Here is a 70,308-nt window from a genome sequence, read left to right as displayed (position 1 = left end):
ACGCTGCCTTCCTCGCGGAATCCGGAGAGAGTGCTGCCGGAGCGGTAGGTAGAGATCACCGAGGCCGCGTCCTCGTATCTATCTGCAGCAAGTTGCCGCGATGTCAGAGTGCGGAAGAGGCCGAAGCCCGTGCGGCCCTCGTGGGATTGCAAGCGATGTCTGAACATTTCAATGGTCAGATTATATTGGAGATGGACAGCCAAATGGTTGTAAACGAGCTAAAGGCACAAACCCTGTCACGCTCCCCCTATATGGCCTGATCATGGATATCAAGCAGGCCATGACAAATTTTGTTGCGTGCGAAGTTCAGTACGTAAGGCAGGGAGGCAATGCTTTGGCTCACGGGCTGGCTGCCTTCTGTAGGATTGCCGGTGAGCAGATACTGGTAGCAAATGTTCCAAGTAGCCTTCACTCCTTGATGATATCTGAATGTACCGACCCATCTGAGTAGAGACTCTACTTTCAGATCTCAAAAAAAAACTGTAGTACAAAGTTGAGACACTTATTTTGGGACGGAGGGGTACATGATAGCGAAAGTTATACACTCTCGTGCACAAGCATGCACATATGATACATACATATAGCCATTGGTGTTTCCCCGTAACATTGCACAGTAAGGAAAGTATACATATAAAAGAATAATTCGGCATGAGGGTGGTAAATTAATGACGTCAATCGTGTGCAACTACATCTAGATATTTTTCTTTTTTTATAAACGGTACTATATCCAGATCTTGATACATTGTGAACTGAAAAGATAATTCATTGAAAATATTTCCTTATTACCATAACAAAGTTGGTAAATTTTGCTATAGGTGGAATATTCAAAGGGTCGATTTTACCCTTTATCAATGGATGGACGGTCAAGTTGAAAATATCTCCTTACCTATATACCATAACAAAAGCCGGTAAAATTTGCTAGTCGGAACGTGGGTTTGCTGCGGAATCCCCGCTACAACTAACCCCCGGCAAGGAGGGCTCATGCCAAGCCACTCTGCCCCCTCTCCCTGAGCACGTCATTGTGATCAGCCCTGACTCCGGCGTGAGCGCGAGGCAGCTGTCCTAGGGCAGCGTCAGTTCCGTCCCAAGTACTCGAGGAAGAAGGTGATCAACACCCTCACTCACCCCTCATACCTCTTGGCCTGCGATGCTTTGGTGTTAGCATGCCTCATACTACCTCTTTGTGAACTGTTGCCCCCTTCGTTTCTCATAATTCTGTCTCTCTCTCTTTCTGTGTTTGTTGAGGCACCCTGGGTGCTTATGACCTAAATTACACCGGGGAGAGTCCTTTTACTAGTCTTTATTACTTTTATGTAAGCTCTGTTAAACAAGACATCGGTTTATACTATCAACAAAATAAGATAGTACTCCCTCTGTTCCTTAATATAAGTCTTTCTAGAGATTTCACTATGGACTACATACGGATGTATATAGACGTAGTTTAGAGTGTAGATTCACTCATTTTGCTCCGTATGTAGTCCATATTGAAATCTTTAGAAAGACTTATATTTAGAAACGGAGGGAGTATCATTTACAGTACCTGTGCAATGAGCCTGATCCACCATTATATTGAGTGATTCAAGACATCGATAAGGTTGACGGCGACAATCAGCTAGCCTTCATGGATTACGTTAATGATCTGTACAAGTTCTATAAAGTTGCTGAGGTAACTGCAGAGGGAGTACTTCTTAGGTGGTGTGCGCAAAAACCTTGTGATCTGTTGCTTGTCTCTGAAGGTGATCTTTCCTATCCCGTCACAGAATGAGCGTCGCCCCCGCTACTACATTCACTCCCAGGTGCATCTCAGCTCCAAGATGCGGGCCATCCTCGTCGACTGGATAATAGAAGTGCATGACATGTTTGATCTGATGCCAGAGACCATCTACCTTACGGTGTACATCATCGACCGGTATCTCACGAAGTAGCTCGTGCCTCGGAGGGAGCTGCAGCTGGTAGGCGTCTCAGCCCTGCTGATTGCTTGCAAGTATGAGGAGATGATGTTTCCACAGGTACACTGGAAGTTTCTCCCACCCCCTTTGCTTTTCCACTTTGCAGTATATCCAGTCCATGTTCTGATTGGTTGTACACCTGCAGGTGAGGGATTTGGTCTCGATAACAGACAATGCCTACTCCAGGAAGCAGATACTGAGGATGGAGAAAGCCATTCTCAATCGGCTTGGATGGAACCTGACAGTTCCTACACCTTATGTGTTCCTTGCGCGCTTTGCCATGGCTGCGTCTTACTTCAATTTGAAGAACTATGGGGAGGTAAAGAATACAATGTACCATATGTAAATTCAGATGTATTTGCACTGTAAAGGAAAGAGTTTGCGTACCGAAGTTTCTCTCTCTCTCTCGATGGATGCAGATGATGAACATGGTGTCCTTTTTTGCTGAACTGGCACTGATGCAATATGCGCTGGTGCCGTCCAAGCCCTCCATGGTTGCTGTTGCTGCTGTCTATGCAGCCAGACTCACACTCAAGAAGACCGATTCATGGACTCGCACTCTCAAACACTATACTGGCTTTACTGAATCACAGCTAATGTAAGAAGGCACAACAATGACTTTACACACTCTTGTAGCTTGAATAACTCTCTGTGTTTCTGTGATGATTTCAGATATAGTGCAAAGATCCTGGTCACCGCACACTCGACTGCCCCTCAGAGCAAGTTGCAGGTGGTGTATAAGAAGTATTCTAGCAAGAAGTTGGGAAGAGTGGCCCTGCGCCCACCCGCAATCGACTTCTTCAAATAAATGAGATTTGTAGGATTTTTTTTCTTCAAAAAAATGGAAGGTGTGTCTGACATTCATTCGCTGGTTATTTCCTGCATTTAGACCAAGAAGGGTTTGAAAACTTGAGGGAGTATTACGCTGTTTGGCCACAAGTCAGGGATATTATCTTTGAACTAAAACCATGTCACTTATTTATGAATGGAGGGAGTATTTGTGAACAATGGGAGTAGTTGTCAAAGCTTACCGTCCTGAGTAACTATGTTTGAAGGTTGTAACTAAGGGCATGTACAGTGGTTGATAAGATAATCTTATCTTAAGTCTTGCATGTGATTTAGAGGTGACAAAAAAATTGTCTACAATGGGTCATCTCTTAGCCTTATCTTCAATAACTAGCAACTCCTAAAAATATGGTGAGACATATTGTGCTAAGAGATCGCCTCTTGTCTTCTCTTAAATAAGATAAGACAAGCCTTTTCTTATAAGTTCTCTCTCTTCCACCTCATCATCTATCCTACAGGAAACTCCTAAGATAGCACCATTGTACATGCCCTAAGCTTTGGGATACACATGCATGGACATGCCACTTCAGCTTACCCCTAATATATCTCATGTCGGAAGTGTGCATATTTCTTTTGGGGAAGTGTTTTGTTTCATTTTCTGCTGCAACTCTTCATATCATCTCAGAAATATTTTGGTCATGGATGGTTAGCTCATCGGTCCCTGAGGAACTCCTTGTTACATGAGTTCATCGGTTGCCTCCTCACTCCTCTGTGTCAGCGAATTTTGAAAACTTAAAGACATATGTAAACATGATGTAGCCTTCCAAACATTGTCATGATCATCCATAAGTGTATTGCTCAAGAAAACAAGAAACGTAGTACAAGAAAGGAACACCATAGACATACGTCCAAAACAAGATATATAAAACGGAACAGAGCAAGGCTAGAATTTAAACAGACAGGCAGCAACCATAATTATAAGAAAAATGAGTGTCTGAGCAGTACTTATGACTCACAAGCCAAGTTTTATAATTATTTAACAGCCACAGCTGAAATAGGCTCACAACAAGCACACACACGCGTGAAATAACATTACACAGTTTAAACAAGTTAAGCGAAAACTAGTTTGGATACGAAAACACAACTCGCTTGCAGTCTTATAATAAGCCATAGCCGGAATCAGTCAGTAGGAAATACCATCACATTTCACAAGCAAAAGCACATGATGATTAGAACAGTAGTAGCAGTAGCAAACACAGGCGGTAACTGCACCTTAGCAGAGGTGGAACAAGCAGCAAATGATGTGTAGTATGTGAAAAAGTAGAGAAACCCGGACATTATACCTCCGGGTGCATTACACATTTCCCAACCAGCGTGGCAGGTCAATCTCGGAGAGTATACCGCCACTATGTCCCTAGAATTGCAGAACATTGATCCAGCAACCAAAAGAAATCACTAGTGATTTCAAAGAAGCCTAGAGACTGGAGGGGCATGAGGAACTCAATGCCAGCTGGGACCACCATCATGCTGCTGAGGTTGACAAAGTATAATCTTTCCAGGCTCGCCATGGCACCTTGCTGTATCTCTAGCCGATTCAGATTAGGCAGGTCTATCAGATAGAGAATCTTTAGCTTGGGAAACCATCCCGTGAGAAATGATAGCTGCTCTCTGTTGTATGCTCTGGTGAATTCCAGATGCGTCAAATTCGACAGCCGTGAAAGGGATGGCAGGGGGTCTTCTCTCAGTTGTGACCAATATAGATTCAAAACATGCAAGTTCTGCCCCCCAGCAGCTTGGAAGAGAGGAGACGCGTCCAACGCCCCTTCCGCCAGTCGTCCACCCAAACGTAGCCTTTGCAGGTTTGGCAGGGGGGCATTCAACGAGAGAACCTCATTCTCATCGCTTGCATTCACATCAAGATGGGACAAACACTGCATCTGAACAAGAGACTCGCTGATCGGTCCAGAATAGCTTTCCTTCACATCCAATAACCTCAAGCTTCTCAGTTGCCTCAGCTGCCGTAAATGTCTAATAGACTCATCATGTGCTACCAATGCTTGTAACGTTTGCAGGTTTGTTAGATTTCCAAGACCATTGGGGACATGCACACCACTGAAACATTTAAGCCCTCTCAAATTTGTATTAATTCTTTTCTCAACAAATAAGTGCCTAAGCTTCTTCAGTTTCACAATCCCACTAGGCAGCTCATGTACATCAGATCTAAGAAGGTCCAGTGTCAACAAATTTGAAAGCTTCTCAACATAACTCGGGAGCATCTTCACTTTTGAATCACGCAAACCCAAATGGCGGAGATTAAAAAGCTCTCCAATAGCATCTGGAATATTCTCAATGGGTAGACCACTTAATTCTAGCACTGTCATATATCTTGACTCCTTACATAGCATAGGTAGTAGAGTAAATGTTACCATACTATCGTCCAGCATAACGAATGTTCGAAGTCGGCGTACGCTAGAAAATGACTGCTGAATATCCTTCTTCTGTTTGTGCTCTTTGACATGTCGTTCTTTCTCTTGTTGTTGGTCTCTCTCTCTCTCTCTCTCTCTCTCTCTCTGTGTGTGTGTGTGCGCGCGCGCGCTCCATGCCCCACCAATGTGTTTCATATCTTCGGCATGTGCATATCTTAATTTTGGTTTGGAAAGGACACCCTTGAATCTCTTTGCCAATAGAAAGTAAGTGCATTACTGCGGCGTAGCTACACACTGAAGCCTTTTCTACTGGAGGTTGGAGCTTGCAATGTATTTTGGTTCAACCTCTATTGCAACTCTCCATATTTTAGAACATATTTTTGACACACATGGTTACTTCAGCTCATTGAACCAGGAAAACTGCTCGTTACATGAGCACATCGATTGCCTCCTCCGCATTTGACAATTAAAAAAAACTAAGGACATTTGTAGACTTCTAAAACATTGTCATATCATCCAGAAGTATATATCATTATTGCATCAATGTATTGTGCAAGAAAACATTGAACATAATCCAAGAAAGAAAAACAACATTGACATATGCCAAAAATAAGAGATTTATGCAAGGCTAGCAATAAAACAGACATGCAACAACCATAGTGACAAAAAAATGAACATCTGAGTATTAATTACAAATATCAAACCCAGTCGTTTACACAGGTGAAATAGGTTCAAAACATGCGCGGGGGCGCGGGGGCGTGCGCGCACACACACACACACACCCACACCCACCTACCCACACACACACACATACAATAGCAATAGGCAGTTCAAAAAAGATTTGGAAAAAATTGTCTGAATACAAAGCGCAACTCTTTCACTCTTATAGTTAGACACACACCAAATAGCAGTACACAGTTTAAACACGGTTTGAGAAAAACTGATTGAATACGTAAGCGCAACTCTTTCAGTCTTACAGTTAGCCATAACCGGATCAATCGAGAGGACGTATTATCACACTTGACAAGAGAAAGCATATGGTGACACAGACAATTGTAGTTGTAGCAAACTTTCCGCGACGCAGCTCCAGGAGATAGCGCGTGGGATCGAGAACTCCAGCCACCGCTTCCTGTGGGTCGTGCGGAGCCCGCCTGAGAACATCTCCAACAGGCGCTCTAGATATGGTGCGCGCGGGAAAAATTGCGGTTTTTACGCGCGCGAGCCCAGTTCTGCGCTTCAGCCGGCGCGGGAAAGTTCGGCGCCCTAAAGAAAACTGTGTGCGTGAAAAAGCGGCAACGCGCGCGGCGTCCAGCGCACTCTATTTAACCCCCGCGCGGGCGCCCACCAACCATCGTCTCGCTCGCCTCTCTCTTCCTTCTTCCCCGCCTCCATCGGTGCCCTGCCGCTGCCACGCCCTTCTTCCCGCCCCCCCCCCCCCCCCCCCCCCCCCGCCGCTAGGCCGCCGCGCCCCCAGAGCAGCTCCGGCTACCGCGGCGTCCGCGCCCGCCCTTCCGGCGTGTATTACGCGAAGATCCGCTCCGGTGATACACGCCTCAGGTTCGGAACGTTCGGGACCACCCACAAGGCCGCCTGCGCGTACGACGCGGCGGCATGGCGCCTCGGGAGGCCACCGGCGCAGATGAGCTTCTCGGACGTGTGGACGCGCGATAAGGCGCAGGACCTCGCGCCTCCCCGCGGAGGACCACCGCATCCAGCGGAGGCAGGAGCGCCGCCTCTTCATTGTCGAGGCGGATGAGCACGCCATGGCGGTGTGGCATGAGCGCTTCCTAGAGTATGTCACCGCCGAGAACATGTTCTGGGCACAAAGGAGGGTGGAGCGAGCCGCGGATCGGGCGGACAGGCGTGAGCGGAAGGCACTGAGGGAAGCCCAGTGCGAACTTGGACCTATATCGGCCTAGGACGACAATGATCCTCAATAGGAGGACGCGTTTCTGTCATCGGACTACACCATCGAGGAGGACGACAACGAGGAGTAATTATCTAGTTTATCATCGACGCGCTTTATCTACTATATTTGCATCGTAGTATTGTTTTTATCTAGATTTATTTGTATCGTATGGACTAGCTTGTGGTGTCGGGCTCGAACTATGCTATGAATCTAAAAATCTATGTGTTGTTTCGTATTTTTCTTATGTGTTGTATCATAGTACGGGTTGCTCGCGCGCGCTGGATTTTGCAGCGCCTGCCAGAGCTATAGCGGCGCACCATATTTTGCAGTGTCGGTTGGAGCAAGCGCCCTTCTGAGTGCTAAAAACGCTATTTCAGCACCGAATAAATATTTAAGCGCGTCGTGCAACCGCGCTCCTGTTGGGGATGCTCTGAGGGCCCGGCCAAATTCTTCATGCGGCGTCCAGATCTGGACGTGCTCCTCCCCGAGGGGTTCCTGAAGAGGATGCTAATGAGGGGGGTGGTTGTGAAGATGTGGGCGCTGCAGGTGGAGGTGATGCGGGCCTGCTGCACACCGCGACCGGCGCGTTTGCGATGCACTGCAGGTGGAACGCGGTTCCGGAGGCGTCGTCAGCCGGGGTGCCGATGTTGGCATAATGCCGAGCAGAGGGCGAACAAGGTGTTCGTGGTGGACGAAATGAAGCTCGGGGTTGTGATGGAAGGGTATGACGAGGAGCTTGTCAAGGCCGAGGAGGTGGAGAAGAAGGTGAGGCGGGTGATGGAGTCGGACGAAGGGGAAATGCTGAGGGCAAGGCTGGCATTGGCGAAGGAGAAGGCGGCGGAGGCACTGCTGGACGGCGGGCCATCGCCGATGGCGTTCGCGGAGTTCTTGTAGGATCTGAAGCTCCAGAAGTGATCAAACAAAGATTGTAGCTAGAGTTCTTATTGGAAATTTGCAACTGGTGACTCTGAAGGTTTGCATCAGTAATTCCCTCTCGGAACTACCCCTTATTATGATGCTGCTATATGTTGTGCAAATTTTATTACTGCTTCAGCAATTATACTTCTTGAAATAATGTGCCATGGCTTAATTGTGCTCCCAAATTCCAAAATGAAGTTGCCAAAACTGCAAGCGTTCCTGGGCTATGATCTATCTACCACAAAAACAGAGGAATACAGTGCGTTGCCTTAATTCAGAGCTGACTGTCACTAAATTTTGTTGCTCACTGGCACAACATGCTCGACACGTATTGTGACCGAGACGTAGCAATAGGATAAATGTACAATTTATTTTACTTCTTATTTTTTTAATTTTGATTTTTTTTCTGCTTTTGTTTGTTGGCTGTAACAAGTCTTAACGTCATTTGGATGTTCTCTTCTACTCCCTCCGTTCCTAAATATAAGTCTCTTTAGAGATTCTAATACGGACTACATATGAAGCAAAATGAATTAATCTACTTTAAAACTATTATATATACATCTTACGTAGTTTGTACTGAAATCTCTAAAAAAGACTTATATTTAGGAAGAGAAGGAGTATAATGTAGAAAAGTGCACACCCGTGTGCGTATTCTGAGATTTTTTTATTAAACTTTCCGGAGTATAAATTCAGGATTCTTATAAAAAAATGGAAACATTTTTATTTGAAGGTTCAGTGTAACTGACTCTTAGTCCAAATGAAATATATAACTTGGTGAATAACACGATTTAGCAACTCAAAGAGGCGTATGTTTAACCTAGTGAATTGGTTTAAAGATATGATCATGTATCTCGCGTGTGTGTGAAGGGTTAGCCTACCAGATCAAGAAGGACAAGGTGAAAACATGGTGTCAACGTGCTTTTCTGTTTTTATTAAATCAACAAAATGTGAAACACAAGATGAAGAGTAGCTTAGGGTGCTGGGTATATTTATTTTTCGTTAGCTGAATATAAGAAATCACACAAGGCAATGCTTCGCACATCATTGAATCAAATCATATGGTGTGATCTTATGGAAGCCTACTAGATCAAGAAGGGCTACACCTGATTGCAAAAATATGGCAATACAATAGGTTGCAACTGATTCATGAACCACGGACTAAAAGAGGCGCTCTCGAACCCACGGCTAATAAGAATGGCACTACCTCTACTACTCCTACAAGAGGCCGAGCAGATTTTTTTTTATGGAATCACAACTCTTCTTCAGCCTCGAAGCTCGCGATCTGGTTATATGATCATCGCTGTGGGTTGTCTAGAAATTCCTGACACCTCCCATTCCTACGTGTAATTAGGCCCAAACATGTATGTGAGCATTGTCTTCAGGTGGGAAGGAGAGTCGCTTGACGATGGATCACTAGTAAATGGAAGAAGTAGGGTATATATGGGTGGCAATGTTACATCTTCCATCATAGGAGTACGATGCAAAGGTACGGGCATGCGGCTCACTAGCCGAAATATGGTAACCAAGCTATCCAATACGATTTTTTGGTACTGACAGAAAATTACACCCAGTCACGTAATTGTCTATCGGGGCCACAACCATACATCTAAGCATCGTACAAATCGCACAGAAAAGATCATATGTGAAGTAGTTTCGTTTACAATTTGATTTGACGCCTATACATGAAACAATTTCGTTTAGATTGTTATTTTTGCACACGATTGGCATACTAGTTGAGTCTAGTGTGTCCCTGAGAAATGTCATTTTTGTAGCCCATGTAACAATAATTAGTTTATTTGGGAAAGAATCTGGACAGATGATCATTTAACCTAAACAAAAAAATTAGTGCTCTAGACTAGAATTGATTTTTGGGGTAATGGATTTTTTTTCCAAGATGCAAAATTTTCAAGGTAAGTGTATAAGCGATACACATGTCTCGAACATTTGCACATTTGCTTCTTTTTAGTAGTAGGCCCAGTGTATAGTGTTTGCATCAATAATTCCCTCTCGGAACTACCCCTTATTATGATGTTACAGGCTCATTTGGAGCAGTGTTAGTGGTTATGCTATGCAGATTTTATTATTGCTTCAGCAATTATATACTCTTGAAATAATGTGGCATATGGCTTAGCTTTGCTTCCAAATTCCAAAATGAAGTTATCAAAACTGCAAGTGTTCCTCGGTTATGATCTACCACAGAGGAAATAGTCAAATAGTACGTTACTTCCATTTAGAACTAACACCCGCAAAAAAACACTCACTAATTTTGGTTGCTCACTGGCGCAACATGCTCGACACATATTGTAACCGAGTCGTAGCAATGTACAATTTGTGCAGTTCCCATCTTTCGTTTTTTTTTGGTATTCTATTCTGATTTTGTTTGTTGTGTCGTAACAAGTCTATCTTCATTTGGATGTTCTTGCAGAATGATGCACACCTGGGTGTGTATTCTGAGTTTTATTATATTATAACTTTCCAGAGTAGAAATTTAGGATTCTTATAAGAAATGGATACATTTATTTGAATACTCGGTGTAATGGACTCTTAGTCCAAATGAAATATATGGCTTGGGGAAAACATGATTTATCAACTCAAAGAGGCATATGTTTAACCTTGTGAATTAACTTAAAGATATGATCATGTATCTCACGTGTGTGTGTGTTAAGGGTTAGCCTACTAGATCAAGAAGGACAAGGTGAAAACAAGGTGTTGGTGTGCTTTTGTGTTTTAAATCAACAAAATATGTAAACAATGTCAAGAGTAGCTTAATATAAGGTGTGAATTATATTTTTTTCGTCAGTTATATATAATAAATTGCACAAGGCGATGTTTCGCGCATCATCGACTCAAATCATATAGTGTGGTCTTATGGAAACCTACTAGATCAAGAAGCACAACAGCTGAAGATAGAAACAATGTACAAGCAGTTGTTGCTACTGATTCATTAACCGCGGATAAAAGAGGCACTCTCTTACTCGCGGTTGATAATAATGGCTCTTGTGAAGATCCATCCGTCGAGCAAGAGGCCGAGCAAACATTTTTAATGAATTCAAACCTCTTCTTTAACCTGGAAGCTCACAATCTGGTTGTAAGATCATCGATATGCATTGTATAGAAAATCCTGACACCTTCCATTCCTACGTGTAATTAGAACCCAAACATGTGTGTGAGCATTGTATTCAAGGAGGAAGGAGAGTCCCTTGATGATGAATCACTGGTAGAAGGAAGAAGTATGGTATATATGGATGGAAATGTTATGTTGCGTCTTCCATTATAGGTGTATGTGAAGGTAGGTGAGCGGGAATGCTGCTCTCTAGTCGAAATAAAGTAACCAAGCTACCCAATATAATTTTTTGGTACAACACAAAATTATACCCATTCACACAGTCATATATCAGGGCACACAACCACATCTAAGCATCGTACAAAGACCGGACTGAAAAAATCGTGCGTGAAGTAGGTTCGTTTAGAAAGTTGCCGCCTAAAGTACATGAAACAATTTGAGCAGGAAAACTAGATGTTCGTTTAGACTATTATTTTTACACACGATTGGCCATACTAGTTGACTCTAGTGTGTTTATGAGAAATGGTCATTTTAGTAGCCCGTGTAAAACTTAATAAGTTTACTTGGGAAAGAATTTGGACAGATGATCGTTTAGCCTAAAGAAATAAGTTTAGTGCTCTATACTAGAATTTCATGTTGGGGTAATATATTTTCTTTCAAGATGGAAAATTTTCAAGGGAAGTGTATAAGAGGCACCCATCTCTCGAACACATTTTCTTCTTTTTAATAATATAATCATATTTTTTAGTATTTTTTATTTTGATTTCTTTGTGGGGGTCATCTTTTCTTAATTTATTGTCATCCTCAATTAAGAAAGGAAAAGACCACATGCATGCATAGTCTTTTCCTTTCTTAATTTATTGTCTATATTAAGTACTCGATTGAGCCAAAACAATATTATAATGATTTTTCACTTACGTATTGCCCCTGACTACAAGATTATCCAAATCAAAAGGACGGTCCCAATAGAGTAATCCAAATTTGCTTTCTTGTTTTTTTACATATGTATCCATCTTGTTGTTGGTATCCTCTCTCTCTCTCTCTCTCTCTCTCTCTCTCTCTCTCTCTCTCTCTCTCTCTCTCTCTCTCTCTCTCTCTCTCGTTTGCTCCATGCTCCACCAATGTCTTTCATATCTTCGCATGTGCAGACCTTAATTTTGGTTTGGAAAGGATACCCTTGAATCTCTTGGCCAACCCAAAGTAAGTGCATTATTGCGGCTCAACTGTTACACACCGAAGCATATTTCATTGGAGGTTTGAGCTTGCAATGTAGTTTGCTTCAGCTTCATATCATGTAGAACATTGTTTTTTCATTGCGACTCTTCATATCATGTAGAACTTTTTTTTTTCACAGATGGTTACTTGAGCTCATCGAACCTAGAAATATGCTTGTTACATGAGCACATCGGTTGCCTCCTACATGTGTTGAAATTTTTTGGAAAAAAATTAAGGACATTTGTCAACATGCTTTAGCATTCTAAAACATTGTCATGATCATCCATAAGTGTATACCATCATTGCATCAATGTATTGCTCAAGAAAATATGGAACGTAATCCAGGAAAGAAACAACATTCACATATGTCAAAAATAGGAGATTCAATAACATACCAAGGCTAGCAATAAAACATACATGCAACAATCATAGTGGAAAAAAAAAGAATACGTGAGCAATTATTATAAATAACAAACCCAGTCTTTTACACACACACACACACACACACACAGAGAGAGAGAGAGAGAGGGAGAGAGAGAGAGAGAGTATGTGGCATGGCTAGCTGTGCTTTCAAATTCGAAAGTGAACTTGTCAAAACTACAAGTGTCCTCGGCTATGTCAAAAACCTATGTAACAATACGTTGCCTTCATTCAGAATTGACACTCACTAAATTTGAATGTTCAGGCGCAAGGTGCTCAACATATGATGTAACCGAGTCATAGCAGTAGGATAGATGTACTATTTGTTTTACTTCTTTGTCTTTGTTTGGATGTTTTCTTATCATTGCAGTAGGATAAATGTACTATTATGAGAGCTTTTATTAAACTTTCCAGAGGAAAAATTTAGGATTCTTATTAAATAAATTAGAAAGATTTTTATTTCAATAGGTTGAGGGTAACGGTAGAGTTTGTGAACAACACGATTTATCAACTTAAAGAGGCATATGTTTAACCATGTGAGTTTATTTATTTTTGTGAATTGTTTAAACAATTAATTAAATGTTATGATCTTGCACCTCGATGTGTGAAGGGTTAGCCTACTAGATCGAGGACAAGGTGAAAACAAGGTGTTAGTATGCTTGTGTTTTTAAATCAACAAAATATGAAAAACAAGATGAAGGGTGCCTTAAATAGGGTATGCAGTATATATTTTTTTGTTGGTTGAATATAAATAATCACACAAGACCATGTTTCGCATATCACTGAATCGAATCTTATGGTGTGATCTTACGGATGCCTAATAGATTAAGGATAACAACAGTTGATTGTAAAGATGTGGCAATACAATAAGTTGCTATGGATTCATGAACTGCTGATAAAAGAGGCAATCTAGAACTCACGGCTGATAAGAATGGCACTTGTGAAGCTCACAAGAGGCCGACTAGACTTTTTTCTATGGGATCACAACACTTCTTCAACCTGGAAGCTCACAATCTGGTTGTATGATCATTGCTATGCGTTGTCTACAAAATCCTGATACCTTCCATTCCTACGTGTAATTAGAACCCAAACGAGTATGTGAGCACTGTGTTCAGGTGGGAAGTAGAGTCCCTTGATGTTGGATCACCAGTAGAAGGAAGAAGTAGGTATTTATAGGTGGCAATGTACTGTACATCTTTCAACATAGAAGTACGGTATATAGTGTGAAAAGGTAGGTGGGCAGGAATGCGGCTCTCTAGCCGAAATAAAGTAAACCAAGCTACCCAATACTATTTTTTGGTGCTACAGAGAATCATCACCCATTCACGTAAGGACAACGCTAGGCGCCGGCTCGCCTCTCTCTTCCTTCTTCCCCGCCTCCATCGGTGCCCTGCCGCTGCCACGCCCTTCTTCCCCCCCCCCCCCCCCCCCCCCCCGCCGCCAGGCCGCCGCGCCCCCAGAGCAGCTCCGGCTACCGCAGCGTCCGCGCCCGCCCTTCCGGCGTGTATTACGCGAAGATCCGCTCCGGTGATACACGCCTCAGGTTCGGAACGTTCGGAACCACCCACAAGGCCGCCTGCGCGTACGACGCGGCGGCATGGCGCCTGGGAGGCCACCGGCGCAGATGAGCTTCTCGGACGTGTGGACGCGCGAGAAGGCGCAGGACCTCGCGCCTCCCCGCCGAGGACTACCGCATCCAGCGGAGGCAGGAGCGCCGCCTCTTCATTGCCGAGGCGGATGAGCACGCCATGGCAGTGTGGCATGAGCGCTTCCTAGAGTATGTCACCGCCGAGAACATGTTCTGGGCACAAAGGAGGGTGGAGCAAGCCGCGGATCGGGCGGACATGCGTGAGCGGAAGGCACTGAGGGAAGCCCAGTGCGAACTTGGACCTATATCGGCCTAGGACGACAATGATCCTCAATAGGAGGACGTGTTTCTGTCATCGGACTACACCATCGAGGAGGACGACAACGAGGAGTAATTATCTAGTTTATCATCGACGCACTTTATCTACTATATTTGCATCGTAGTATTGTTTTTATCTAGATTTATTTGTATCGTATGGACTAGCTTGTGGTGTCGGGCTTGAACTATGCTATGAATCTAAAAATCTATGTGTTGTTTCATATTTTTCTTATGTGTTGTATCATAGTACGGGTTGCTCGCGCGCGCTTGATTTTGCAGCGCCTGCCAGAGCTATAGCGGCGCACCATATTTTGCAGTGTCGGTTGGAGCAAGCGCCCTCCAGAGTGCTAAAAACGCTATTTTAGCACCGAATAAATATTTAAGCGCGTCGCGCAACCGCGCTCCTGTTGGGGATGCTCTGAGGGCCCGGCCAAATTCTTCATGCGGCCTCCAGATCTGGACGTGCTCCTCCCCGAGGGGTTCCTGAAGAGGATGCTAATGAGGGGGGTGGTTGTGAAGATGTGGGCGCTGCAGGTGGAGGTGATGCGGGCCTGCTGCACACCGCGACCGGCGCGTTTGCGATGCACTGCAGGTGGAACGCGGTTCCGGAGGCGGCGTCAGCCGGGGTGCCAATGTTGGCATTATGCCGAGCAGAGGGCGAACAAGGTGTTCGTGGTGGACGAAATGAAGCTCGGGGTTGTGATGGAAGGGTATGACGAGGAGCTTGTCAAGGCCGAGGAGGTGGAGAAGAAGGTGAGGCGGGTGATGGAGTCGGACGAAGGGGAAATGCTGAGGGCAAGGCTGGCATTGGCGAAGGAGAAGGCGGCAGAGGCGCTGGTGGACGGCGGGCCATCGCCGATGGCGTTCGCGGAGTTCTTGTAGGATCTGAAGCTCCAGAAGTGATCAAACAAAGATTGTAGCTAGAGTTCTTATTGGAAATTTGCAACTGGTGACTCTGAAGGTTTGCATCAGTAATTCCCTCTCGGAACTACCCCTTATTATGATGCTGCTATATGTTGTGCAAATTTTATTACTGCTTCAGCAATTATACTTCTTGAAATAATGTGCCATGGCTTAATTGTGCTCCCAAATTCCAAAATGAAGTTGCCAAAACTGCAAGCGTTCCTGGGCTATGATCTATCTACCACAAAAACAGAGGAATACAGTGCGTTGCTTTCATTCAGAGCTGACTGTCACTAAATTTTGTTGCTCACTGGCGCAACATGCTCGACACGTATTGTGACCGAGACGTAGCAATAGGATAAATGTACAATTTATTTTACTTCTTATTTTTTTAATTTTGGTTTTTTTTTCTGCTTTTGTTTGTTGGCTGTAACAAGGCTTAACGTCATTTGGATGTTCTCTTCTACTCCCTCCGTTCCTAAATATAAGTCTCTTTAGAGATTCTAATACGGACTACATATGAAGCAAAATAAATTAATCTACTTTAAAACTATTATATATACATCTTACGTAGTTTGTACTGAAATCTCTAAAAAAGACTTATATTTAGGAAGAGAAGGAGTATAATGTAGAAAAGTGCACACCCGTGTGCGTATTCTGAGATTTTTTTATTAAACTTTCCGGAGTATAAATTCAGGATTCTTATAAAAAAAATGGAAACATTTTTATTTGAAGGTTCAGTGTAACTGACTCTTAGTCCAAATGAAATATATAACTTGGTGAATAACACGATTTAGCAACTCAAAGAGGCATATGTTTAATCTTGTGAATTGATTTAAAGATATGATCATGTATCTCGCGTGTGTGTGAAGGGTTAGCCTACCAGATCAAGAAGGACAAGGTGAAAACATGGTGTCAACGTGCTTTTCTGTTTTTATTAAATCAACAAAATGTGAAACACAAGATGAAGAGTAGCTTAGGGTGCTGGGTATATTTATTTTTCGTTAGCTGAATATAAGAAATCACACAAGGCAATGCTTCGCACATCATTGAATCAAATCATATGGTGTGATCTTATGGAAGCCTACTAGATCAAGAAGGGCTACACCTGATTGCAAAAATATGGCAATACAATAGGTTGCAACTGATTCATGAACCACGGACTAAAAGAGGCGCTCTCGAACCCACGGCTAATAAGAATGGCACTACCTCTACTACTCCTACAAGAGGCCGAGCAGATTTTTTTTTATGGAATCACAACTCTTCTTCAGCCTCGAAGCTCGCGATCTGGTTATATGATCATCGCTGTGGGTTGTCTAGAAATTCCTGACACCTCCCATTCCTACGTGTAATTAGGCCCAAACATGTATGTGAGCATTGTCTTCAGGTGGGAAGGAGAGTCGCTTGACGATGGATCACTAGTAAATGGAAGAAGTAGGGTATATATGGGTGGCAATGTTACATCTTCCATCATAGGAGTACGATGCAAAGGTACGGGCATGCGGCTCACTAGCCGAAATATGGTAACCAAGCTATCCAATACGATTTTTTGGTACTGACAGAAAATTACACCCAGTCACGTAATTGTCTATCGGGGCCACAACCATACATCTAAGCATCGTACAAATCGCACAGAAAAGATCATATGTGAAGTAGTTTCGTTTACAATTTGATTTGACGCCTATACATGAAACAATTTCGTTTAGATTGTTATTTTTGCACACGATTGGCATACTAGTTGAGTCTAGTGTGTCCCTGAGAAATGTCATTTTTGTAGCCCATGTAACAATAATTAGTTTATTTGGGAAAGAATCTGGACAGATGATCATTTAACCTAAACAAAAAAATTAGTGCTCTAGACTAGAATTGATTTTTGGGGTAATGGATTTTTTTTCCAAGATGCAAAATTTTCAAGGTAAGTGTATAAGCGATACACATGTCTCGAACATTTGCACATTTGCTTCTTTTTAGTAGTAGGCCCAGTGTATAGTGTTTGCATCAATAATTCCCTCTCGGAACTACCCCTTATTATGATGTTACAGGCTCATTTGGAGCAGTGTTAGTGGTTATGCTATGCAGATTTTATTATTGTTTCAGCAATTATATACTCTTGAAATAATGTGGCATATGGCTTAGCTTTGCTTCCAAATTCCAAAATGAAGTTATCAAAACTGCAAGTGTTCCTCGGTGATGATCTACCACAGAGGAAATAGTCAAATAGTACGTTACTTCCATTTAGAACTAACACCCGCAAAAAAACACTCACTAATTTTGGTTGCTCACTGGCGCAACATGCTCGACACATATTGTAACCGAGTCGTAGCAATGTACAATTTGTGCAGTTCCCATCTTTCGTTTTTTCTTTGGTATTCTATTCTGATTTTGTTTGTTGTGTCGTAACAAGTCTATCTTCATTTGGATGTTCTTGCAGAATGATGCACACCTGGGTGTGTATTCTGAGTTTTATTATATTATAACTTTCCAGAGTAGAAATTTAGGATTCTTATAAGAAATGGATACATTTATTTGAATACTCGGTGTAATGGACTCTTAGTCCAAATGAAATATATGGCTTGGGGAAAAACATGATTTATCAACTCAAAGAGGCATATGTTTAACCTTGTGAATTAACTTAAAGATATGATCATGTATCTCACGTGTGTGTGTGTTAAGGGTTAGCCTACTAGATCAAGAAGGACAAGGTGAAAACAAGGTGTTGGTGTGCTTTTGTGTTTTAAATCAACAAAATATGTAAACAATGTCAAGAGTAGCTTAATATAAGGTGTGAATTATATTTTTTTCGTCAGTTAAATATAATAAATTGCACAAGGCGATGTTTCGCGCATCATCGACTCAAATCATATAGTGTGGTCTTATGGAAACGTACTAGATCAAGAAGCACAACAGCTGAAGATAGAAACAATGTACAAGCAGTTGTTGCTACTGATTCATTAACCGCGGATAAAAGAGGCACTCTCTTACTCGCGGTTGATAATAATGGCACTTGTGAAGATCCATCCGTCGAGCAAGAGGCCGAGCAAACATTTTTAATGAATTCAAACCTCTTCTTTAACCTGGAAGCTCACAATCTGGTTGTAAGATCATCGATATGCATTGTATAGAAAATCCTGACACCTTCCATTCCTACGTGTAATTAGAACCCAAACATGTGTGTGAGCATTGTATTCAAGGAGGAAGGAGAGTCCCTTGATGATGAATCACTGGTAGAAGGAAGAAGTATGGTATATATGGATGGAAATGTTATGTTGCGTCTTCCATTATAGGAGTATGTGAAGGTAGGTGAGCGGGAATGCTGCTCTCTAGTCGAAATAAAGTAACCAAGCTACCCAATATGATTTTTTGGTACAACACAAAATTATACCCATTCACACAGTCATATATCAGGGCACACAGCCACATCTAAGCATCGTACAAAGACCGGACTGAAAAAATCGTGCGTGAAGTAGGTTCGTTTAGAAAGTTGCCGCCTAAAGTACATGAAACAATTTGAGCAGGAAAACTAGATGTTCGTTTAGACTATTATTTTTACACACGATTGGCCATACTAGTTGACTATAGTGTGTTTATGAGAAATGGTCATTTTAGTAGCCCGTGTAAAACTTAATAAGTTTACTTGGGAAAGAATTTGGACAGATGATCGTTTAGCCTAAAGAAATAAGTTTAGTGCTCTATACTAGAATTTCATGTTGGGGTAATATATTTTTTTTCAAGATGGAAAATTTTCAAGGGAAGTGTATAAGAGGCACCCATCTCTCGAACACATTTTCTTCTTTTTAATAATCTAATCATATTTTTTAGTATTTTTTATTTTGATTTCTTTGTGGGGGTCATCCTTTCTTAATTTATTGTCATCCTCAATTAAGAAAGGAAAAGACCACATGCATGCATAGTCTTTTCCTTTCTTAATTTATTGTCTATATTAAGTACTCGATTGAGCCAAAACAATATTATAATAATTTTTCACTTACGTATTGCCCCTGACTACAAGATTATCCAAATCAAAAGGATGGTCCCAATAGAGTAATCCAAATTTGCTTTCTTGTTTTTTTACATATGTATCCATCTTGTTGTTGGTATCCTCTCTCTCTCTCTCTATCTCTCTCTCTCTCTCTCTCTCTCTCTCTCTCTCTCTCTCTCTCTCTCTCTCTCATTTGCTCCATGCTCCACCAATGTCTTTCATATCTTCGCATGTGCAGACCTTAATTTTGGTTTGGAAAGGATACCCTTGAATCTCTTGGCCAACCCAAAGTAAGTGCATTATTGCGGCTCAACTGTTACACACCGAAGCCTATTTCATTGGAGGTTTGAGCTTGCAATGTAGTTTGCTTCAGCTTCATATCATGTAGAACATTGTTTTTTCATTGCGACTCTTCATATCATGTAGAACTTTTTTTTTCACAGATGGTTACTTGAGCTCATCGAACCTAGAAATCTGCTTGTTACATGAGCACATCGGTTGCCTCCTACATGTGTTGAAAATTTTTGGAAAAAACTTAAGGACATTTGTCAACATGCTTTAGCATTCTAAAACATTGCCATGATCATCCATAAGTGTATACCATCATTGCATCAATGTATTGCTCAAGAAAATATGGAACGTAATCCAGGAAAGAAACAACATTCACATATGTCAAAAATAGGAGATTCAATAACATACCAAGGCTAGCAATAAAACATACATGCAACAATCATAGTGGAAAAAAAAGAATATGTGAGCAATTATTATAAATAACAAACCCAGTCTTTTACACACACACACACACACACACACACACACACAGAGAGAGAGAGAGAGAGAGAGAGAGAGAGTATGTGGCATGGCTAGCTGTGCTTTCAAATTCGAAAGTGAACTTGTCAAAACTACAAGTGTCCTCGGCTATGTCAAAAACCTAGGTAACAATACGTTGCCTTCATTCAGAATTGACACTCACTAAATTTGAATGTTCAGGCGCAAGGTGCTCAACATATGATGTAACCGAGTCATAGCAGTAGGATAGATGTACTATTTGTTTTACTTCTTTGTCTTTGTTTGGATGTTTTCTTATCATTGCAGTAGGATAAATGTACTATTATGAGAGCGTTTATTAAACTTTCCAGAGGAAAAATTTAGGATTCTTATTAAATAAATTAGAAAGATTTTTATTTCAATAGGTTGAGGGTAACGGTAGAGTTTGTGAACAACACGATTTATCAACTTAAAGAGGCATATGTTTAACCATGTGAATTTATTTATTTTTGTGAATGGTTTAAACAATTAATTAAATGTTATGATCTTGCACCTCGATGTGTGAAGGGTTAGCCTACTAGATCGAGGACAAGGTGAAAACAAGGTGTTAGTATGCTTGTGTTTTTAAATCAACAAAATATGAAAAACAAGATGAAGGGTGCCTTAAATAGGGTATGCAATATATATTTTTTTGTTGGTTGAATATAAATAATCACACAAGACCATGTTTCGCATATCACTGAATCGAATCTTATGGTGTGATCTTACGGATGCCTAATAGATTAAGGATAACAACAGTTGATTGTAAAGATGTGGCAATACAATAAGTTGCTATGGATTCATGAACTGCTGATAAAAGAGGCAATCTAGAACTCACGGCTGATAAGAATGGCACTTGTGAAGCTCACAAGAGGCCGACTAGACTTTTTTCTATGGGATCACAACACTTCTTCAACCTGGAAGCTCACAATCTGGTTGTATGATCATTGCTATGCGTTGTCTACAAAATCCTGATACCTTCCATTCCTACGTGTAATTAGAACCCAAACGAGTATGTGAGCATTGTGTTCAGGTGGGAAGTAGAGTCCCTTGATGTTGGATCACCAGTAGAAGGAAGAAGTAGGTATTTATAGGTGGCAATGTACTGTACATCTTTCATCATAGAAGTACGGTATATAGTGTGAAAAGGTAGGTGGGCAGGAATGCGGCTCTCTAGCCGAAATAAAGTAAACCAAGCTACCCAATACTATTTTTTGGTGCTACAGAGAATCATCACCCATTCACGTAAGGACAACGCTAGGCGCCGGCCAGCCGGTCCAATTTTTGGCCGGCTGCGTGCTACCTGTCCGATTTGCCCAATTATAGCTGTGCGATTTCTTCTTCCTCATGACATACATCTCTTTCGCGCGAGTCCACAGAATAAACGGAGAATAGGAGCCCCTCCCGCTTGAGAGCGTCACCGCCGCCCACCCCTGCTTGGACCACCGACGGCGCCGACACTGCTCATCCCGCCTCGCCGTCGTTGGTTGCAGCGTGGTGCATCCTCCGGTCGCAGATCCTCGAGCTCATGGTCGCAGCACCAGCACACTCCATCCCCACCATGTGTTGTTGCAGCTCCCACCGGCGACGGTCGCAACTCCGGTGGAGTCGTGGTGCCGCAATCCAGCTTGTAGCAACGTTGGGCGCCGTTTCCAGCATTATCGCGTCGAGGTTGAAGCATTCTGTCGCTTAGTTCCAGCAAACAATTGTGGGCGTTCCAACATTTCGGCTGGTTGGTTCAGCACTGCCGCGCTGGGGTTGCAACACTCCTGTATGCTAGTTCCAGCAAATGTTAGCCACCATTCCAACAAATGTTGTTGTTGCCATTCCAGCAAATGTTGTCGTTGTCATTCCAACATTGTCATTGGTAGGTCATAGCAACTGTAAGCCATGGCCCCGACATTCACCGACGCCGGTTCCAGCACATGGTGAACACAGGCGCAACATCATGTAGAAGCCCCCGTTCCCGCATGTGCTGACCATTGTCCTGGTATTTGTCGACAATGGTTCCAGCACGTGGTGACCATAGTCCTAGCATTTGCCAATGGCAGTTCCAGCACGTGGTGAGCACGGTCCCATCATTTGCCAATGTTGGTTCTAGCACAAGCTGGCTGCGGTTGCGACATCTATCGATGTTTGTCCTAGCAGGTTGCCGGTGGTTCGATTGCAGTAGCACCGAGCTTGATTTGCGTCCGTGGGGTTGCGGTGGTTGTTGGCAATGGAGTCAGGGTAGCTTGCTTGGAAAGAAGTGATGACAATGACGACTTGTAGGCAACCTTGATGGCGATCCTTTTTCAGCGGTGTACATGCATGGGTCCTATGGGGGACACAAGAGCTCCTGCATGCTCCACTCCCTATTTGAATATTGAATTCAAAAAATAACAGGTTTTTTTATTAAAAAAACTAGAATTTTTGGATATCAACCCTGCCCATGTTTAGTTTCGTTAAGAGATGGCATATGTTGTATCCGTGGCAAAGAAAATATAGTCCGACCTACCATCCATCCAGACAGTTTTCTCTATACATAGATTTTTTGACTTTTTTACTAAGAATGCAACAGGCGTCATTTCTTCATGAAATTTCACAGGACTGATATCCAAAAATTTCAGGTATCTTTGAATTTTCCTAATTTTTTATTTAATATTTATATAGGGGGTGAAGCACCCGAGAGCGCCAAATCTTCAACCAGCCTATGTGTTGCTAGTTCGGCCAGAATGCATTTTCTTGCGGGAGCATTATAACGATTTTTAATGTCACCCACAAGAAAAAAGTTTTTAGAGCATTGTGCCCTAAGTCTCCCGACTTGTTAAAGTAATAATGGAAGTCAACCGTGCAACTATATCTTTTTTTCTTTTTTTAACATCAGTACAGACGCAAGCGCTCATACATACATGCATACACTCACCCCTATGAACGCACACACGCACATCCTACCCATATGAGCACCTCCGAGAGACTAAGCCGGCATGCCATCTTGAAATTTACAAAATCACGTAGGCGCCTCGTCATCGACGGGAACGTCTCCTCCCACTGAAAGCGCATCGCCGAAAATCCTAAAATAAATACAGAAATAATGCGAGCACCAGGACTTAACCTTGGTGAGCCGGGGACACCACTGTCCTTCTAACCATCCAACCACAGATGAGTTTGCATCATGCAACTATATCTAGATCGTGATATATTACGAATATGAAATCCATCTAAAAAAAGAATATGAAATCAAATTCAGTGGGGAAAAAAATCGTTTCCACGGCAAAGCCGGTGAAAATTGCTATATGTGGAACATTCATACGAAGAATTTACCCTTTATCAACTGACGGTCAAAGTTGGAGCATTAACATGGCCTCGTGCTAATCGGAACGTCGCTTTCCTGAGGAATCCGGCTCCGACAGACCTACGGCGAGGAGAGCTCATGTAAGACTCCGTCTGTCCGTCATCGAGATCAGCCCCGCCTCCTACGTGAGCGCGAGCCAAGGAGTCGGAGGACAGCGTACTTGAAGTCTTAACCTGGCCTCGTGCTAATCGGAACGACGTCGCTTTGCTGCGGCGGAACCCGGCCGCGAGAGACCTGCGGCGAGGAGAGCTTGTGCGAAGGCTGTCTGCCCCTCCTCCCCCTAAGCACGTCATCCACTCCGGCGCGAGCGCGAGGCAGCAGTCGGAGGGCAGCGTCAGCTCCGGCGCCCGGAAGTATACGCGAGGAAGAAGAAGGCGATCAACACCCCCGCCCGCCTATATGCCCTCATCACGCTCTAAGGTTCGTTATCTGTCACAAAACACTTCGTTTCGACGGCTTCTTACATCCCAGTACCATAAACCTTCATCTAATTCTGCTTCTGCTGGGCACAAATTAAGCTTTGCTTGGGATATGCTTTGAACTGTTGTTTCCTTCGTTTCTGATAGCTGTGTCTCCTCTCCGCTAACTCCTCTCTTTCTGGGTTTGTTTAGGAACCATGGGTGGTTTGACCTAAACAGCTCTAGGAGAGAGTTTTCCCTTATGTATTAAAATTTCTATAGTATTTATTTTCTGTAAGCTTTGTTATAAACAAGTCATTAGGTTTCATTAATCTCCTTTTCAAAAACAATGTATCATAAACCTGTGCAATGAGTCTGATCCACCGTTGCGTTGCCAGTTTGCGGCTGGAACAACCAACGAACGCCTACAAGGGATTCAAGACATCGATGAGCTACACGTCGACGATCAGCTACGCGTCGTGGATTACATAGAGGATATCTACAAGTTCTACAAAGTTGCCGAGGTAACGCATAATTAACTCTTACATAGCGTGTGCAAAAACCTTGTGATATCTTTGATTGTCTCTGAACCTGAAGTCGATGTTTCCTGCCCGTTGCAGAATGAGTGCCGCCCCTGCGACTACATGGACTCCCAGGTGGACATCGACTCCAGGAAGCGGGGCGCCCTCGTCGACTGGATAATAAAAGTGCATGAAAAGCTTGAGCTCATGCCGGAGACCCTCTACCTCACGGTGTACATCATCGACCGGTACCTCTCGATGCATAAGCCCGTGCTTCGAAGTGAGCTGCAGATGGTATGCGCCTCGGCCCTGCTGATCGCCTGCAAGTATGAGGAGGAGGACGCCTGGGATCCAGAGGTAGTAGACTGAACGAAAGCCTCTCCCCTTCTCTTTGCTGCGTATGAGTTCGCGTTCTGATTGTTCATTGTACACCAGGGAGCAGATACTGGGGACGGAGATGGCCATTCTGAACACGCTTGAATGGAACCTGTCAGTTCCTACACATTACGTGTTCCTCTCGCGCTTTGCCAGGGCCGCCGCGTCCTCCTCACAGCTGAAGAACAACGAGGAGGTAAAGAATACATATACGCCACCATATGTAAATTCAGATGCATTTTGCGCCATAAAGCGGCGAGTTTGTGTGCTGAAGTTTCTCTCTATGTATGGATGCAGATGGAGAATATGGTGTTCTTTTTTGCTGAACTGGCGCTGCTGCAATACGCGCTGGTGCCGTCCAAGCCCTCCATGGTTGCTGCTGCTGCTGTCTATGCAGCCAGGCTCACACTCAAGAAGACGCCTCTATGGACTGAGACTCTCAAGCACCATACTGGCTTTACCGAGTCACAGCTAATGTAAGCATGCACTTGTAGCTTGAATAATCCTCGTGGGTTTCAGGGGTGCTGACATTTTTCTCTGATGGTTTCAGTGATAGTGTAATGATCCTGGTGAGCGCACACTCGGCTGCTCCCCAGAGCAAGTTGAAGGTGGTGTACGAGAAGTATTCCAGCGAAAAGTTGGGAGGAGTGGCCCTGCGCCCACCTGCAATCGACTTCTACAAATAATTGGCGATTTCGTTGACAGTCCTTGCCATTTGTGTGATAAAATGCACCTTGATAAGCCACAGGGAGGAAGCGATCGATAGCGGACTTCGTCACCAAAGCGAAGTAGCTGCTGCATCCACTACCTAGGCTAGACTACCACAAATATATATTATCCATGGTAGTTGTCAAGGCTTACGATCCTGATAATTATTTTTCAAGGTTGTAACTAAGCTTTGTGATACGCATGCATGGACATGCAACTTCAGAGGCTGGGTGTGTACTTATTGTGTTCGTATCCCTTGATGGTTCATTTCGAGTTAATAAATTTCACTGTTTGTTGAAAAAAAGCAAATTCAGCCTACGCCTAACATATCTCATGTTGGAATTCTGCACATTTCTTCTCGGAAAGGGTTTGTGAGGCTACTCCCATTTTCTGAGTTAATTCCATAGCATGTTATCTAGAAAGTATTTTGGTTCAGCTTCAAGTGCGACTCAATATCATCTACTCTCTTTGTTCCAAATAATTGATGTTCTAGATTTGTCCTAAGTTAAATTTGCTTAAGTTTGACCATCTTTATAGAAAATGCGTTAAGATCTACAACACAAAATACACATAGTACGTCGTCAGCGAAGTGCTCTCCGAGATCAAGGCTCGATACCCACAAATTTAGAACATAATCTATGGTGTGCTCATGACATCTCGCAAGCTGGTACACTACTTTCACCAGCACCCGATCCAAGTGGTCATGTCCTTCTCGCTGGCCAAAGTTATCACCAATCGAGACGCCACGGGAAAGATCACGAAATGGGCAATTTAGCTCATGGCTTTCGGGCTGGTCTAAACCCTCCGCACCACCATAAAATCGCAGCAGGACCAACGGCGCAGCTGTCCTCGCTAGCCACCGAACGCAATTCAAAAACGTTGACGCCATGCTCCCTCTCAACATCACACCAAACGCCACATTTTTTTAAAAGGAAGATAAACCCCGGCCTATGCATCAAGCGATGCATACACCAAACGTCACATGGGCAACACTAACCCTAGACCAACTATGTACATGAGCTTCCCAAGCACCTCTCCCATCTCGACTTCGGCGACACTGTCAAAGCGGATAAGGTGTTGGGCCGGGCACGATACCTATGAGGCAACTCTCAGCGTTGGATCTCTCTCTCTCTCTCTCTCTCTCTCGCCCCCTCTCTTCCTCTCTCTCTCTCTCTCTCTCTCTGGATCAGGTGTTGGGCCGGGCACGATACCTATGAGGCAACTCTCAGCGTTGGCTCTCTCTCTCTCTCTTCCGCCCCCCCCCCCTCTCTCCCTCTCTCCCTCTCTCTCTCTCCCTCCCCCTCCCCCTCTCTCCCCCTCCCTCTCCCTCCCCCTCTCTCGTTCGTATAGCTATTGGTGCTCTCTCTCTCTCTCTCTCTCTCTCTCTCTCTCTCTCGTTCGTATAGCTATTGGTGTTTCCCCATAACATTGCACAGTAAGGAAAGTATATACATATAAAAGAATAATTCGGCATGAGGGTGGTAAATTAATGACGTCAATCGTGTGCAACTATATCTAGATCTTTTTCTTTTTTATATAAACGGGACTATATCCAGATCTTGATACATTGTGAACTAAAAAGAGAATCCACTAAAATATTTCCTTATTACCGTAACAAAGTCGGTAAAATTTGCTATAGGTGGAACATTCATAGGGACGATTTTACCCTTTATCAATGGACGGTCAAGTGAAAATATCTCCTTACCTATACCATAACAGAAGCCGGTAAAATTTGCTAATCGGAACGTGGCTTTGCTGCGGAATCCCCGCTGCAACTAACCCCCGGCGAGGAGGGCTCATGCTAAGCCACTCTACCCCTCCTCTCCCCGAACACGCCATTGAGATCAGCCCCGACTCCGGCGTGAGCGCGAGGCAGCTGTCCTAGGGCAGCGTCAGTTTCGTCCCAAGTACTCGAGAAAGAAGGTGATCAACACCCTCGCTCACCCCTCATACCTCTTTGCCTGCGATGCTTTGGCGTTAGGATGCCCCATACCTCTTTGTGAACTGTTGCCCCCATTCTGTCTCTCTCTCTCTCTTTCTGCGTTTGTTGAGGCACCCTGGGTGCTTATGACCTAAATTACACCGGGGAGAGTCCTTTTACTAGTCTTTATTACTTTTCTGTAAGCTCTGTTAAACAAGACATCGGTTTATATTATCAACAAAATAAGATAGTACTCCCTCCGTTCCTAAATATAAGTCTTTCTAGAGATTTCACTATGGACTACATACGGATGTATATAGACGTAGTTTAGAGTGTAGATTCACTTATTTTGCTCCGTATGTAGTCCATATTGATATCTTTAGAAAGACTTATATTTAGGATCGGAGGGAGTATCATTTAGAGTACCTGTGCAATGAGCCTGATCCACCATTACATTGCCAGTTTCCGACTGCGATAACAAGTGATTCAAGACATCGATAAGGTTGGCGGCGACAATCAGCTAACCTTCATGGATTACGTTAATGATCTGTACAAGTTCTATAAAGTTGCCGAGGTAACTGCAGAGGGAGTACTTCTTAGGTGGTGTGTGCAAAAACCTTGTGATCTGTTGCTTGTCTCTGAAGGTGATCTTTCCTGTCCCGTCGCAGAATGAGCGTCGCCCCCGCGACTACATTCACTCCCAGGTGCATCTCAGCTCCAAGATGCAGGCCATCCTCGTCGACTGGATAATAGAAGTGCATGACGAGTTTGATCTCATGCCGGAGACCCTCTACCTTACGGCGTACATCATCGACCGGTATCTCACGAAGCAGCTCGTGCTTCGGAGGGAGCTTCAGCTGGTAGGCGTGTCAGCCCTGCTGATTGCTTGCAAGTACGAGGAGATGATGTTTCCACAGGTACACTGGAAGTTTCTCCCACCCCTTTGCTTTTCCACTTTGCAGTATATCCAGTCCATGTTCTGATTGGTTGTACACCTGCAGGTGAGGGATTTGGTCTCGATAACAGACAATGCCTACTCCAGGAAGCAGATACTGAGGATGGAGAAAGCCATTCTCAATCGGCTTGGATGGAACCTGACAGTTCCTACACCTTATGTGTTCCTTGCGCGCTTTGCCATGGCTGCGTCTTACTTCAATTTGAAGAACTATGGGGAGGTAAAGAATACAATGTACCATATGTAAATTCAGATGTATTTGCACTGTAAAGGAAAGAGTTTGCGTACCGAAGTTTCTCTCTCTCTCGATGGATGCAGATGATGAACATGGTGTCCTTTTTTGCTGAACTGGCACTGATGCAATATGCGCTGGTGCCGTCCAAGCCCTCCATGGTTGCTGTTGCTGCTGTCTATGCAGCCAGACTCACACTCAAGAAGACCGATTCATGGACTCGCACTCTCAAACACTATACTGGCTTTACTGAATCACAGCTAATGTAAGAAGGCACAACAATGACTTTACACAAGTGTCCTCGGCTATGTCAAAAACCTAGGTAACAATACGTTGCCTTCATTCAGAATTGACACTCACTAAATTTGAATGTTCAGGCGCAAGGTGCTCAACATATGATGTAACCGAGTCATAGCAGTAGGATAGATGTACTATTTGTTTTACTTCTTTGTCTTTGTTTGGATGTTTTCTTATCATTGCAGTAGGATAAATGTACTATTATGAGAGCGTTTATTAAACTTTCCAGAGGAAAAATTTAGGATTCTTATTAAATAAATTAGAAAGATTTTTATTTCAATAGGTTGAGGGTAACGGTAGAGTTTGTGAACAACACGATTTATCAACTTAAAGAGGCATATGTTTAACCATGTGAATTTATTTATTTTTGTGAATGGTTTAAACAATTAATTAAATGTTATGATCTTGCACCTCGATGTGTGAAGGGTTAGCCTACTAGATCGAGGACAAGGTGAAAACAAGGTGTTAGTATGCTTGTGTTTTTAAATCAACAAAATATGAAAAACAAGATGAAGGGTGCCTTAAATAGGGTATGCAATATATATTTTTTTGTTGGTTGAATATAAATAATCACACAAGACCATGTTTCGCATATCACTGAATCGAATCTTATGGTGTGATCTTACGGATGCCTAATAGATTAAGGATAACAACAGTTGATTGTAAAGATGTGGCAATACAATAAGTTGCTATGGATTCATGAACTGCTGATAAAAGAGGCAATCTAGAACTCACGGCTGATAAGAATGGCACTTGTGAAGCTCACAAGAGGCCGACTAGACTTTTTTCTATGGGATCACAACACTTCTTCAACCTGGAAGCTCACAATCTGGTTGTATGATCATTGCTATGCGTTGTCTACAAAATCCTGATACCTTCCATTCCTACGTGTAATTAGAACCCAAACGAGTATGTGAGCATTGTGTTCAGGTGGGAAGTAGAGTCCCTTGATGTTGGATCACCAGTAGAAGGAAGAAGTAGGTATTTATAGGTGGCAATGTACTGTACATCTTTCATCATAGAAGTACGGTATATAGTGTGAAAAGGTAGGTGGGCAGGAATGCGGCTCTCTAGCCGAAATAAAGTAAACCAAGCTACCCAATACTATTTTTTGGTGCTACAGAGAATCATCACCCATTCACGTAAGGACAACGCTAGGCGCCGGCCAGCCGGTCCAATTTTTGGCCGGCTGCGTGCTACCTGTCCGATTTGCCCAATTATAGCTGTGCGATTTCTTCTTCCTCATGACATACATCTCTTTCGCGCGAGTCCACAGAATAAACGGAGAATAGGAGCCCCTCCCGCTTGAGAGCGTCACCGCCGCCCACCCCTGCTTGGACCACCGACGGCGCCGACACTGCTCATCCCGCCTCGCCGTCGTTGGTTGCAGCGTGGTGCATCCTCCGGTCGCAGATCCTCGAGCTCATGGTCGCAGCACCAGCACACTCCATCCCCACCATGTGTTGTTGCAGCTCCCACCGGCGACGGTCGCAACTCCGGTGGAGTCGTGGTGCCGCAATCCAGCTTGTAGCAACGTTGGGCGCCGTTTCCAGCATTATCGCGTCGAGGTTGAAGCATTCTGTCGCTTAGTTCCAGCAAACAATTGTGGGCGTTCCAACATTTCGGCCGGTTGGTTCAGCACTGCCGCGCTGGGGTTGCAACACTCCTGTATGCTAGTTCCAGCAAATGTTAGCCACCATTCCAACAAATGTTGTTGTTGCCATTCCAGCAAATGTTGTCGTTGTCATTCCAACATTGTCATTGGTAGGTCATAGCAACTGTAAGCCATGGCCCCGACATTCACCGACGCCGGTTCCAGCACATGGTGAACACAGGCGCAACATCATGTAGAAGCCCCCGTTCCCGCATGTGCTGACCATTGTCCTGGTATTTGTCGACAATGGTTCCAGCACGTGGTGACCATAGTCCTAGCATTTGCCAATGGCAGTTCCAGCACGTGGTGAGCACGGTCCCATCATTTGCCAATGTTGGTTCTAGCACAAGCTGGCTGCGGTTGCGACATCTATCGATGTTTGTCCTAGCAGGTTGCCGGTGGTTCGATTGCAGTAGCACCGAGCTTGATTTGCGTCCGTGGGGTTGCGGTGGTTGTTGGCAATGGAGTCAGGGTAGCTTGCTTGGAAAGAAGTGATGACAATGACGACTTGTAGGCAACCTTGATGGCGATCCTTTTGCAGCGGTGTACATGCATGGGTCCTATGGGGGACACAAGAGCTCCTGCATGCTCCACTCCCTATTTGAATATTGAATTCAAAAAATAACAGGTTTTTTTATTAAAAAAACTAGAATTTTTGGATATCAACCCTGCCCATGTTTAGTTTCGTTAAGAGATGGCATATGTTGTATCCGTGGCAAAGAAAATATAGTCCGACCTACCATCCATCCAGACAGTTTTCTCTATACATAGATTTTTTGACTTTTTTACTAAGAATGCAACAGGCGTCATTTCTTCACGAAATTTCACAGGACTGATATCCAAAAATTTCAGGTATCTTTGAATTTTCCTAATTTTTTATTTAATATTTATATAGGGGGTGAAGCACCCGAGAGCGCCAAATCTTCAACCAGCCTATGTGTTGCTAGTTCGGCCAGAATGCATTTTCTTGCGGGAGCATTATAACGATTTTTAATGTCACCCACAAGAAAAAAGTTTTTAGAGCATTGTGCCCTAAGTCTCCCGACTTGTTAAAGTAATAATGGAAGTCAACCGTGCAACTATATCTTTTTTTCTTTTTTTTAACATCAGTACAGACGCAAGCGCTCATACATACATGCATACACTCACCCCTATGAACGCACACACGCACATCCTACCCATATGAGCACCTCCGAGAGACTAAGCCGGCATGCCATCTTGAAATTTACAAAATCACGTAGGCGCCTCGTCATCGACGGGAACGTCTCCTCCCACTGAAAGCGCATCGCCGAAAATCCTAAAATAAATACAGAAATAATGCGAGCACCAGGACTTAACCTTGGTGAGCCGGGGACACCACTGTCCTTCTAACCATCCAACCACAGATGAGTTTGCATCATGCAACTATATCTAGATCGTGATATATTACGAATATGAAATCCATCTAAAAAAAGAATATGAAATCAAATTCAGTGGGGAAAAAAATCGTTTCCACGGCAAAGCCGGTGAAAATTGCTATATGTGGAACATTCATACGAAGAATTTACCCTTTATCAACTGACGGTCAAAGTTGGAGCATTAACATGGCCTCGTGCTAATCGGAACGTCGCTTTCCTGAGGAATCCGGCTCCGACAGACCTACGGCGAGGAGAGCTCATGTAAGACTCCGTCTGTCCGTCATCGAGATCAGCCCCGCCTCCTACGTGAGCGCGAGCCAAGGAGTCGGAGGACAGCGTACTTGAAGTCTTAACCTGGCCTCGTGCTAATCGGAACGACGTCGCTTTGCTGCGGCGGAACCCGGCCGCGAGAGACCTGCGGCGAGGAGAGCTTGTGCGAAGGCTGTCTGCCCCTCCTCCCCCTAAGCACGTCATCCACTCCGGCGCGAGCGCGAGGCAGCAGTCGGAGGGCAGCGTCAGCTCCGGCGCCCGGAAGTATACGCGAGGAAGAAGAAGGCGATCAACACCCCCGCCCGCCTATATGCCCTCATCACGCTCTAAGGTTCGTTATCTGTCACAAAACACTTCGTTTCGACGGCTTCTTACATCCCAGTACCATAAACCTTCATCTAATTCTGCTTCTGCTGGGCACAAATTAAGCTTTGCTTGGGATATGCTTTGAACTGTTGTTTCCTTCGTTTCTGATAGCTGTGTCTCCTCTCCGCTAACTCCTCTCTTTCTGGGTTTGTTTAGGAACCATGGGTGGTTTGACCTAAACAGCTCTAGGAGAGAGTTTTCCCTTATGTATTAAAATTTCTATAGTATTTATTTTCTGTAAGCTTTGTTATAAACAAGTCATTAGGTTTCATTAATCTCCTTTTCAAAAACAATGTATCATAAACCTGTGCAATGAGTCTGATCCACCGTTGCGTTGCCAGTTTGCGGCTGGAACAACCAACGAACGCCTACAAGGGATTCAAGACATCGATGAGCTACACGTCGACGATCAGCTACGCGTCGTGGATTACATAGAGGATATCTACAAGTTCTACAAAGTTGCCGAGGTAACGCATAATTAACTCTTACATAGCGTGTGCAAAAACCTTGTGATATCTTTGATTGTCTCTGAACCTGAAGTCGATGTTTCCTGCCCGTTGCAGAATGAGTGCCGCCCCTGCGACTACATGGACTCCCAGGTGGACATCGACTCCAGGAAGCGGGGCGCCCTCGTCGACTGGATAATAAAAGTGCATGAAAAGCTTGAGCTCATGCCGGAGACCCTCTACCTCACGGTGTACATCATCGACCGGTACCTCTCGATGCATAAGCCCGTGCTTCGAAGTGAGCTGCAGATGGTATGCGCCTCGGCCCTGCTGATCGCCTGCAAGTATGAGGAGGAGGACGCCTGGGATCCAGAGGTAGTAGACTGAACGAAAGCCTCTCCCCTTCTCTTTGCTGCGTATGAGTTCGCGTTCTGATTGTTCATTGTACACCAGGGAGCAGATACTGGGGACGGAGATGGCCATTCTGAACACGCTTGAATGGAACCTGTCAGTTCCTACACATTACGTGTTCCTCTCGCGCTTTGCCAGGGCCGCCGCGTCCTCCTCACAGCTGAAGAACAACGAGGAGGTAAAGAATACATATACGCCACCATATGTAAATTCAGATGCATTTTGCGCCATAAAGCGGCGAGTTTGTGTGCTGAAGTTTCTCTCTATGTATGGATGCAGATGGAGAATATGGTGTTCTTTTTTGCTGAACTGGCGCTGCTGCAATACGCGCTGGTGCCGTCCAAGCCCTCCATGGTTGCTGCTGCTGCTGTCTATGCAGCCAGGCTCACACTCAAGAAGACGCCTCTATGGACTGAGACTCTCAAGCACCATACTGGCTTTACCGAGTCACAGCTAATGTAAGCATGCACTTGTAGCTTGAATAATCCTCGTGGGTTTCAGGGGTGCTGACATTTTTCTCTGATGGTTTCAGTGATAGTGTAATGATCCTGGTGAGCGCACACTCGGCTGCTCCCCAGAGCAAGTTGAAGGTGGTGTACGAGAAGTATTCCAGCGAAAAGTTGGGAGGAGTGGCCCTGCGCCCACCTGCAATCGACTTCTACAAATAATTGGCGATTTCGTTGACAGTCCTTGCCATTTGTGTGATAAAATGCACCTTGATAAGCCACAGGGAGGAAGCGATCGATAGCGGACTTCGTCACCAAAGCGAAGTAGCTGCTGCATCCACTACCTAGGCTAGACTACCACAAATATATATTATCCATGGTAGTTGTCAAGGCTTACGATCCTGATAATTATTTTTCAAGGTTGTAACTAAGCTTTGTGATACGCATGCATGGACATGCAACTTCAGAGGCTGGGTGTGTACTTATTGTGTTCGTATCCCTTGATGGTTCATTTCGAGTTAATAAATTTCACTGTTTGTTGAAAAAAGCAAATTCAGCCTACGCCTAACATATCTCATGTTGGAATTCTGCACATTTCTTCTCGGAAAGGGTTTGTGAGGCTACTCCCATTTTCTGAGTTAATTCCATAGCATGTTATCTAGAAAGTATTTTGGTTCAGCTTCAAGTGCGACTCAATATCATCTACTCTCTTTGTTCCAAATAATTGATGTTCTAGATTTGTCCTAAGTTAAATTTGCTTAAGTTTGACCATCTTTATAGAAAATGCGTTAAGATCTACAACACAAAATACACATAGTACGTCGTCAGCGAAGTGCTCTCCGAGATCAAGGCTCGATACCCACAAATTTAGAACATAATCTATGGTGTGCTCATGACATCTCGCAAGCTGGTACACTACTTTCACCAGCACCCGATCCAAGTGGTCATGTCCTTCTCGCTGGCCAAAGTTATCACCAATCGAGACGCCACGGGAAAGATCACGAAATGGGCAATTTAGCTCATGGCTTTCGGGCTGGTCTAAACCCTCCGCACCACCATAAAATCGCAGCAGGACCAACGGCGCAGCTGTCCTCGCTAGCCACCGAACGCAATTCAAAAACGTTGACGCCATGCTCCCTCTCAACATCACACCAAACGCCACATTTTTTTAAAAGGAAGATAAACCCCGGCCTATGCATCAAGCGATGCATACACCAAACGTCACATGGGCAACACTAACCCTAGACCAACTATGTACATGAGCTTCCCAAGCACCTCTCCCATCTCGACTTCGGCGACACTGTCAAAGCGGATAAGGTGTTGGGCCGGGCACGATACCTATGAGGCAACTCTCAGCGTTGGATCTCTCTCTCTCTCTCTCTCTCTCTCGCCCCCTCTCTTCCTCTCTCTCTCTCTCTCTCTCTCTGGATCAGGTGTTGGGCCGGGCACGATACCTATGAGGCAACTCTCAGCGTTGGCTCTCTCTCTCTCTCTTCCGCCCCCCCCCTCTCTCCCTCTCTCCCTCTCTCTCTCTCCCTCCCCCTCCCCCTCTCTCCCCCTCCCTCTCCCTCCCCCTCTCTCGTTCGTATAGCTATTGGTGCTCTCTCTCTCTCTCTCTCTCTCTCTCTCTCTCTCTCGTTCGTATAGCTATTGGTGTTTCCCCATAACATTGCACAGTAAGGAAAGTATATACATATAAAAGAATAATTCGGCATGAGGGTGGTAAATTAATGACGTCAATCGTGTGCAACTATATCTAGATCTTTTTCTTTTTTATATAAACGGGACTATATCCAGATCTTGATACATTGTGAACTAAAAAGAGAATCCACTAAAATATTTCCTTATTACCGTAACAAAGTCGGTAAAATTTGCTATAGGTGGAACATTCATAGGGACGATTTTACCCTTTATCAATGGACGGTCAAGTGAAAATATCTCCTTACCTATACCATAACAGAAGCCGGTAAAATTTGCTAATCGGAACGTGGCTTTGCTGCGGAATCCCCGCTGCAACTAACCCCCGGCGAGGAGGGCTCATGCTAAGCCACTCTACCCCTCCTCTCCCCGAACACGCCATTGAGATCAGCCCCGACTCCGGCGTGAGCGCGAGGCAGCTGTCCTAGGGCAGCGTCAGTTTCGTCCCAAGTACTCGAGAAAGAAGGTGATCAACACCCTCGCTCACCCCTCATACCTCTTTGCCTGCGATGCTTTGGCGTTAGGATGCCCCATACCTCTTTGTGAACTGTTGCCCCCATTCTGTCTCTCTCTCTCTCTTTCTGCGTTTGTTGAGGCACCCTGGGTGCTTATGACCTAAATTACACCGGGGAGAGTCCTTTTACTAGTCTTTATTACTTTTCTGTAAGCTCTGTTAAACAAGACATCGGTTTATATTATCAACAAAATAAGATAGTACTCCCTCCGTTCCTAAATATAAGTCTTTCTAGAGATTTCACTATGGACTACATACGGATGTATATAGACGTAGTTTAGAGTGTAGATTCACTTATTTTGCTCCGTATGTAGTCCATATTGATATCTTTAGAAAGACTTATATTTAGGATCGGAGGGAGTATCATTTAGAGTACCTGTGCAATGAGCCTGATCCACCATTACATTGCCAGTTTCCGACTGCGATAACAAGTGATTCAAGACATCGATAAGGTTGGCGGCGACAATCAGCTAACCTTCATGGATTACGTTAATGATCTGTACAAGTTCTATAAAGTTGCCGAGGTAACTGCAGAGGGAGTACTTCTTAGGTGGTGTGTGCAAAAACCTTGTGATCTGTTGCTTGTCTCTGAAGGTGATCTTTCCTGTCCCGTCGCAGAATGAGCGTCGCCCCCGCGACTACATTCACTCCCAGGTGCATCTCAGCTCCAAGATGCAGGCCATCCTCGTCGACTGGATAATAGAAGTGCATGACGAGTTTGATCTCATGCCGGAGACCCTCTACCTTACGGCGTACATCATCGACCGGTATCTCACGAAGCAGCTCGTGCTTCGGAGGGAGCTTCAGCTGGTAGGCGTGTCAGCCCTGCTGATTGCTTGCAAGTACGAGGAGATGATGTTTCCACAGGTACACTGGAAGTTTCTCCCACCCCTTTGCTTTTCCACTTTGCAGTATATCCAGTCCATGTTCTGATTGGTTGTACACCTGCAGGTGAGGGATTTGGTCTCGATAACAGACAATGCCTACTCCAGGAAGCAGATACTGAGGATGGAGAAAGCCATTCTCAATCGGCTTGGATGGAACCTGACAGTTCCTACACCTTATGTGTTCCTTGCGCGCTTTGCCATGGCTGCGTCTTACTTCAATTTGAAGAACTATGGGGAGGTAAAGAATACAATGTACCATATGTAAATTCAGATGTATTTGCACTGTAAAGGAAAGAGTTTGCGTACCGAAGTTTCTCTCTCTCTCGATGGATGCAGATGATGAACATGGTGTCCTTTTTTGCTGAACTGGCACTGATGCAATATGCGCTGGTGCCGTCCAAGCCCTCCATGGTTGCTGTTGCTGCTGTCTATGCAGCCAGACTCACACTCAAGAAGACCGATTCATGGACTCGCACTCTCAAACACTATACTGGCTTTACTGAATCACAGCTAATGTAAGAAGGCACAACAATGACTTTACACAAGTGTCCTCGGCTATGTCAAAAACCTAGGTAACAATACGTTGCCTTCATTCAGAATTGACACTCACTAAATTTGAATGTTCAGGCGCAAGGTGCTCAACATATGATGTAACCGAGTCATAGCAGTAGGATAGATGTACTATTTGTTTTACTTCTTTGTCTTTGTTTGGATGTTTTCTTATCATTGCAGTAGGATAAATGTACTATTATGAGAGCGTTTATTAAACTTTCCAGAGGAAAAATTTAGGATTCTTATTAAATAAATTAGAAAGATTTTTATTTCAATAGGTTGAGGGTAACGGTAGAGTTTGTGAACAACACGATTTATCAACTTAAAGAGGCATATGTTTAACCATGTGAATTTATTTATTTTTGTGAATGGTTTAAACAATTAATTAAATGTTATGATCTTGCACCTCGATGTGTGAAGGGTTAGCCTACTAGATCGAGGACAAGGTGAAAACAAGGTGTTAGTATGCTTGTGTTTTTAAATCAACAAAATATGAAAAACAAGATGAAGGGTGCCTTAAATAGGGTATGCAATATATATTTTTTTGTTGGTTGAATATAAATAATCACACAAGACCATGTTTCGCATATCACTGAATCGAATCTTATGGTGTGATCTTACGGATGCCTAATAGATTAAGGATAACAACAGTTGATTGTAAAGATGTGGCAATACAATAAGTTGCTATGGATTCATGAACTGCTGATAAAAGAGGCAATCTAGAACTCACGGCTGATAAGAATGGCACTTGTGAAGCTCACAAGAGGCCGACTAGACTTTTTTCTATGGGATCACAACACTTCTTCAACCTGGAAGCTCACAATCTGGTTGTATGATCATTGCTATGCGTTGTCTACAAAATCCTGATACCTTCCATTCCTACGTGTAATTAGAACCCAAACGAGTATGTGAGCATTGTGTTCAGGTGGGAAGTAGAGTCCCTTGATGTTGGATCACCAGTAGAAGGAAGAAGTAGGTATTTATAGGTGGCAATGTACTGTACATCTTTCATCATAGAAGTACGGTATATAGTGTGAAAAGGTAGGTGGGCAGGAATGCGGCTCTCTAGCCGAAATAAAGTAAACCAAGCTACCCAATACTATTTTTTGGTGCTACAGAGAATCATCACCCATTCACGTAAGGACAACGCTAGGCGCCGGCCAGCCGGTCCAATTTTTGGCCGGCTGCGTGCTACCTGTCCGATTTGCCCAATTATAGCTGTGCGATTTCTTCTTCCTCATGACATACATCTCTTTCGCGCGAGTCCACAGAATAAACGGAGAATAGGAGCCCCTCCCGCTTGAGAGCGTCACCGCCGCCCACCCCTGCTTGGACCACCGACGGCGCCGACACTGCTCATCCCGCCTCGCCGTCGTTGGTTGCAGCGTGGTGCATCCTCCGGTCGCAGATCCTCGAGCTCATGGTCGCAGCACCAGCACACTCCATCCCCACCATGTGTTGTTGCAGCTCCCACCGGCGACGGTCGCAACTCCGGTGGAGTCGTGGTGCCGCAATCCAGCTTGTAGCAACGTTGGGCGCCGTTTCCAGCATTATCGCGTCGAGGTTGAAGCATTCTGTCGCTTAGTTCCAGCAAACAATTGTGGGCGTTCCAACATTTCGGCCGGTTGGTTCAGCACTGCCGCGCTGGGGTTGCAACACTCCTGTATGCTAGTTCCAGCAAATGTTAGCCACCATTCCAACAAATGTTGTTGTTGCCATTCCAGCAAATGTTGTCGTTGTCATTCCAACATTGTCATTGGTAGGTCATAGCAACTGTAAGCCATGGCCCCGACATTCACCGACGCCGGTTCCAGCACATGGTGAACACAGGCGCAACATCATGTAGAAGCCCCCGTTCCCGCATGTGCTGACCATTGTCCTGGTATTTGTCGACAATGGTTCCAGCACGTGGTGACCATAGTCCTAGCATTTGCCAATGGCAGTTCCAGCACGTGGTGAGCACGGTCCCATCATTTGCCAATGTTGGTTCTAGCACAAGCTGGCTGCGGTTGCGACATCTATCGATGTTTGTCCTAGCAGGTTGCCGGTGGTTCGATTGCAGTAGCACCGAGCTTGATTTGCGTCCGTGGGGTTGCGGTGGTTGTTGGCAATGGAGTCAGGGTAGCTTGCTTGGAAAGAAGTGATGACAATGACGACTTGTAGGCAACCTTGATGGCGATCCTTTTGCAGCGGTGTACATGCATGGGTCCTATGGGGGACACAAGAGCTCCTGCATGCTCCACTCCCTATTTGAATATTGAATTCAAAAAATAACAGGTTTTTTTATTAAAAAAACTAGAATTTTTGGATATCAACCCTGCCCATGTTTAGTTTCGTTAAGAGATGGCATATGTTGTATCCGTGGCAAAGAAAATATAGTCCGACCTACCATCCATCCAGACAGTTTTCTCTATACATAGATTTTTTGACTTTTTTACTAAGAATGCAACAGGCGTCATTTCTTCACGAAATTTCACAGGACTGATATCCAAAAATTTCAGGTATCTTTGAATTTTCCTAATTTTTTATTTAATATTTATATAGGGGGTGAAGCACCCGAGAGCGCCAAATCTTCAACCAGCCTATGTGTTGCTAGTTCGGCCAGAATGCATTTTCTTGCGGGAGCATTATAACGATTTTTAATGTCACCCACAAGAAAAAAGTTTTTAGAGCATTGTGCCCTAAGTCTCCCGACTTGTTAAAGTAATAATGGAAGTCAACCGTGCAACTATATCTTTTTTTCTTTTTTTTAACATCAGTACAGACGCAAGCGCTCATACATACATGCATACACTCACCCCTATGAACGCACACACGCACATCCTACCCATATGAGCACCTCCGAGAGACTAAGCCGGCATGCCATCTTGAAATTTACAAAATCACGTAGGCGCCTCGTCATCGACGGGAACGTCTCCTCCCACTGAAAGCGCATCGCCGAAAATCCTAAAATAAATACAGAAATAATGCGAGCACCAGGACTTAACCTTGGTGAGCCGGGGACACCACTGTCCTTCTAACCATCCAACCACAGATGAGTTTGCATCATGCAACTATATCTAGATCGTGATATATTACGAATATGAAATCCATCTAAAAAAAGAATATGAAATCAAATTCAGTGGGGAAAAAAATCGTTTCCACGGCAAAGCCGGTGAAAATTGCTATATGTGGAACATTCATACGAAGAATTTACCCTTTATCAACTGACGGTCAAAGTTGGAGCATTAACATGGCCTCGTGCTAATCGGAACGTCGCTTTCCTGAGGAATCCGGCTCCGACAGACCTACGGCGAGGAGAGCTCATGTAAGACTCCGTCTGTCCGTCATCGAGATCAGCCCCGCCTCCTACGTGAGCGCGAGCCAAGGAGTCGGAGGACAGCGTACTTGAAGTCTTAACCTGGCCTCGTGCTAATCGGAACGACGTCGCTTTGCTGCGGCGGAACCCGGCCGCGAGAGACCTGCGGCGAGGAGAGCTTGTGCGAAGGCTGTCTGCCCCTCCTCCCCCTAAGCACGTCATCCACTCCGGCGCGAGCGCGAGGCAGCAGTCGGAGGGCAGCGTCAGCTCCGGCGCCCGGAAGTATACGCGAGGAAGAAGAAGGCGATCAACACCCCCGCCCGCCTATATGCCCTCATCACGCTCTAAGGTTCGTTATCTGTCACAAAACACTTCGTTTCGACGGCTTCTTACATCCCAGTACCATAAACCTTCATCTAATTCTGCTTCTGCTGGGCACAAATTAAGCTTTGCTTGGGATATGCTTTGAACTGTTGTTTCCTTCGTTTCTGATAGCTGTGTCTCCTCTCCGCTAACTCCTCTCTTTCTGGGTTTGTTTAGGAACCATGGGTGGTTTGACCTAAACAGCTCTAGGAGAGAGTTTTCCCTTATGTATTAAAATTTCTATAGTATTTATTTTCTGTAAGCTTTGTTATAAACAAGTCATTAGGTTTCATTAATCTCCTTTTCAAAAACAATGTATCATAAACCTGTGCAATGAGTCTGATCCACCGTTGCGTTGCCAGTTTGCGGCTGGAACAACCAACGAACGCCTACAAGGGATTCAAGACATCGATGAGCTACACGTCGACGATCAGCTACGCGTCGTGGATTACATAGAGGATATCTACAAGTTCTACAAAGTTGCCGAGGTAACGCATAATTAACTCTTACATAGCGTGTGCAAAAACCTTGTGATATCTTTGATTGTCTCTGAACCTGAAGTCGATGTTTCCTGCCCGTTGCAGAATGAGTGCCGCCCCTGCGACTACATGGACTCCCAGGTGGACATCGACTCCAGGAAGCGGGGCGCCCTCGTCGACTGGATAATAAAAGTGCATGAAAAGCTTGAGCTCATGCCGGAGACCCTCTACCTCACGGTGTACATCATCGACCGGTACCTCTCGATGCATAAGCCCGTGCTTCGAAGTGAGCTGCAGATGGTATGCGCCTCGGCCCTGCTGATCGCCTGCAAGTATGAGGAGGAGGACGCCTGGGATCCAGAGGTAGTAGACTGAACGAAAGCCTCTCCCCTTCTCTTTGCTGCGTATGAGTTCGCGTTCTGATTGTTCATTGTACACCAGGGAGCAGATACTGGGGACGGAGATGGCCATTCTGAACACGCTTGAATGGAACCTGTCAGTTCCTACACATTACGTGTTCCTCTCGCGCTTTGCCAGGGCCGCCGCGTCCTCCTCACAGCTGAAGAACAACGAGGAGGTAAAGAATACATATACGCCACCATATGTAAATTCAGATGCATTTTGCGCCATAAAGCGGCGAGTTTGTGTGCTGAAGTTTCTCTCTATGTATGGATGCAGATGGAGAATATGGTGTTCTTTTTTGCTGAACTGGCGCTGCTGCAATACGCGCTGGTGCCGTCCAAGCCCTCCATGGTTGCTGCTGCTGCTGTCTATGCAGCCAGGCTCACACTCAAGAAGACGCCTCTATGGACTGAGACTCTCAAGCACCATACTGGCTTTACCGAGTCACAGCTAATGTAAGCATGCACTTGTAGCTTGAATAATCCTCGTGGGTTTCAGGGGTGCTGACATTTTTCTCTGATGGTTTCAGTGATAGTGTAATGATCCTGGTGAGCGCACACTCGGCTGCTCCCCAGAGCAAGTTGAAGGTGGTGTACGAGAAGTATTCCAGCGAAAAGTTGGGAGGAGTGGCCCTGCGCCCACCTGCAATCGACTTCTACAAATAATTGGCGATTTCGTTGACAGTCCTTGCCATTTGTGTGATAAAATGCACCTTGATAAGCCACAGGGAGGAAGCGATCGATAGCGGACTTCGTCACCAAAGCGAAGTAGCTGCTGCATCCACTACCTAGGCTAGACTACCACAAATATATATTATCCATGGTAGTTGTCAAGGCTTACGATCCTGATAATTATTTTTCAAGGTTGTAACTAAGCTTTGTGATACGCATGCATGGACATGCAACTTCAGAGGCTGGGTGTGTACTTATTGTGTTTGTATCCCTTGATGGTTCATTTCGAGTTAATAAATTTCACTGTTTGTTGAAAAAAAGCAAATTCAGCCTACGCCTAACATATCTCATGTCGGAATTCTGCACATTTCTTCTCGGAAAGGGTTTGTGAGGCTACTCCCATTTTCTGAGTTAATTCCATAGCATGTTATCTAGAAAGTATTTTGGTTCAGCTTCAAGTGCGACTCAATATCATCTACTCTCTTTGTTCCAAATAATTGATGTTCTAGATTTGTCCTAAGTTAAATTTGCTTAAGTTTGACCATCTTTATAGAAAATGCGTTAAGATCTACAACACAAAATACACATAGTACGTCGTCAGCGAAGTGCTCTCCGAGATCAAGGCTCGATACCCACAAATTTAGAACATAATCTATGGTGTGCTCATGACATCTCGCAAGCTGGTACACTACTTTCACCAGCACCCGATCCAAGTGGTCATGTCCTTCTCGCTGGCCAAAGTTATCACCAATCAAGACGCCACGGGAAAGATCACGAAATGGGCAATTTAGCTCATGGCTTTCGGGCTGGTCTAAACCCTCCGCACCACCATAAAATCGCAGCAGGACCAACGGCGCAGCTGTCCTCGCTAGCCACCGAACGCAATTCAAAAACGTTGACGCCATGCTCCCTCTCAACATCACACCAAACGCCACATTTTTTTAAAAGGAAGATAAACCCCGGCCTATGCATCAAGCGATGCATACACCAAACGTCACATGGGCAACACTAACCCTAGACCAACTATGTACATGAGCTTCCCAAGCACCTCTCCCATCTCGACTTCGGCGACACTGTCAAAGCGGATAAGGTGTTGGGCCGGGCACGATACCTATGAGGCAACTCTCAGCGTTGGATCTCTCTCTCTCTCTCTCTCTCTCTCTCTCTCTCTCTCGCCCCCTCTCTTCCTCTCTCTCTCTCTCTCTCTCTCTCTCTCTCTCTCTCTCTCTGGATCAGGTGTTGGGCCGGGCACGATACCTATGAGGCAACTCTCAGCGTTGGCTCTCTCTCTCTCTCTTCCGCCCCCCCCCTCTCTCCCTCTCTCCCTCTCTCTCTCTCCCTCCCCCTCCCCCTCTCTCCCCCTCCCTCTCCCTCCCCCTCTCTCGTTCGTATAGCTATTGGTGCTCTCTCTCTCTCTCTCTCTCTCTCTCTCTCTCTCTCTCTCTCTCTCTCTCCCTCTCTCTCGTTCGTATAGCTATTGGTGTTTCCCCATAACATTGCACAGTAAGGAAAGTATATACATATAAAAGAATAATTCGGCATGAGGGTGGTAAATTAATGACGTCAATCGTGTGCAACTATATCTAGATCTTTTTCTTTTTTATATAAACGGGACTATATCCAGATCTTGATACATTGTGAACTAAAAAGAGAATCCACTAAAATATTTCCTTATTACCGTAACAAAGTCGGTAAAATTTGCTATAGGTGGAACATTCATAGGGACGATTTTACCCTTTATCAATGGACGGTCAAGTGAAAATATCTCCTTACCTATACCATAACAGAAGCCGGTAAAATTTGCTAATCGGAACATGGCTTTGCTGCGGAATCCCCGCTGCAACTAACCCCCGGCGAGGAGGGCTCATGCTAAGCCACTCTACCCCTCCTCTCCCCGAACACGCCATTGAGATCAGCCCCGACTCCGGCGTGAGCGCGAGGCAGCTGTCCTAGGGCAGCGTCAGTTCCGTCCCAAGTACTCGAGAAAGAAGGTGATCAACACCCTCGCTCACCCCTCATACCTCTTTGCCTGCGATGCTTTGGCGTTAGGATGCCCCATACCTCTTTGTGAACTGTTGCCCCCATTCTGTCTCTCTCTCTCTCTTTCTGCGTTTGTTGAGGCACCCTGGGTGCTTATGACCTAAATTACACCGGGGAGAGTCCTTTTACTAGTCTTTATTACTTTTCTGTAAGCTCTGTTAAACAAGACATCGGTTTATATTATCAACAAAATAAGATAGTACTCCCTCCGTTCCTAAATATAAGTCTTTCTAAAGATTTCACTATGGACTACATACGGATGTATATAGACGTAGTTTAGAGTGTAGATTCACTCATTTTGCTCCGTATGTAGTCCATATTGATATCTTTAGAAAGACTTATATTTAGGATCGGAGGGAGTATCATTTAGAGTACCTGTGCAATGAGCCTGATCCACCATTACATTGCCAGTTCCCGACTGCGATAACAAGTGATTCAAGACATCGATAAGGTTGGCGGCGACAATCAGCTAACCTTCATGGATTACGTTAATGATCTGTACAAGTTCTATAAAGTTGCCGAGGTAACTGCAGAGGGAGTACTTCTTAGGTGGTGTGTGCAAAAACCTTGTGATCTGTTGCTTGTCTCTGAAGGTGATCTTTCCTGTCCCGTCGCAGAATGAGCGTCGCCCCCGCGACTACATTCACTCCCAGGTGCATCTCAGCTCCAAGATGCAGGCCATCCTCGTCGACTGGATAATAGAAGTGCATGACGAGTTTGATCTCATGCCGGAGACCCTCTACCTTACGGCGTACATCATCGACCGGTATCTCACGAAGCAGCTCGTGCTTCGGAGGGAGCTTCAGCTGGTAGGCGTGTCAGCCCTGCTGATTGCTTGCAAGTACGAGGAGGTGATGTTTCCACAGGTAGACTGGAAATTTCTCCCACCCCCTTTGCTTTTCCACTTTGCAGTATCTCGAGTCCATGTTCTGATTGGTTGTATATACACACCTGCAGGTGAGGGATTTGGTCTGTATAACAGACAATGCCTACTCCAGGAAGCAGATACTGAGGATGGAGAAAGCCATTCTCAATCGGCTTGGATGGAACCTGACAGTTCCTACACCTTATGTGTTCCTTGCGCGCTTTGCCATGGCTGCGTCTTACTTCAATTTGAAGAACTATGGGGAGGTAAAGAATACAATGTACCATATGTAAATTCAGATGTATTTGCACTGTAAAGGAAAGAGTTTGCGTACCGAAGTTTCTCTCTCTCTCGATGGATGCAGATGATGAACATGGTGTCCTTTTTTGCTGAACTGGCACTGATGCAATATGCGCTGGTGCCGTCCAAGCCCTCCATGGTTGCTGTTGCTGCTGTCTATGCAGCCAGACTCACACTCAAGAAGACCGATTCATGGACTCGCACTCTCAAACACTATACTGGCTTTACTGAATCACAGCTAATGTAAGAAGGCACAACAATGACTTTACACAAGTGTCCTCGGCTATGTCAAAAACCTAGGTAACAATACGTTGCCTTCATTCAGAATTGACACTCACTAAATTTGAATGTTCAGGCGCAAGGTGCTCAACATATGATGTAACCGAGTCATAGCAGTAGGATAGATGTACTATTTGTTTTACTTCTTTGTCTTTGTTTGGATGTTTTCTTATCATTGCAGTAGGATAAATGTACTATTATGAGAGCGTTTATTAAACTTTCCAGAGGAAAAATTTAGGATTCTTATTAAATAAATTAGAAAGATTTTTATTTCAATAGGTTGAGGGTAACGGTAGAGTTTGTGAACAACACGATTTATCAACTTAAAGAGGCATATGTTTAACCATGTGAATTTATTTATTTTTGTGAATGGTTTAAACAATTAATTAAATGTTATGATCTTGCACCTCGATGTGTGAAGGGTTAGCCTACTAGATCGAGGACAAGGTGAAAACAAGGTGTTAGTATGCTTGTGTTTTTAAATCAACAAAATATGAAAAACAAGATGAAGGGTGCCTTAAATAGGGTATGCAATATATATTTTTTTGTTGGTTGAATATAAATAATCACACAAGACCATGTTTCGCATATCACTGAATCGAATCTTATGGTGTGATCTTACGGATGCCTAATAGATTAAGGATAACAACAGTTGATTGTAAAGATGTGGCAATACAATAAGTTGCTATGGATTCATGAACTGCTGATAAAAGAGGCAATCTAGAACTCACGGCTGATAAGAATGGCACTTGTGAAGCTCACAAGAGGCCGACTAGACTTTTTTCTATGGGATCACAACACTTCTTCAACCTGGAAGCTCACAATCTGGTTGTATGATCATTGCTATGCGTTGTCTACAAAATCCTGATACCTTCCATTCCTACGTGTAATTAGAACCCAAACGAGTATGTGAGCATTGTGTTCAGGTGGGAAGTAGAGTCCCTTGATGTTGGATCACCAGTAGAAGGAAGAAGTAGGTATTTATAGGTGGCAATGTACTGTACATCTTTCATCATAGAAGTACGGTATATAGTGTGAAAAGGTAGGTGGGCAGGAATGCGGCTCTCTAGCCGAAATAAAGTAAACCAAGCTACCCAATACTATTTTTTGGTGCTACAGAGAATCATCACCCATTCACGTAAGGACAACGCTAGGCGCCGGCCAGCCGGTCCAATTTTTGGCCGGCTGCGTGCTACCTGTCCGATTTGCCCAATTATAGCTGTGCGATTTCTTCTTCCTCATGACATACATCTCTTTCGCGCGAGTCCACAGAATAAACGGAGAATAGGAGCCCCTCCCGCTTGAGAGCGTCACCGCCGCCCACCCCTGCTTGGACCACCGACGGCGCCGACACTGCTCATCCCGCCTCGCCGTCGTTGGTTGCAGCGTGGTGCATCCTCCGGTCGCAGATCCTCGAGCTCATGGTCGCAGCACCAGCACACTCCATCCCCACCATGTGTTGTTGCAGCTCCCACCGGCGACGGTCGCAACTCCGGTGGAGTCGTGGTGCCGCAATCCAGCTTGTAGCAACGTTGGGCGCCGTTTCCAGCATTATCGCGTCGAGGTTGAAGCATTCTGTCGCTTAGTTCCAGCAAACAATTGTGGGCGTTCCAACATTTCGGCCGGTTGGTTCAGCACTGCCGCGCTGGGGTTGCAACACTCCTGTATGCTAGTTCCAGCAAATGTTAGCCACCATTCCAACAAATGTTGTTGTTGCCATTCTAGCAAATGTTGTCGTTGTCATTCCAACATTGTCATTGGTAGGTCATAGCAACTGTAAGCCATGGCCCCGACATTCACCGACGCCGGTTCCAGCACATGGTGAACACAGGCGCAACATCATGTAGAAGCCCCCGTTCCCGCATGTGCTGACCATTGTCCTGGTATTTGTCGACAATGGTTCCAGCACGTGGTGACCATAGTCCTAGCATTTGCCAATGGCAGTTCCAGCACGTGGTGAGCACGGTCCCATCATTTGCCAATGTTGGTTCTAGCACAAGCTGGCTGCGGTTGCGACATCTATCGATGTTTGTCCTAGCAGGTTGCCGGTGGTTCGATTGCAGTAGCACCGAGCTTGATTTGCGTCCGTGGGGTTGCGGTGGTTGTTGGCAATGGAGTCAGGGTAGCTTGCTTGGAAAGAAGTGATGACAATGACGACTTGTAGGCAACCTTGATGGCGATCCTTTTTCAGCGGTGTACATGCATGGGTCCTATGGGGGACACAAGAGCTCCTGCATGCTCCACTCCCTATTTGAATATTGAATTCAAAAAATAACAGGTTTTTTTATTAAAAAAAACTAGAATTTTTGGATATCAACCCTGCCCATGTTTAGTTTCGTTAAGAGATGGCATATGTTGTATCCGTGGCAAAGAAAATATAGTCCGACCTACCATCCATCCAGACAGTTTTCTCTATACATAGATTTTTGACTTTTTTACTAAGAATGCAACAGGCGTCATTTCTTCACGAAATTTCACAGGACTGATATCCAAAAATTTCAGGTATCTTTGAATTTTCCTAATTTTTTATTTAATATTTATATAGGGGGTGAAGCACCCGAGAGCGCCAAATCTTCAACCAGCCTATGTGTTGCTAGTTCGGCCAGAATGCATTTTCTTGCGGGAGCATTATAACGATTTTTAATGTCACCCACAAGAAAAAAGTTTTTAGAGCATTGTGCCCTAAGTCTCCCGACTTGTTAAAGTAATAATGGAAGTCAACCGTGCAACTATATCTTTTTTTCTTTTTTTTAACATCAGTACAGACGCAAGCGCTCATACATACATGCATACACTCACCCCTATGAACGCACACACGCACATCCTACCCATATGAGCACCTCCGAGAGACTAAGCCGGCATGCCATCTTGAAATTTACAAAATCACGTAGGCGCCTCGTCATCGACGGGAACGTCTCCTCCCACTGAAAGCGCATCGCCGAAAATCCTAAAATAAATACAGAAATAATGCGAGCACCAGGACTTAACCTTGGTGAGCCGGGGACACCACTGTCCTTCTAACCATCCAACCACAGATGAGTTTGCATCATGCAACTATATCTAGATCGTGATGTATTACGAATATGAAATCCATCTAAAAAAAGAATATGAAATCAAATTCAGTGGGGAAAAAAATCGTTTCCACGGCAAAGCCGGTGAAAATTGCTATATGTGGAACATTCATACGAAGAATTTACCCTTTATCAACTGACGGTCAAAGTTGGAGCATTAACATGGCCTCGTGCTAATCGGAACGTCGCTTTCCTGAGGAATCCGGCTCCGACAGACCTACGGCGAGGAGAGCTCATGTAAGACTCCGTCTGTCCGTCATCGAGATCAGCCCCGCCTCCTACGTGAGCGCGAGCCAAGGAGTCGGAGGACAGCGTACTTGAAGTCTTAACCTGGCCTCGTGCTAATCGGAACGACGTCGCTTTGCTGCGGCGGAACCCGGCCGCGAGAGACCTGCGGCGAGGAGAGCTTGTGCGAAGGCTGTCTGCCCCTCCTCCCCCTAAGCACGTCATCCACTCCGGCGCGAGCGCGAGGCAGCAGTCGGAGGGCAGCGTCAGCTCCGGCGCCCGGAAGTATACGCGAGGAAGAAGAAGGCGATCAACACCCCCGCCCGCCTATATGCCCTCATCACGCTCTAAGGTTCGTTATCTGTCACAAAACACTTCGTTTCGACGGCTTCTTACATCCCAGTACCATAAACCTTCATCTAATTCTGCTTCTGCTGGGCACAAATTAAGCTTTGCTTGGGATATGCTTTGAACTGTTGTTTCCTTCGTTTCTGATAGCTGTGTCTCCTCTCCGCTAACTCCTCTCTTTCTGGGTTTGTTTAGGAACCATGGGTGGTTTGACCTAAACAGCTCTAGGAGAGAGTTTTCCCTTATGTATTAAAATTTCTATAGTATTTATTTTCTGTAAGCTTTGTTATAAACAAGTCATTAGGTTTCATTAATCTCCTTTTCAAAAACAATGTATCATAAACCTGTGCAATGAGTCTGATCCACCGTTGCGTTGCCAGTTTGCGGCTGGAACAACCAACGAACGCCTACAAGGGATTCAAGACATCGATGAGCTACACGTCGACGATCAGCTACGCGTCGTGGATTACATAGAGGATATCTACAAGTTCTACAAAGTTGCCGAGGTAACGCATAATTAACTCTTACATAGCGTGTGCAAAAACCTTGTGATATCTTTGATTGTCTCTGAACCTGAAGTCGATGTTTCCTGCCCGTTGCAGAATGAGTGCCGCCCCTGCGACTACATGGACTCCCAGGTGGACATCGACTCCAGGAAGCGGGGCGCCCTCGTCGACTGGATAATAAAAGTGCATGAAAAGCTTGAGCTCATGCCGGAGACCCTCTACCTCACGGTGTACATCATCGACCGGTACCTCTCGATGCATAAGCCCGTGCTTCGAAGTGAGCTGCAGATGGTATGCGCCTCGGCCCTGCTGATCGCCTGCAAGTATGAGGAGGAGGACGCCTGGGATCCAGAGGTAGTAGACTGAACGAAAGCCTCTCCCCTTCTCTTTGCTGCGTATGAGTTCGCGTTCTGATTGTTCATTGTACACCAGGGAGCAGATACTGGGGACGGAGATGGCCATTCTGAACACGCTTGAATGGAACCTGTCAGTTCCTACACATTACGTGTTCCTCTCGCGCTTTGCCAGGGCCGCCGCGTCCTCCTCACAGCTGAAGAACAACGAGGAGGTAAAGAATACATATACGCCACCATATGTAAATTCAGATGCATTTTGCGCCATAAAGCGGCGAGTTTGTGTGCTGAAGTTTCTCTCTATGTATGGATGCAGATGGAGAATATGGTGTTCTTTTTTGCTGAACTGGCGCTGCTGCAATACGCGCTGGTGCCGTCCAAGCCCTCCATGGTTGCTGCTGCTGCTGTCTATGCAGCCAGGCTCACACTCAAGAAGACGCCTCTATGGACTGAGACTCTCAAGCACCATACTGGCTTTACCGAGTCACAGCTAATGTAAGCATGCACTTGTAGCTTGAATAATCCTCGTGGGTTTCAGGGGTGCTGACATTTTTCTCTGATGGTTTCAGTGATAGTGTAATGATCCTGGTGAGCGCACACTCGGCTGCTCCCCAGAGCAAGTTGAAGGTGGTGTACGAGAAGTATTCCAGCGAAAAGTTGGGAGGAGTGGCCCTGCGCCCACCTGCAATCGACTTCTACAAATAATTGGCGATTTCGTTGACAGTCCTTGCCATTTGTGTGATAAAATGCACCTTGATAAGCCACAGGGAGGAAGCGATCGATAGCGGACTTCGTCACCAAAGCGAAGTAGCTGCTGCATCCACTACCTAGGCTAGACTACCACAAATATATATTATCCATGGTAGTTGTCAAGGCTTACGATCCTGATAATTATTTTTCAAGGTTGTAACTAAGCTTTGTGATACGCATGCATGGACATGCAACTTCAGAGGCTGGGTGTGTACTTATTGTGTTCGTATCCCTTGATGGTTCATTTCGAGTTAATAAATTTCACTGTTTGTTGAAAAAAAGCAAATTCAGCCTACGCCTAACATATCTCATGTTGGAATTCTGCACATTTCTTCTCGGAAAGGGTTTGTGAGGCTACTCCCATTTTCTGAGTTAATTCCATAGCATGTTATCTAGAAAGTATTTTGGTTCAGCTTCAAGTGCGACTCAATATCATCTACTCTCTTTGTTCCAAATAATTGATGTTCTAGATTTGTCCTAAGTTAAATTTGCTTAAGTTTGACCATCTTTATAGAAAATGCGTTAAGATCTACAACACAAAATACACATAGTACGTCGTCAGCGAAGTGCTCTCCGAGATCAAGGCTCGATACCCACAAATTTAGAACATAATCTATGGTGTGCTCATGACATCTCGCAAGCTGGTACACTACTTTCACCAGCACCCGATCCAAGTGGTCATGTCCTTCTCGCTGGCCAAAGTTATCACCAATCGAGACGCCACGGGAAAGATCACGAAATGGGCAATTTAGCTCATGGCTTTCGGGCTGGTCTAAACCCTCCGCACCACCATAAAATCGCAGCAGGACCAACGGCGCAGCTGTCCTCGCTAGCCACCGAACGCAATTCAAAAACGTTGACGCCATGCTCCCTCTCAACATCACACCAAACGCCACATTTTTTTAAAAGGAAGATAAACCCCGGCCTATGCATCAAGCGATGCATACACCAAACGTCACATGGGCAACACTAACCCTAGACCAACTATGTACATGAGCTTCCCAAGCACCTCTCCCATCTCGACTTCGGCGACACTGTCAAAGCGGATAAGGTGTTGGGCCGGGCACGATACCTATGAGGCAACTCTCAGCGTTGGATCTCTCTCTCTCTCTCTCTCTCTCTCTCTCGCCCCCTCTCTTCCTCTCTCTCTCTCTCTCTCTCTCTCTGGATCAGGTGTTGGGCCGGGCACGATACCTATGAGGCAACTCTCAGCGTTGGCTCTCTCTCTCTCTCTTCCGCCCCCCCCCCCCCCTCTCTCCCTCTCTCCCTCTCTCTCTCTCCCTCCCCCTCCCCCTCTCTCCCCCTCCCTCTCCCTCCCCCTCTCTCGTTCGTATAGCTATTGGTGCTCTCTCTCTCTCTCTCTCTCTCTCTCTCTCTCTCGTTCGTATAGCTATTGGTGTTTCCCCATAACATTGCACAGTAAGGAAAGTATATACATATAAAAGAATAATTCGGCATGAGGGTGGTAAATTAATGACGTCAATCGTGTGCAACTATATCTAGATCTTTTTCTTTTTTATATAAACGGGACTATATCCAGATCTTGATACATTGTGAACTAAAAAGAGAATCCACTAAAATATTTCCTTATTACCGTAACAAAGTCGGTAAAATTTGCTATAGGTGGAACATTCATAGGGACGATTTTACCCTTTATCAATGGACGGTCAAGTGAAAATATCTCCTTACCTATACCATAACAGAGGCCGGTAAAATTTGCTAATCGGAACGTGGCTTTGCTGCGGAATCCCCGCTGCAACTAACCCCCGGCGAGGAGGGCTCATGCTAAGCCACTCTACCCCTCCTCTCCCCGAACACGCCATTGAGATCAGCCCCGACTCCGGCGTGAGCGCGAGGCAGCTGTCCTAGGGCAGCGTCAGTTCCGTCCCAAGTACTCGAGAAAGAAGGTGATCAACACCCTCGCTCACCCCTCATACCTCTTTGCCTGCGATGCTTTGGCGTTAGGATGCCCCATACCTCTTTGTGAACTGTTGCCCCCATTCTGTCTCTCTCTCTCTCTTTCTGCGTTTGTTGAGGCACCCTGGGTGCTTATGACCTAAATTACACCGGGGAGAGTCCTTTTACTAGTCTTTATTACTTTTCTGTAAGCTCTGTTAAACAAGACATCGGTTTATATTATCAACAAAATAAGATAGTACTCCCTCCGTTCCTAAATATAAGTCTTTCTAAAGATTTCACTATGGACTACATACGGATGTATATAGACGTAGTTTAGAGTGTAGATTCACTCATTTTGCTCCGTATGTAGTCCATATTGATATCTTTAGAAAGACTTATATTTAGGATCGGAGGGAATATCATTTAGAGTACCTGTGCAATGAGCCTGATCCACCATTACATTGCCAGTTCCCGACTGCGATAACAAGTGATTCAAGACATCGATAAGGTTGGCGGCGACAATCAGCTAACCTTCATGGATTACGTTAATGATCTGTACAAGTTCTATAAAGTTGCCGAGGTAACTGCAGAGGGAGTACTTCTTAGGTGGTGTGTGCAAAAACCTTGTGATCTGTTGCTTGTCTCTGAAGGTGATCTTTCCTGTCCCGTCGCAGAATGAGCGTCGCCCCCGCGACTACATTCACTCCCAGGTGCATCTCAGCTCCAAGATGCAGGCCATCCTCGTCGACTGGATAATAGAAGTGCATGACGAGTTTGATCTCATGCCGGAGACCCTCTACCTTACGGCGTACATCATCGACCGGTATCTCACGAAGCAGCTCGTGCTTCGGAGGGAGCTTCAGCTGGTAGGCGTGTCAGCCCTGCTGATTGCTTGCAAGTACGAGGAGGTGATGTTTCCACAGGTAGACTGGAAATTTCTCCCACCCCCTTTGCTTTTCCACTTTGCAGTATCTCGAGTCCATGTTCTGATTGGTTGTATATACACACCTGCAGGTGAGGGATTTGGTCTGTATAACAGACAATGCCTACTCCAGGAAGCAGATACTGAGGATGGAGAAAGCCATTCTCAATCGGCTTGGATGGAACCTGACAGTTCCTACACCTTATGTGTTCCTTGCGCGCTTTGCCATGGCTGCGTCTTACTTCAATTTGAAGAACTATTGGGAGGTAAAGAATACAATGTACCATATGTAAATTCAGATGTATTTGCACGGTAAAGGAACGAGTTTGCTTACCGAAGTTTCTCTCTCTCGATGGATGCAGATGATGAACATGGTGTCCTTTTTTGCTGAACTGGCACTGATGCAATATGCGCTGGTGCCGTCCAAGCCCTCCATGGTTGCTGCTGCTGCTGTCTATGCAGCCAGGCTCACACTCAAGAAGACCGATCCATGGACTCGCACTCTCAAACACTATACTGGCTTTACTGAATCACAGCTAATGTAAGAAGGCACAACAATGACTTTACACACTCTTGTAGCTTGAATAACTCTCTGTGTTTCTGTGATGATTTCAGATATAGTGCAAAGATCCTGGTCACCGCACACTCGACTGCCCCTCAGAGCAAGTTGCAGGTGGTGTATAAGAAGTATTCTAGCAAAAAATTGGGAGGAGTGGCCCTGCGCCCACCTGCAATCAACTTCAAATAAACGAGATTTCTAGGATTTTTTTTCTTCAAATAAATGGAAGGTGTGTCTGACATTAATTCAGTGAGTTGGTTATTTCCTGCATTTAGAGTGCAAGAAGGGTTTGAAAACTTGAGGCAGTTGTGACGCTGTTTGGTCACAAGTCAGGGATATTATCTTTGAACTAAAACCACATCACTTATTTATGAATGGAGGGAGTATTTTGTGAACAATGGGAGTAGTTGTCAAAGCTTACCGTCCTGAGTAACTATGTTTGAAGGCTGTAACTAAGCTTTGGGATACACATGCATGGGCATGCCACTTCAGCTTACCCCTAATATATCTCATGTCGGAAGTCTGCATATTTCTTTTGGGAAAGTGTCTTGTTTCATCTTCTGCTGCAACTCTTCATATCATCTTAGAAATATTTTGGTCATGGATGGTTAGCTCATCGGTTGCCTCCTCACTCCTCCGTGTCAGCGAATTTTGAAAACTTAAGGACATATGTAAACATGATGTAGCCTTCCAAACATTGTCATGATCATCCATCAGTGTATTGCTCAAGAAAACAAGAAACGTAGTCCAAGAAAGAAACACCATACACATACGTCCAAAATAAGATATACAAAAGGGAACAGAGCAAGGCTAGCAATTAAACAGACAGGCAGCAACCATAATTATAAGAAAAATGAGTGTCTGGGCATTACTTATGACTCACAAGCCAAGTTTTCTTATTATTTAACAGCCACAGCTGAAATAGGTTCACAACAAGCACACACACGCGCGTGAAATAACAGTACACAGTTTAAACAAGTTAAGCGAAAACTAGTTTGGATACGAAAACACAACTCGCTTGCAGTCTTATAATAAGCCACAGCCGGAATCAGTCAGTAGGAAATACCATCACATTTCACAAGCAAAAGCACATGATGACTAGAACAGTAGTAGCAGTAGCAAACACAGGCGGTAACTGCACCTTAGCAGAGGTGGAACAAGCAGCAAATGATGTGTAGTATGTGAAAAAGCAGAGAAACCCGGACATTATACCTCCGGGTGCATTACACATTTCCCAACCAGTGTGGCAGGTCAATCTCGGAGAGTATACCGCCACTGTGTCCCTAGAATTGCAGAACATTGATCCAGCAACCAAAAGAAATCACTAGTGATTTCAAAGAAGCCTAGAGACTGGAGGGGCATGAGGAACTCAATGCCAGCTGGGACCACCATCATGCTGCTGAGGTTGACAAAGTATAATCTTTCCAGGCTCGCCATGGCACCTTGCTGTATCTCTAGCCAATTCAGATTAGGCAGGTCTATCAGATAGAGAATCTTTAGCTTGGGAAACCATCCCGTGAGAAATGATAGCTGCTCTCCGCTGTATGCTCTGGTGAATTCCAGATGCGTCAAATTCGACAGCCGTGAAAGGGATGGCAGGGGGTCTTCTCTCAGTTGTGACCAATATAGATTCAAAACATGCAAGTTCTGCCCCCCAGCAGCTTGGAAGAGAGGAGACGCGTCCAACGCCCCTTCCGCCAGTCGTCCACCCAAACGTAGCCTTTGCAGGTTTGGCAGGGGGGCATTCAACGAGAGAACCTCATTCTCATCACTTGCATTCACATCAAGATGGGACAAACACTGCATCTGAACTAGAGACTCGCTGATACGTCCACAATAGCTTCCCTTCACATCCAATAACCTCAAGCTTCTCAGTTGCCTCAGCTGCCGTAAATGTCTAATAGACTCATGATGTGCTACCAATGCTTGTAGCGTTTGCAGGTTTGTTAGATTTCCAAGACCATTAGGGACATGCACACCACCGAAACATTTAATCCCTCTCAAATCTGTATTAATTCTTTTCTCAACAAATAAGTGCCTAAGCTTCTTCAGTTTCACAATCCCACTAGGCAGCTCATGTACATCAGATCTAAGAAGGTCCAGTGTCAACAAATTTGAAAGCTTCTCAACAGAACTCGGGAGCATCTTCACTTTTGAATCACGCAAACCCAAATGGCGGAGATTAAAAAGATCTCCAATAGCATCTGGAATATTCTCAATGGGTAGACCACTTAATTCTAGCACTGTCATATATCTTGACTCCTTACATAGCAGAGGCAGTAGAGTAAATGTTACCATACTATCGTCCAGCATAACGAATGTTCGAAGTCGGCGCACACTAGAAAATGACTGCTGAATATCCTTCTTTTGTTTGTGCAATACCAATCGACGTCCATTCCTCTCAAAAGACCTCCCATGCTTATCCTCATATGTAACACCAAAACAGTTCTTCTGGCACAAGTCAAGTGCCAGTTCACGTAAGATATCGTGCATTTTGAATTCTTTCATCCTACCAAATGAGTTTCTCTTGACAAGTCCTAGCATGTTTCTGTCAATTAACTCCTTCAGATAGCCTTCTGCCACTTCTTCTAATGTGCTTTCACCCCTCTCTTCAATGAACCCCTCTGCTGTCCATAACCGTATAAGTTGTTTCCTTTTGAAACAATAGTCTTCTGAAAATAAGCTGCAATGCAAGAAACAGCATTTTAAGTGTGTTGGAAGGTAGATGAAGCTCAGATGCAAAACATTCCTTATGTGATCGAGTCTTGAATTGTTGATTAGCTCCCAACTTAATTGGGCATGTATTCTTCTCCATTCTTCCACAGTTTTCTCACGCACACGCAAGAGGCTACCAACTAACACAATAACAAGAGGCAAGCCTTTGCACTTGCTAACTATTTGCTCGGACAAAGGATACAACTCCGCAGGACATTCATGATTTGTATCTCTTGGAAAGGCTTTTCTACAAAAGAGATCCCATGCCTTATCTTCTGGTAAAGGTTTCAGTGTTAAAGTATGTCCTTGAGAGGCAAGTGCAGCAACATCGCCTTCCCTTGTTGTGATCATCAGTCTGCTGCCCTTTTTATTATTAATAAGCACCCTAGACAAGTCATCAAATGCTTCTGGAGTCCAAACATCATCCAATATGATCAAATATTTCTGTTGCTCTAGAAATTTCCTCAGCGTTTCTTCAAGGCATGTGATGTCCATGGCCGCAGTGTTAGATAGCACACTGACTTTATCTCGGGAAAGTTCCTTGATTATATTCCTCAAGACATGTTCTGTAGAATAAGTTTGAGAGATGGAGACCCAAGCATGGCACTGGAATTTCTCTCTATGCTTCCTGTAGACATTTGCAGCTAAAGATGTTTTACCAAGCCCTCCCATTCCAAGCAGTGCTATCACAGAGCGTTCCAAATCGTCACTCAATAACCACTGCTCAAGTTTATCTCTGTTTTTGTCCACACCGACTAGATCCTCTTCATCAAGGGAGCGTGAAATGTTTGCTAGATCTTTGGACCTCTTGACAATGTAACTTGAGCTGCTAGTATCCCCATTGTTTATCATGTGAACCCAACGATTTTTTGTCTCAGACAGGTGTGTTAGGTCTTTCTCTATTTCCTTCACCTTGAAAGCAATCCGGTTCAAAGAAAGCAGATATCTTGGTTTCGTAAACCCTTTCTTCAGGTAAAAGCAACATCCCGTATCATGTTCGTGACCAACAAGATACAAGTACTCATCCACCATGTCCTCCATCACATGTGCTACTTTCCGTACCTCCTCCAACCAGCCCTCATATACTTGATTGTTGCGGTTTCGGATATCCATTTGACAGAGAACATCATGCATTACTCGAAGCTCCCTCGCAACACGACCCATGCTGCCCTGTAGCGCTAGTATTTGCTTCCCGTTCTTCGCAAACAACGTGCTGGCCTGGTCTGCCACTCCATTTGCCAAGGCGGTTCCAATCTTTTTAATGGCTAGAAGAATCACAATCTCCGCCATCACTTTCTGAACAGCTAATGTACCACTGTTGGTTGGGTGCCTAGTTGTATATTTGCCTCAGTATTATTACAATGACCACTGCAAAATGAAGTGAAGCATTAGTTAGTAGCAAGCACTTGCTGAAACACTTCAAAACTCTCCAACCACAATGAAATAAAACACTTGCTGTGGTGAAATAAGCAGAACCTTTTAAAGTAATCCTCCTAAACTCTGATTTCATACAGTTAACCTATCTAACGCTAACCCACATAATAATCAATCAAAAAACAGAACTTACGACGTGCAGGTCCATGAGGATTTTAAAACACTTGGGACTGTGCTATCGTCAATGGCAAACTAAATGTTATTAACTGACAAGAGCGAGTGACACTCAACCAACTAAGTGACCATGTACGCTCCGCTTCCCTGTAGGGGACATCTCAGGTTAAAAGGCCCCAAATATTGAAGATTTAAACAAGTGAGGTGAAGAGGGAGACTATCTGACATACCGGCCAGCTCCAAGCAACTTAGTTCCATTTTTCTCAACATATGTATCTTCTCCAGATTTATGGAGAAACAAATAGCTAGAGTTGTTGATTAGGCCACAAGAAAACGTATCACAATAAAGAAATAAATAAGGAAGCAAAGCTATAATGTCAGAGGACTAGAGGAGTCATTACTCATTAGGAGAAATCAATATACTATTACTGTAACTAAAACCACTTTAATTAAAAGGAGCTGTCATATGCACTTTAGGAGACACTCACACATCAAGAATGTTTATTTTAGGAGGCTAGAAATTTCCACATTAGCGTAACAAGAATTCAAGAGCATATGCTCATCGTGTGCTAGGTATATCACCAGTACAAAGCATTATCAACAACTGCGCTGCAGATCGATTCCAGATATATTGTTAATGCAAGGAAACAATCAGGGATGGAGCAGCTCACGGTGACCCCAGGCAGCTGCCTGGGCTCAACCAGAGAGTCTATTAAGCATTAGCGTCAATATATGGGTTAGCAATGATGTTTTACTGGGCAAACACCAGCCAGCGGTGACCCTGCCCATGCTCGGTCAGTGGGGTGGCTCCACCACTGGAAATAATGGATATCAACTAAAACCTGAACACTGCCAGCTCACCAGACCTTGAAGCTGTACAAATTAAGAAGCTCGACCAGAGTACAACCTAAGATAGCCAGAAAACTATGGAAGGACGACGCACCTGCCGGATGGCATAGAACCAATCGAATTTGGTAACCTCCTTGTGAATTTCTGAATCTGAAACCATCAGAATAGTCTCATGGATTTCTGAATCGAAGTTGTCACTGAAGCTTAATTGTGGAGACCGTGAACTCTCATGGAGTCGTGTGTATGACTGAGAGTATGCTAGGTTGCTGTTGCTGACAAGTAGTTGGATGTGATTTCAACTTCAGGTGTTCTCTTGTTACCTTTACCCACTAAAACCAGAGAACAACCGCCTACCTGGCATTTAATGGAAAGGAAAACTGGTTAATACTTCATCCACCTAGCTTAGGATATTGAGAGGAGAAATAGCAACAGAACCAAATTGAAGGACATAATATCATCAGAATGGCACCTGGCTTGTAATCGCTATAGATCTGGCCAGATTTGGACCTGTGGTGGCCTCCTTGCGCGCTTCAGAATCTGAAATCATCAAAATAGTGCCATGGGTTGGTGAGTCGGGGCATCATGCTAGTCTTGTAGTCGAAGCCATGAGCCATCAAGAAGCAACCAGAGAACCTGCAAGCCAAGTCAATGTTAGTTTTCTTGCGGTGGTTGTTGAAGCTCAATTATTTTCCAACAAAATGATGTATTATCTGAAAGCAATGTTCCTGTGTGCATATTCAATCAGTTCAATGTTCATGGAATGCACATCTGACCACTTCTATAGTCTTGAACAGCCCACTGCAATCAAGAACTCCTGCTACAGTATTCTGCCTGATAGCCACATGCTTTCCGAGGTTCCCTATGGCTTTGGGGCCTTGCCTTCATGATTACGTGCCTCTCCTTTTGTTTTTGACAAGGGGGAAGAATTAGGATTTCTGGAACTATGGAAATGGTATGGATGGCCATTTTGAGAATTAAGCATTTGCCCATATAGACCATGCAGTGTTGTATTCTGATCATGAGGGTCAGTCATGGAAGCTTACAAAGGTTTTCGAGACGCCCACTAGTAAGTATAATAGGGCTATATTCAGATAAGCCTGAGCAGTACAGTATCTATAGCAGCAAACTGAGCTATATACATACAGAAAACAACCGAGTATTTCAGAAAAGTGTGAGTACTAATAAACTCATATTTCTTGTCAAGTATCGCGGGTTCTTCGTGCTGGAATGAGAAGACATGGAGGAGAATATATGCTGGTATATAGCTGTTCCATTGGATTGATGGATGTTCTGTAACTGTAAGTTAACTCTTAGCTCTCTGTATGTATATAGCTCAGTTTGAGCCCACACCTGTTGACAACTGAAAACTCAAACGAAAAATGGCGAACATTCTCAGGCTGACAAAAGAATGGCCATAAATGAGTCAAAGGTAGCTAGCTAGCTAAGTCATACTGATAACGAGGGCACCAACCATATGCCATGAGTGTCTGGGCAACATCACAAGTTACCAACCCCAATAGCGTTCCTGCAAATGTCTTCTTACTTACTAGTAACAGACAAACACAAGCAGAATATATATTGAACGCCACACGTCGCACCTCGTCTCGTCAGTGGGAGCAACGTCAGATAAAATTGTTGCACCAGCTCGAGATGACAACGGTTTGCGGGACGCTTGATTAAGGTCGAGCTCGCGGATTCAGAGAACAAATCAAGCTCTGAACGCGGTTCAGATTCAGCACCCGCGTCCTGCGGACAACGCAAAAGGGGCATGGATACATGTAATGTAGGGGCTGTTGGCTGGCTTTACCTCGTCGTTGCCGCCGGCAGGGAGTCTACTTCGCGGCGGCCACGGGGGGAGAGGGGTGATTTGACCGGGGCAGAGAGGCCCTGGCGCCGCACCGGGGCGAGAGGGACGGGCCGATGGGGTGGGGTGGAGTGGGGGCGGGCTTGGCCGGAGACGAGACGAGGCAATCTCCCTGCTATCCTAACCCTCGCCGGCGGTGGAGTCGTCTGCCTCCGGCTTCGGCTCCGGCTCCGCGAGTCTCCAGTCCAGTGGGTGCCAGGGTTAGATCGTTGACCCGGGTGTCCTACTACAAAAGGAGCGTTGACCCGGGTCAACAAACTGAAGAAATACTAGTAGTAAGACAAAAAATTGAAAATACTTTTGAAATAGTATGAAGCAAGTCATATGGATTTTTAATTTTAGTTCTCATGGCTAGAAAGACAATTATTTGGGAACAGAGGTAGTAGTACTAAATTTTCATCAATCAAGGCTATCCTCTAGTACACGATGAAAGTTGAGTCAAACTCGTGCATTTTAGGGACAGAGAGAGAGATGGCGGAGAGGAAAAGTATGCGCTCTCTCCTCCGCCGTCCCTCAGACTGCACCACTCGCTACCATACCATTGGGCCAGCAGAGCGGAGCTCACACGTCGCCGTCCGTTCCTCGGCCAGGACCGGAAGCTCCCAGGGAAGCGCGGGCCGGGCGTCGCCATCGGAACCAGACGATTCGGATGAGAGATGCGACAAGCACAGGCACAACCACGCAGTAGCAGCAGCAGCAGCAAATACTCGCCTCCTTCCTCCTCCGCGAGTCGCACTCTCGCACCTGCTCCGCCTCGCCCGGTCAGAGACAGAGGCCTCTCTGATCCTTCTATATCAGACATTCAGACCGATGCGTTAGCTGTGCCGAGGTCAGTTCGTCGGCGGTAAAGCGCGAAGAAGATCAGGCAGAAAGTAGTGGTAAGAAAGAAGATACTGACGCAAGTAAGTTACTCTACTCTGCCTTCGTATCTTGCAGTTTTCCCGCCGCCGCAACTGCTTGTGTTCCTGTTCTGTGGTCATCTGAATTTGCAGCCGCTCAGTTTTCTGAACCTTAACCGTCCGCTTCAGTCGTTTTTTCTTCTTGAAAAAACTGCTATGATCTCTGAGTTTGAAACTGCGGATCAGGGTCACTGCTTCGCGTCTGAGAGTCCTTTAGAATCGAGCAATTGATGGAGTGGGTGGTGGTTTGATCAATTCAGGGTATTACGTGAAAGGGGATCGGATTTCTAGCTCGCCAATTTTGTTCTAGGCATAAAGATGAGTATCCAGAGTTTACGAGTCTGAGGCTGAGCTAAGCTAGTGTAGCCAAAATGTCAAACCGAGTGTACAAGCGGAGAGCAATGGTTGGTTGCAGCTAAAGAAATATAAGAGCGTCTAGATCACTAGCATTTAGATTACTGAAGTAGTGATGTAAACGCTCTTACACTCCATTTCTTTACGGAGGGAGTATCAATCAGGGCCCTGCGCGCCTTCTTTCTTAATCGTCTGACATATGCCATGACGCAGTGACCATTTACAGGTCCAAGCACACCCTACAGCAATCAATTACCTAAACTTACCTGTCAGTAGCCAGCATCATCGTTAACTCTCCACTGAGCTTGTGAATTAGTTCTCCCATTGCTTGTCTGACCAGTGTCATATATAATGCAGAAAGTAAGAAGGCCTTGAGAGCTTGGGCATCGCAGACATGTCGGCGGCTGTCATAGCAACCGGTAAGTAAGATACACCTGCACTTGGCAGAATAATTAAGCTGGTCTGTTTAGCTGATAATAAGCACATTAAATTGCTGGGTTTGTTCCTTGATTAGTTTTCCACCAGCTAATATAACTCCGTTCTTGTCTCGATTTATCCAGTATCGGCGGTCTGTGCGACCGTGGCAGTAGTGATAACCATCGTTGTGATCAGACGATGCCGCCGTTCGAGGAAGAAATTTTACAAGAAGATCATGGCCAAGATCTCCGAAGAGATCAACAGAAGGAACAGACAGCTGGAAGCATGCGATGCCATCAACGACGTGGTGATCGAGATCGGCCCCGTGGAGAAGTTCCTCCACGACATCCTCAACGAGAAGCCGATGCGGTTCAGCTCCGAGCAGCTGGCATCGTGCACCGAGAACTACTCCACCGAGCTCGGCTCCGGCGGCTTCGGGGTGGTCTACAAGGGGGAGCTCCCCAACGGGCTGCCCGTGGCGGTGAAGGTGCTCAAGGTGTCCATGAACAAGAAGGTGCAGGAAGGGTTCATGGCAGAGATCGGCACCATCGGCCGAACCTACCACGTGCACCTCGTCAGGCTCTACGGCTTCTGCTTCGACCCGGACACCAAGGCGCTCGTCTACGAGTACCTCGAGAACGGCTCGCTGGAGAAGTACCTCTACCGCGACGGGGAGGGCGCCGGCACCGGCGAGAGAAAGGAGAGGCTCGAGTGGCAGACGCTGCACGGCATCGCCATCGGCACGGCCAAGGGGATAAGGTACCTCCACGAGGAGTGTCAGCAGAGGATCGTGCACTACGACATCAAGCCGGCCAACATCCTCCTGACCGCTGACTTCACGCCCAAGGTGGCGGACTTCGGGCTGGCCAGGCTCGGGGAGCGCGAGAACACGCACATGTCGTCGCTGACGGGAGGCGGTCGCGGGACGCCGGGGTACGCAGCGCCGGAGCTGTGGATGGCGCTGCCGACGACGGAGAAGTGCGACGTGTACAGCTTCGGCATGGTGCTGTTCGAGATCCTGGGCCGGCGCCGGAACTACGACGCCCAGCTGGAGGACGAGAGCCGTGAGTGGTTCCCCAAGTGGGTGTGGGACAAGTATGAGCAGGGGGGCATGGAGTCCATCGTGTCCGCGGCGGCCTGCGTCGGGGAGGCGGACCGGGAGAAGGCGGAGACCATGTGCAAGGTGGCGCTGTGGTGCGTCCAGTTCCAGCCGTCGGCGCGGCCGACCATGAGCAGCGTGGTGCGGATGCTGGAGGGGGAGATGGCCATCGTGCCGCCGGTGAACCCGTTCCACTACGTGTCGGGCGGCGGCAGCTCCAGCAGCTGGGCGCTGTCGAGCGGCACCGGCACCGGCACGTTCACCAGCAGCAGCCGTGATACGGGATGGGACAGCAAGGTCTCGGCAGCAAGTACTCCTCGTAAGCCGACAGTTGCAATGGTGATAGGTGTCAAGTCCACTGATCCAGTGACGACACAGGGGTTTTGCCCATTTGTAGTCACGCGTGGAGCTCCATGCGGAGGCTTTGCTCTGTTTCCAGTTTACATGTAGGATTTTTTTTTATAAATAGCACCGTAGACTTTCGATTTGTGTCTAGCACACAACGATTTAGCTCATATGACAATTTCTTATATCTACTAGTAAAAGAGTGTTTGTTGGTTTTCATCACTCTCATTGATAACAAAGGTGACCCCGCTCGACGGTAAGGCCCATCGGATGGAAAACTCACTGTTGATGCAAGTCTCACACTGATCAGGACAAACTTTGCACCCCCCCCCCCCCCCCCACACACACACATCATCGCGTCACAAAGCACATCATAGTGGGTGTCTTCCGGAGCTATGTTGATTATCTCAATGAGATCTTAGGCACAAATGTAAGATTGTGAGAGTAAGACCTCATACACATGCATATTTTAATATTGGTGTTTACACCCAAAAAGGTTGTTAAAGGTCTCATTGAAAAATTGGAGTTTAATTTGTTAGCAATAAGTAGTCAGACCCTTTGGCGTAGTACACATCTTCTCATGGGTTCGATAACTAAGCGTCGCTCCATGGGAAAAGGCACGAGAACCTTCTGCCATCCCAATCGGATCTCAAAGGGCTTCATAGACCCAGAGATCAAAGTGGACCCTTGATTTTTAATTTGGAATTGATGAATAAAACCTTGTTAGCTAAGTGGTTTTAAAAATTGGAAATTGTATGTGGACTTTGGCAAGTATGTCCTGCTGAATAAATATGTTCCTGATGGGTGTATCTCTAGAGCAAAACCCAAATAGGAAGATTCACAATTTTGGGCTAGCATTCTCAAAGTCAAAGATATGTTTTATCAATTGCAAAAAAAGTTTGGGGGATGGTGGATCATAGTACAAGATTTTGGGAAGATGGTGGGTAGATGATAAACCAGTTTTGGTCATAATATCATGGTTGTTGAAGCCATACACAAAGGATGGGGTGGTTCCGATTCAATAGAACTCCTCATGGGGAGTCTCTAGATTTGGAATAGTTTAAAATATACTAGATGTGAAGATGTTGAAATGGTGTCAAATCTGAAGAGGTTGAAACTAGAATAGTTGAATGAGTAGTTTTAGTTTAACACATAGTAGATGTGAAGAGGTTGAAACCGGAAACTAGATTCTTAGCCTTCTATTTGGAATGTATAAATGTTGACATATTTGAGGAAAAACTTATCAATGATCCTCGTAAAGCTGATTTGCTATTTGATTATTGGATGGTCTATTTTGCAGATAAAGGAGAAAAAAATAGAATGGTGTCGATGTTCGGGGCAAACCTGTTCGAGCGGGTAGCAAATGAAGTCCATAGATCGTCACAAGGTTGTAGTAATGATGTTCCGAGAATAGGTGGCTAAGAATATGAAGTTTCCAAGACTGATGGTTTATCGCTTTGTTTCTCCACCGAAGAGAGGTTCCTGCACCGTCTGCCCTCTTTTAGTAGCCTTCTTGTTTTCGCTTGTCGTAGATCAGCTATTTGCTTTTTTTTAGGAAAGGCCATCATGGCTAGCTTTATTGATTGAAAATAGGGATTACATCGTCCACAAGGTTCAAAACGAGAAAGCCCGGAGGCTCATCCGTCCAACTAAGAGAAATCTTATTACAATAACTGTAGTTAGCTAGCACATGCGCTGCTTGGTTACAAGAACGTGGGCAGTACTGAAATTTGACCTTCCCGATCAACGAAGAGAGATCCACACACTCGGCAAAAATAGTTGCTGCTTCGTCCCACCATCTAGCTTTGCCATCACATGATTCTATCACCGTTGTGGAGTCCGATTCTGCTTCAATCCGGGGGAAACCAAGTGAATTTGCAAAAGCAAATCCATCTCTCATCGCAAGGGCCTCGGTGGTAACCACATTAGCTGCATGGGGTATAAATTTACACTGCGCCGCTAGGAATATTCCCTTCTCATCCCTAATCACAGCTGCTGTAGCACCTAAACCTTCATCAACAAAAAAGGCGGCATCAACATTTAGTTTGACAAACCTGGGTTCTGGTATCCTCCATTTTTCTACGGTAGTATTCATCATCTTCTCATTAGCCTGATGGTAATTATTTGCTATCGCCAATACGGACATCGGCCATTTAAAAGTAGGAGGAGGCGATCCATCATGAGTGAATTGCCGACGGATCCACCATAGATACCAGCATCCCACCACAATGACTTGCTTGACATCCAAATTAGGTTTCAAAGGAGCCGGGCTAGGTCCACTGAGGAGTAAATGTTCCAGTATGATAGAACCCGAACGATTCACCGACCGGGCTTCGGCAATTGTTTCTGAGATGCCTAATCTGCTCCAGAGTTCCCTTGCGTGAATACAATCAAATAGCAAATGCTTAATATCCTCCGCACCATGATGACAGATTGGACATGCACCATTTGTACCTACATGTCTGTTAGTAAGGATGGATTTAAGCGGCAATATCCCGTGCAGCGCTCTCCAGCAAAAAATTTGGATTTTACGTGGGATGCAAAGTTTCCAGAGTACACTCCACACTGCCGGTGTATTCGATCTGTTTGGATGTCTCGGTGCAGTTGCATGAGCCCCAAAAGTTCGAATCCACTGAATACGGTACGCTGTACGAACAGAAAAATTCCCTTTCCGATCAGGGTGCCATGCTATAAAGTCATCAAAAGAATTGTAGTTTAACGGGATTTGTAAGATCCTGTTAACATCTACCGGATTTAGGATCGACCGAAGCAAGTCTTCATCCCATGATCCGGTGTTGGGGTCGATGAGCTCTTGAACAGTGGAAAGAATAGAATGGCCTCTCAATGATATCACCTTCCTGTCCGGGCTAGCTGGGATCCACGGGTCCCTCCAAATGTTCACATGCTCTCCTGTCCCAATTCTCCATATGTATCCCAGCTTGAAGGTCTCTAATCCTTTCATGATACTTTGCCAAGTAAACGATGCTCCATTTTTTAAGCTAGCTTGGAGTAGACTCCCATTTGGGAAATATTTTGCTTTGAGCACTCTAGCACAGAAAGATTCAGGACATGTGATCAACCTCCAGCATTGTTTTGATAGCATTGCCAAGTTGAAGGAGTATAAATCTCTAAATCCCATGCCCCCTTCACTCTTGGGGTAGCATAGTTTCCACCACGAAAACCAATGCATTTTATTATGTTCCTCATCATCACCCCACCAACACTGGGAAATTAAGTCCGTGATATCCTTACAAACACCTTTGGGTATACTGAAACAGACATGGCAAAGACCGGGATAGCCTGCGCTACTACTTTTATGAGAATCTCTTTGCCACCAATAGATAATACCTTCTCCATCCATCCTTTCAGTCTTTCTTTAATTCTTTCAACAAAATGTTTGAAGCAGTCACTTCTGTCCGCCCCCACCATTGCTGGTAGCCCAAGATATTTATCAGACAATGCTTCAGTATCAATATGTAATTCCTGGCATATTTCAGCCCTTACCACCACAGAAGTGTTAGGACTGAAGAAAACACTTGACTTTGACAAACTCACCAACTGGCCCGAACTCTGGCAGTAGGTTTCCAGAACATGCTGTAAGGAAGCAGCATTTAAAATATCTGCTTTCATAAGAATTAGAGAATCGTCAGCAAATAAGAGGTGTGATACTGACGGTGCATTTCTGCACACTCTAACTCCTTCTATGCCACCAGCTTCTTCTTCATACTACAATAGACTGGATAGACCTTTCGCGCAGAGAAGGAATAGGTATGGGGAGAGAGGATCCCCTTGTCGTATACCCCTAGTAGGGGTAAACTTATCTGTCTCCTGGGAATTGAATCTTACTTTGTAGGAAACAGAGCTAACACAAGCCATCATGAGTTCAATCCACTGACTATGAAAACCCAGATTAACTATTTGCTTGGTTGTGCTAGTTTGTTAAGTTTGGTTATCGTGTGGCTCTTTCATGTTGAGCTGGTCGGGTCTGGTTTTATTGGAATGTTGGTCTAGTTACGGCGGAGTTGAAGCCTGCATTTAGATGCGGGGTTTGAACCTCCTTTTCGAAAAAGAAAAAAATGTGCGTAGCTCCTGTTTTGGATGTTGTTAATATGTTACTATGCAGTCAGCTTGGATCGCTCTGTTTTGATCCTTAGACTAGCCACAATGGGTAGTAACTTAGAGTAGTAACATGCCCATGTTACTACTCTATGTTACTACCTCTATAGTGGGGAGTAACATATGTGTGGTAACATGCAACACTTCATTTATTAAGCTATAGAATCATCTTGCCTTGATATGTGTGATGTTACTCATACTATTAGTAACTAGCTATGTTACCACATGTCTCTCTTTCTTCATTTATTGCTTGCCACATCATCTATTTTATCTAGATATGTGTGATGTTACTACCTGTGTTATTCCCACTGTGGGTAGTCTTAAGCTTAGTGCATGTTGCACTGATGGTAGTTTGTACTAGGGTTATGGTTTCTTTAATAGAAATAGAAGGGGTGGCCCCTCTTTTTAATAAAAAGGTGTGTACATGATTGAGATGGATAAACTTTATCCAAATGTAAAATAATTAGGGAAAGGAACTTTTTGAGTCTTGGAGTTAGTTGTGGAATCGCCTGGCTAAGGAATGAAGGATGATTGATCAAATACAGTTTATGCTGAAGAGAAATCTAGTACCTTTCTCAAATCTGAACATCGACGTGTCTGTGGGATTACCTCAGTTTGTTTGTTGCGGTGAAGTCGGAGCTGCGGCAGCAGGGCCCTATGGCAACGATGACAGGCAGCAGGTGGTCCGTTCAGTGGTCTTCCATGGCGCCAGCCTGGCTTAGTTCTTCTCTGGATCTCTTCTTCAGAGTCTGAGCTGCGCCGCCCTCGACGCAGGTGGCTGACTTCTGGCACGGATCTTCATGTGTTTCTGTACGATCTATGCGGTGAGAGTTGGGTCGGTGTTCGTCCACAGTGAAGTCGGAGTCGCTTGCTTAGTGATTAGGGATGGCGATGACGCCTACTAGGGGAGAAGTGACGACAATGACGCCTGTGTGTTCGCTCGGTGAGGCACTCTTTGTAAAGGTGTGTGTGAGACGTTTGTGTGTGCCGCTCAGCAGTTTGTGACGGTTTTCACCCGGTTCTCCGTTAATTAACCAGGCATTCTCTTCTGCTTAATTAATGGATGAGGCAAATCTTTTGCCTCCATTTCAAAAAAAATAAAATAAAG

The 70,308-nt window shown here is 45.0% G+C and overlaps 6 protein-coding genes and 4 pseudogenes across 8 annotated transcripts; 9 read left to right on the top strand and 1 right to left on the bottom strand.

Annotated features, from left to right (window-relative positions):
• Nucleotides 1-22,285: 22,285 nt before the first annotated feature.
• Nucleotides 22,286-25,841, top strand: LOC123039515 (cyclin-B1-1-like; annotated as a pseudogene).
• On the top strand, nt 25,824-28,995 carry LOC123039514 (cyclin-B1-1-like). Its single transcript, XM_044462651.1, has 5 exons — nt 25,824-25,848; nt 28,022-28,113; nt 28,208-28,456; nt 28,541-28,714; nt 28,813-28,995. The coding sequence occupies exons 1-5, from the start codon at nt 25,824-25,826 to the stop codon at nt 28,993-28,995; spliced, it is 723 nt and encodes a 240-aa protein (XP_044318586.1).
• A 1,928-nt stretch (nt 28,996-30,923) lies between these two features.
• On the top strand, nt 30,924-34,480 carry LOC123039513 (cyclin-B1-1-like; annotated as a pseudogene).
• Nucleotides 34,463-37,631, top strand: LOC123039511 (cyclin-B1-1-like). Its single transcript, XM_044462650.1, has 5 exons — nt 34,463-34,487; nt 36,658-36,749; nt 36,844-37,092; nt 37,177-37,350; nt 37,449-37,631. Exons 1-5 carry the CDS (start codon nt 34,463-34,465, stop codon nt 37,629-37,631), a joined length of 723 nt encoding a protein of 240 aa, XP_044318585.1.
• A 1,928-nt stretch (nt 37,632-39,559) lies between these two features.
• Nucleotides 39,560-43,120, top strand: LOC123039510 (cyclin-B1-1-like; annotated as a pseudogene).
• LOC123039509 (cyclin-B1-1-like) lies at nt 43,099-46,459 on the top strand. The gene is made up of 6 exons (XM_044462649.1): nt 43,099-43,123; nt 45,349-45,440; nt 45,511-45,726; nt 45,875-46,048; nt 46,147-46,325; nt 46,438-46,459. Exons 1-6 carry the CDS (start codon nt 43,099-43,101, stop codon nt 46,457-46,459), a joined length of 708 nt encoding a protein of 235 aa, XP_044318584.1.
• Nucleotides 46,460-48,257: 1,798 nt separating this feature from the next.
• On the top strand, nt 48,258-51,814 carry LOC123039508 (cyclin-B1-1-like; annotated as a pseudogene).
• On the top strand, nt 51,797-55,316 carry LOC123039507 (cyclin-B1-1). Its single transcript, XM_044462648.1, has 6 exons — nt 51,797-51,821; nt 54,002-54,093; nt 54,188-54,436; nt 54,528-54,701; nt 54,798-54,976; nt 55,051-55,316. The coding sequence occupies exons 1-6, from the start codon at nt 51,797-51,799 to the stop codon at nt 55,181-55,183; spliced, it is 852 nt and encodes a 283-aa protein (XP_044318583.1). The 3' UTR covers nt 55,184-55,316.
• Nucleotides 55,317-55,873: 557 nt separating this feature from the next.
• Nucleotides 55,874-62,177, bottom strand: LOC123047041 (disease resistance protein RPM1). 3 transcript variants are annotated; one of them, XM_044470537.1, is made up of 5 exons: nt 61,914-62,177; nt 60,576-60,739; nt 59,488-60,460; nt 59,277-59,404; nt 55,874-59,077 (listed from the first exon to the last, which is right to left on the bottom strand). In XM_044470537.1, the coding sequence occupies exon 5, from the start codon at nt 58,997-58,999 to the stop codon at nt 56,246-56,248; it is 2,754 nt and encodes a 917-aa protein (XP_044326472.1). In that variant the 5' UTR covers nt 59,000-59,077; nt 59,277-59,404; nt 59,488-60,460; nt 60,576-60,739; nt 61,914-62,177; the 3' UTR covers nt 55,874-56,245. The 3 variants fall into 3 exon arrangements, with proteins under 3 accessions (XP_044326472.1, XP_044326471.1, XP_044326470.1); XM_044470536.1 differs by having other exon boundaries at nt 59,277-60,460; XM_044470535.1 differs by lacking the exon at nt 59,277-59,404 and having other exon boundaries at nt 60,201-60,460.
• Nucleotides 62,178-62,633: 456 nt separating this feature from the next.
• Nucleotides 62,634-65,301, top strand: LOC123042361 (G-type lectin S-receptor-like serine/threonine-protein kinase SD2-5). Its single transcript, XM_044464833.1, has 3 exons — nt 62,634-62,872; nt 63,581-63,642; nt 63,784-65,301. Exons 2-3 carry the CDS (start codon nt 63,618-63,620, stop codon nt 65,187-65,189), a joined length of 1,431 nt encoding a protein of 476 aa, XP_044320768.1. The 5' UTR covers nt 62,634-62,872; nt 63,581-63,617; the 3' UTR covers nt 65,190-65,301.
• The last annotated feature ends 5,007 nt before the right edge of the window (nt 65,302-70,308 follow it).

The sequence above is a fragment of the Triticum aestivum genome, chromosome 2B (assembly GCF_018294505.1).
Source record: "Triticum aestivum cultivar Chinese Spring chromosome 2B, IWGSC CS RefSeq v2.1, whole genome shotgun sequence".
Classification (NCBI taxonomy): domain Eukaryota; kingdom Viridiplantae; phylum Streptophyta; class Magnoliopsida; order Poales; family Poaceae; genus Triticum; species Triticum aestivum.
The sequence above is the reverse complement of the archived record's forward strand: the minus strand, read 5'-3'. Positions and strand labels throughout refer to the sequence as shown.

Excerpts from the sequence above, each read along its gene's own strand:
- LOC123039514 (XM_044462651.1), top strand. The coding sequence starts at position 25,824 with ATGGACATGCAACTTCAGAGGCTGG. Across the intron at positions 28,114-28,207 it reads AGTTCTATAAAGTTGCCGAG|AATGAGCGTCGCCCCCGCGA; the intron begins GTAACTGCAGAG and ends GTCCCGTCGCAG. Across the intron at positions 28,457-28,540 it reads AGGAGATGATGTTTCCACAG|GTGAGGGATTTGGTCTCGAT; the intron begins GTACACTGGAAG and ends GTACACCTGCAG.
- LOC123039511 (XM_044462650.1), top strand. The coding sequence starts at position 34,463 with ATGGACATGCAACTTCAGAGGCTGG. Across the intron at positions 36,750-36,843 it reads AGTTCTATAAAGTTGCCGAG|AATGAGCGTCGCCCCCGCGA; the intron begins GTAACTGCAGAG and ends GTCCCGTCGCAG. Across the intron at positions 37,351-37,448 it reads ATTTGAAGAACTATGGGGAG|ATGATGAACATGGTGTCCTT; the intron begins GTAAAGAATACA and ends CGATGGATGCAG.
- LOC123039509 (XM_044462649.1), top strand. The coding sequence starts at position 43,099 with ATGGACATGCAACTTCAGAGGCTGG. Across the intron at positions 46,049-46,146 it reads ATTTGAAGAACTATGGGGAG|ATGATGAACATGGTGTCCTT; the intron begins GTAAAGAATACA and ends CGATGGATGCAG. Across the intron at positions 46,326-46,437 it reads TTTACTGAATCACAGCTAAT|GCGCAAGGTGCTCAACATAT; the intron begins GTAAGAAGGCAC and ends TTGAATGTTCAG.
- LOC123039507 (XM_044462648.1), top strand. The coding sequence starts at position 51,797 with ATGGACATGCAACTTCAGAGGCTGG. Across the intron at positions 54,437-54,527 it reads AGGAGGTGATGTTTCCACAG|GTGAGGGATTTGGTCTGTAT; the intron begins GTAGACTGGAAA and ends ACACACCTGCAG. Across the intron at positions 54,702-54,797 it reads ATTTGAAGAACTATTGGGAG|ATGATGAACATGGTGTCCTT; the intron begins GTAAAGAATACA and ends CGATGGATGCAG.
- LOC123047041 (XM_044470536.1), bottom strand. The coding sequence starts at position 58,999 with ATGGCGGAGATTGTGATTCTTCTAGCCATTAAAAAGATTGGAACCGCC.
- LOC123042361 (XM_044464833.1), top strand. The coding sequence starts at position 63,618 with ATGTCGGCGGCTGTCATAGCAACCG. Across the intron at positions 63,643-63,783 it reads GGCGGCTGTCATAGCAACCG|TATCGGCGGTCTGTGCGACC; the intron begins GTAAGTAAGATA and ends CGATTTATCCAG.